General features: G+C 41.0%; 3 protein-coding genes and 1 long non-coding RNA gene across 8 annotated transcripts; 1 reads left to right on the top strand and 3 right to left on the bottom strand.

Annotated features, from left to right (window-relative positions):
• The first annotated feature begins 19,464 nt into the window (after positions 1-19,464).
• LOC116201150 (protein disulfide isomerase-like 1-6) lies at positions 19,465-24,023 on the top strand. Its single transcript, XM_031532277.1, has 12 exons — positions 19,465-20,228; positions 20,651-20,780; positions 21,063-21,228; positions 21,346-21,464; positions 21,664-21,744; positions 21,848-21,937; positions 22,039-22,110; positions 22,189-22,257; positions 22,584-22,664; positions 22,763-22,897; positions 23,494-23,547; positions 23,636-24,023. Exons 1-12 carry the CDS (start codon positions 19,696-19,698, stop codon positions 23,729-23,731), a joined length of 1,626 nt encoding a protein of 541 aa, XP_031388137.1. The 5' UTR covers positions 19,465-19,695; the 3' UTR covers positions 23,732-24,023.
• Positions 24,024-34,148: 10,125 nt separating this feature from the next.
• Positions 34,149-36,205, bottom strand: LOC116202079. 2 transcript variants are annotated; one of them, XR_004155980.1, is made up of 3 exons: positions 36,034-36,205; positions 34,845-34,883; positions 34,149-34,342 (listed from the first exon to the last, which is right to left on the bottom strand). It is a non-coding gene; the product is annotated as an uncharacterized LOC116202079 (long non-coding RNA). The 2 variants fall into 2 exon arrangements; XR_004155979.1 differs by having other exon boundaries at positions 35,881-36,201.
• A 2,244-nt stretch (positions 36,206-38,449) lies between these two features.
• LOC116200762 (sulfite exporter TauE/SafE family protein 3-like) lies at positions 38,450-42,461 on the bottom strand. 2 transcript variants are annotated; one of them, XM_031531651.1, is made up of 12 exons: positions 41,836-42,454; positions 41,372-41,531; positions 40,735-40,935; positions 40,582-40,646; positions 40,447-40,474; positions 40,234-40,325; positions 40,061-40,147; positions 39,915-39,965; positions 39,612-39,833; positions 39,255-39,348; positions 38,975-39,130; positions 38,450-38,735 (listed from the first exon to the last, which is right to left on the bottom strand). In XM_031531651.1, exons 1-12 carry the CDS (start codon positions 42,046-42,048, stop codon positions 38,650-38,652), a joined length of 1,455 nt encoding a protein of 484 aa, XP_031387511.1. In that variant the 5' UTR covers positions 42,049-42,454; the 3' UTR covers positions 38,450-38,649. The 2 variants fall into 2 exon arrangements, with proteins under 2 accessions (XP_031387511.1, XP_031387512.1); XM_031531652.1 differs by lacking the exon at positions 41,372-41,531 and having other exon boundaries at positions 41,836-42,461.
• Positions 42,462-48,382: 5,921 nt separating this feature from the next.
• Positions 48,383-52,426, bottom strand: LOC116201851 (sulfite exporter TauE/SafE family protein 3-like). 3 transcript variants are annotated; one of them, XM_031533282.1, is made up of 13 exons: positions 52,060-52,423; positions 51,696-51,928; positions 51,234-51,393; positions 50,640-50,840; positions 50,487-50,551; positions 50,352-50,379; positions 50,139-50,230; positions 49,965-50,051; positions 49,819-49,869; positions 49,517-49,738; positions 49,160-49,253; positions 48,895-49,035; positions 48,411-48,652 (listed from the first exon to the last, which is right to left on the bottom strand). In XM_031533282.1, the coding sequence occupies exons 3-13, from the start codon at positions 51,388-51,390 to the stop codon at positions 48,567-48,569; spliced, it is 1,224 nt and encodes a 407-aa protein (XP_031389142.1). In that variant the 5' UTR covers positions 51,391-51,393; positions 51,696-51,928; positions 52,060-52,423; the 3' UTR covers positions 48,411-48,566. The 3 variants fall into 3 exon arrangements, with proteins under 3 accessions (XP_031389140.1, XP_031389142.1, XP_031389141.1); XM_031533280.1 differs by having other exon boundaries at positions 48,383-48,652; positions 51,696-52,424; XM_031533281.1 differs by having other exon boundaries at positions 50,487-50,605; positions 50,718-50,840; positions 51,696-52,426.
• Between the last annotated feature and the right edge of the window lie 19,409 nt (positions 52,427-71,835).

Genomic DNA, 71,835 nt, shown 5'->3' with positions numbered 1-71,835 from the left:
ACAAATCATAAGCAAAAGTGCAAGCTCCAAGAGAAGACAATAATTCTAAGCAAAGTCCACAAAGCATGACGATCCCAAGAAATAAAGGTCGCTTGAAGATGGTGACCAGCTCTATACCCCACATAAATATTCATTTGAGCTAACAAGACCAATTTCTCTTCTTCACTCTTGGCCTACCCTGCGCTACGACCCCAAGAAAGCCCATTCTAATTTCTAATGCCTTTTAGGGGTATTAGGGCAATTGATCACAAAGAAAATTTGATAGAAGAAGGTAGGTGTGATACCAGTCCAGAAGCCTCACTCCCCTCCCATATATGGGCCTCCCTTTCATAACCAAACATCACACTCCCATTCCAAAGGATCCTCTGTGATTGGTTGTGTGCATTTATACCAAAATTCATGCAAGAGCACGTATTGTTGAAAATCATTAAAACACTTTTATTGACTCTAGGTCTGAGGGATGGCTAGGATGAGTGACAACCCCATTATAGAAAGGACGAGAGCGAGCGATCCCACCCACGATGAGTAAAGCCGCTCCAATTCCTTGCCTCGCATGGTGAACTAAATTATCCTCGCATAATGAGTTTGAGCTATAGTGACAAGGCAAATTTCTCCAAGGGAGAAGACTTCCCATGATCCTTGCCTGCTAAAGTTGACTTTCGGGTATCACCTTATAGTCTCATTTCTTAGCGCGAGAGCTTTTTTGAAAGTGCAAAATGCCTTGCATTTAGCAAAAACAAAATCAAAAGGAAAAGTACCATCTAAATGGGGCATGATTTTGACACGCCAAATTTGTCAATAAAAGAATTTCAAAATGTTTTCAAAGCGACATGAGAAACACACATCCTTTTAATAAATTTCGAAACAATGCCCATCGAAGGTCATTTAGGTGGCTAGGGATCATTTCAAAGAATGCTCTATTCTCATAACCAAGTTGGATTTGAAACTACAGCCTCAGCCCTTGCTCCACCTTGTGGAATTGTCTTAGCCGAACGAAGGTATATGCACACGGGTATAGCTTGCACTCCATTGAGTATAGGGAGTCTTTACTTGAGATATCATGATCTACTTGCAATCCATTTTACCTTTATTGAATCTCGACGCGCAGTCATGGTGAAATAAGTAAAGATCGGGATCCGACTGGACAAAATGACATAACAGACGCACCATCTCCCGAGGTCCCAAGTGGGTTGAAGTCATCATGAAGCCTCAAAGGGGGCAAAGTGCTTTCAAAAGGTCCAATCAAGTGGGAAAAAACTTTTCGAAACCCTACCATGGGGGCAAAATGCTTTCAAAAGGTCCCACCAAGTGGAACAAAACTTTTCTAAACCCCGCCATACGGGGCAAAACTGGTTTCTAATTTCCCACCAGTCAGGGCAAAATCATTTTCATGAGCCCTAATGGAGGAAAATCGTTTTTGAAGATTCTCAGTTGGGGCAAAATCTTTTTCAAATTCCCACCAAGACTTTATTCCCCATCAAGTGGAGCAAAATCGCTTTTAAGATTTCACATCAGGTAGGGCAAAATCGCAGCATCCGCAAAAAAAATTGCAGTATCCACGCCAAGGTAGGAGCTAAAAGAAACAAATCAATCTACTTCCCAACAAAGTAAGGAAGTAAATGGCTAAATCGCAACTTCCACACTAAGCATAGAGGTTGACGAAAAATATTGCATCATCTGTGCCAAGCTTAGGAGCTGACGACAACAAATTATTCGCACTTCCCGATAAAGTAAGGAAGTAGACGGCTAAATCTCAACTTCCACGCAAGTGTAGAAGTTGATGGAAAAATAACAACGTTTGTGTCAAGTGTAGGAGCCAATCGAAACAAATGAATCGCACTTCCCGACAAAGTAAAGAACTAGATGGAGCATTCACAGCGAAAGCTGACAGTTCAATCACAATACCCACGCCAAACATAAAGGTTGATGGAGATGAATCGCAATGTCTGTCATGACGGTACAAGCATTGACGGAAATGGTAATAATACCTATCCAAAATCACAAAAGCTGAAGACACCCTTTTATCTTCTTGCACAAAACGCTCACACTAGAGGCATGAATATCGGAACCTCGTACACGAGGGTTCCTTTACTTTTCCAACAGCGGAACCTCGTACACGAGGAGGTTCCCTTACTTTTCCTACACCAGAAACTCGTACACGAGGAGGTTCCCTTACTTTTCATGCACCGGAACCTTGTACATGGGGGTTCCTTTACTTTTTCAACACTGGAACCTCGTACATGAGGGGTTCCTTTACTTTTCCAACGTCGGAACCTCGTGCACAGAGGTATTCTTGCTTTTCCAACACTGGCGCCTTGTAGATGGAGGTTCATTTACTTTTCTAGCACTAGAACCTCGTACGTGGGGGTTCATTTACTTTTCTAGTAACATTGGTTTTCTAGCAACGAAACCTCGTACATGGGGTTTTCTTTACTTTTTCAGTACCAAAACCTCACACATGCACATTTTACTTTTAAAATTCTTGCATTGGGTTACATTTTTCTTTCTTTTTCAACACGAAACCCAAAGAACAAGAGGAAAATGGGTGTGAAAAAGGGGACAAAATCAAAGGCAAAGGACTCGCTAAATGAAATTTTGACAAGACCAAGTTGGACCGTCAAATAGGTACTTTTTGTCTTTGACTCACCACCCTATGGACGTTGGATTGAAGAGGGCCAGCCCTAAGTACCCATTTTCGGCTCGGGTTTTTGAAAAAAATTATTTTTGACCCTAAAACTTTTGAAAACGTTACAAAACGACCCCGACCTCTTTTTCCTCATAAATAGAAGATAAACTTTTAGCAATGAGGACTTTTGGGCTCCCCTCTTGTGTTGAGAATCAGCTGAAAAATCGCCAACATCCACCCCCACACACTCAAACACTTGATTTCTTAATATTTATCTTGTAGGTTTCCGATCAAAGGGAAGTCTTAGAATCCGAGAAGGCGACTCATCCCCGATCCTTCAAGACACGAAACTGGGCCCGACTCCCCCTCTTAGACGTCACCCTCACCGACTCCTAGGAGGACTCCTTAAGTTCCCACATTTTAATTTACGGTTTCGGTATAATTATTTAACTTGGTTCGGGATGTGAGCAAAACGGTTTATTGAAATCAGACACTCCATGAACACCTAATATAAAATCATGTGGCTAATAATAGGGTCTAGGATGTTAGATTACGGGTAGATAGGCTTCTATGAGGTGTTTGTGCTAGTTTCACAGGATCTACGGAAGCGTAAAAGGAACAGAAATTCAAAATTTCCTACCCGTGAAACTAATTCCAAGACCTACTAGAAGAATAAGAGTAAATAAAAGCGTACCTGGAATATTTAAAATTGTCGACCAAGCGTCCCACGCGTGACGCCTCTACCGGTGTCCACACCGACTTTGTCGACGAGTCTTCGAGATCGGCGGTGCTAGCGACCAACACTCGAAAGAAACACCGATGCAACACCCGAAATTTTTAAGACTAATGGACCTAATTTGAGTTGAACAATTCAACCCAAATTATATATATACTTTATATGCATATATATGCACGCACACATATATCAGCACATATAAATATGTGTTGCTTTTTATATATAAAAAGTATATGCATATACAAACATTATATATATACATTCACACACACATTTATCCATACAACCTCACTGCCCCTTTTTATAAGCAGCTGAGGGGGGAAGAAAATTTGTAACCCACCGATGTGGGACAAAGAATTAAGAGTTTGAAATTGCCATGTGTCATCACATGGATCGTGCATCAATTGTGTCCATTTAATCTAATAAATCGAGTCTAATTAATCGACAAATTTAATCTCATTAAATATCCGATTAATTGATCGCACCATAAATCATCTAATCTCTATTAGACGATTTTGTTTGTTTCAAAATATCTCATCAATTTAGTCGTCGTGTGTGACCCTGTAGGTTCCCAATTACGTTGATAGTAATATCGAAATCTCTATTTCAATATTACAAACAGTGAGCGGCATCTAGCAATGCATCAATGTTACTCAAGTAATCGGAAAGTCAATTTCTCGACGAACCTCGTGACCTACGTTACCGTGTAATATAATCCCTTTGTCCTCTATATCTCTATTGAGCCCAAGGCATGGTCGATGACATCCTTGTATGGCTCAATATCTCTTTTTCTTGGTTTACCGGTTAAGTCTATCAGAACAAATGAGCTCGATATCGTTATATCGACTCATTTGGGTATGCATACACTTTTAGACTTAACCACCAAGTGGCCGTGAGATATCGCTCCCGTTTCGTAGGAGGGAAAAATCCTATCTTGATCACTCACATTCCTCTCCATGCTCTGTGGTATACCCAATAACTGTCTTTATAACCATCCTGTTACAGTGGCGTTTGACAGTATCAAAGTATATGACATTACATGTAGGAATCTATGGTGACCTCAAGTCAAAGGACCATTACACTATAGTCACTTTGAGATATGCTAATGACAGTCACGTAACAACCCATGTAGCAATCTCATGGTGGATCAGTCCAATACACATTACTCTTAATGTATACATGTGGTGTGATTTGATATCTCCATATCCATGACCTATGAGACTTGGTCATCAATCAACACTCACACTAGTCTAACCGTATTATCGTTGTCCTAATTAACGATAATACTTTGACTATGGACATTTAGGAATAATGTTCATTAATTATAGGATCTCACAATCAAGTCACACTTGATGCCTATTGAACCTACTATTCCAAGGACATTATTGTGTAAAATCATATTTAGCGCAATCTACACAATAACAGATATGCCTCGTAATATAATGAAATAGATATCATATTACAGAACTGATTATAGATTGCCTCTAGGGCATACACCAATTCCCAACAATCTCCCACTTGCACTAGAGCCAATCTGGCATCTGTCTAATGCCAATAGATCTAGTGTGAGCCTCGTGCTTGCGCTGCACAAGAGGCTTCGTAAGTGGATCTGCGAGATTCTCATCTGTTGGTATTCTGCATATCTTCACATCTCCTCTGTCGATGATCTCGCGAATGAGATGGAAGCGTCTGAGTATATGTTTGGATCGCTGGTGAGACCTGGGTTCCTTAGCTTGCGCAATGGCTCCATTGTTGTCACAATAGAGATCCACTGGGTCTGCGATGCTAGGAACCACAACAAGTTCTGTCACGAACTTCTTGATCCAAACGGCCTCTTTTGCAGCGTTAGAGGCAGCAATATACTCGGCCTCTGTGGTAGAATCGGCTACTGTCTCCTGTTTGGAACTCTTCCAACTCACAGCACCTCCATTCAGGCAAAACACATACCCTGACTGCGATCTACTGTCGTCCTTATCGGTCTGGAAGCTAGCATCGGTGTAACCTCTTACAACGAGCTCTTCTTCGCTTCCATATACCAAAAACATCTCCTTAGTCCTTCGTAAGTACTTAAGGATGTTCTTTACTGCAATCCAGTGTCTTTCACCTGGATCTGATTGGTATCGACTCGTCATACTCAAAGCATACGAGACATCTGATCGAGTGCATAACATAGCATACATGATGGATCCAATAGCTGACGCATATGGAATCCTATTCATGCGGTCCCTCTCCTCTCGAGTAGAAGGACACTGAGCCTTCGAAAGGCTTATGCCATGTAACATAGGCAGCGACCCTTTCTTAGAATCCTGCATGCTAAATCGCCGAAGCACTTTATCTATGTATGCACTCTGACTTAAGCCAAGCAGTCTCCTGGATCTATCTCTATAGATCCTGATACCTAGCACGTAGGTAGCTTCGCCTAAGTCCTTCATAGAGAAACACCTTCCCAACCAAGTCTTCACAGACTGTAAGGAAGGAATGTCATTCCCGATCAGAAGTATGTCATCTACATATAACACCAGGAAGATTACTATGCTCCCACTAACCTTCTTGTAAACACAGGGTTCATCTTCATTCTTAATGAAACCAAACTCTTTGATTGCATCATCAAAACGAAGATTCCAGCTCCTAGAAGCTTGCTTCAGTCCATAAATAGACCGTTGTAACTTACAAACCTTTCCGGCACAATGTGGATCGACAAAACCCTCAGGTTGTGTCATAAACACATCCTCGAGGAGCTTCCCGTTCAGGAAAGCAGTTTTGACATCCATTTGCCAGATCTCATAATCATAATAAGCTGCAATTGCAAGCAAGATCCTGATGGATTTAAGCATAGCTACCGGGGAAAAGGTTTCGTCATAGTCAACACCATGAACTTGTCTGAAACCTTTTGCCACAAGTCGGCCCTTAAAGGTAATCACATTACCGTCCATGTCAGTCTTCTTCTTGAAGACCCACTTACACCCAATGGGTTTTGCCCCTTCAGGTGGATCAACCAAAGTCCATACTTGGTTAGTGTACATGGACTCCATCTCAGATCTCATGGCCTCCAGCCATTTCTCAGAGTCTGGGCCTATTACGGCTTCCGCATAGGTTGTAGGCTCATCATTATCTATGAGCAATACGTCATTGTCTTGAGTCACGAGAAATCCATATCTCTCGGGCTCATGACGTATCCTACTAGACCTACGAGGCTCCTGTGTCACCTGTGTAGAAGATTGTGCCACAACAACTTGTGGTACTTGTTCTGCAACATCGCCCGTCGATTGGTCAATGTCATTTTGTGGTAGAACTTCCCCAAGTTCTAATTTCCTCCCACTAGTTCCTTTGAAGAGAAACTCTTTCTCAAGGAATACCGCAGTTCGAGCGACAAACACTTTGCCCTCGATGGGATTATAGAAATAGTATCCTCGAGTTTCCTTAGGATACCCCACGAAGTAACATTTGTCCGATTTAGGGCCAAGCTTATCCGAAGACAATCTCTTCACATAAGCTTCGCAACCCCATATCTTTAGAAAAGACATCTTGGGACGTTTCCCATACCACATCTCATATGGTGTCCTTTCAACTGATTTCGACGGAGCATTGTTTAATATGAGAGCAGCTGTCTGTAGAGCATATCCCCAGAAGGAGTCAGGTGAGTTTGCATGACTCATCAAAGATCGAACCATATCTAATAAAGTTCGATTCCTCCTCTCAGCTACACCATTCCATTGTGGTGTTCCAGGTGGAGTCAGTTGAGATAAAATCCCACACTGTTTAAGATAGTCAGCGAACTCATAGCTCAAATATTCACCTCCTCGATCTGATCGAAGAACTTTAATGCTCTTACCCAACTGATTCTCCACTTCATTCTTAAATTCTTTGAACTTTTCAAAGGATTCAGATTTGTGTTTCATCAAAAACACATATCCAAATCTACTGAAATCATCAGTAAATGTAATAAAGTAGAGATACCCACCTCTAGCAAGCTTGTTCACTGGTCCACATACATCGGTATGTATGAGAGCCAAAAGATCACTAGCTCGCTCACCTTTTCCGGTAAAAGGGGCCTTAGTCATTTTCCCCATTAAGCAAGGTTCGCATGCCTCGATCGATTCTAAATCAAACGAGTCCAGTAATCCATCCTTATGGAGTCTAGAGATGCGATTCTCGCTAATATGGCCTAAACGACAATGCCAGAGGTAAGTCGGGTTCGAATCATTAGATTTGAGCCGTTTGGTTTCCACATTATAAATAGGCGTATCTAGATCAAGAACATACAGACCATTACTTAAATGTGCACTGCCATAATATACATCATTCATGTACATAGAACAACACTTGTTCTTTATAGTGAAACAAAATCCCTTCTTGTCCAAACAAGAAACAGATATTATGTTTCTACTAATAGCAGGTACATAATAACAGTCGTTAAGATCTAATACAAGCCCAGTAGGCAAAACTAGGTGATAAGTCCCTACAGTTAATGTAGCAACTCTTGCTCCATTTCCAACTCGTAGGTCCACCTCGCCCTTTGTCAACGATCTACTGTCCTTTAGGTCCTGCATATTTCCACAAATATGAGCACCACATCCGGTATCTAATACCCAAGATGTAGAAGTAGTAGATACATTAATCTCTATAACATGGATACCTGAAGTGGAAGTCTCACTTCCCTTCTTCTTCTTCAACTCTTCCAGGTATATCTTACAATTCCGCTTCCAATGTCCAGTGTTGCCACAATGGAAGCAGTAATCATTCTTCGCCACCTTGGCTTTAGGCTTCAACGCACCCAAGTCAAAATTGGATGCACCTTTAGCCTTCTTGCCTTTACTCTTGCTCTTGCCCTTTCTTTTGGTCCCTTGGACCATTAGAACGGACGTCCCCTTGCTGATATCATGCTCAGCTGTTCTCAACATGCTAAGCAGTTCAGGCAATGGTTTATTGTAGTCATTCATATTATAGCTCATAATGAACTGACTATAACTGCTGGGCAGCGACTGTAGGACTAAATCTGTGGCCAACTCTTGACCAAGAGGAAATCCCAGTCTTCCCAGAGTCTCAACGTACCCAATCATCTTGAGTACATGAAGACCCACCGGGCTACCCTCAATCAACCTTGCCTGAAAAAGTGCTTTAGAGATCTCGAATCTCTCATGTCGGGCCTGCTCTTGATAGAGCTGCCTGAGATGCACGATCATATCGTACGCCTTCATGTTCTCGTGTTGCTTCTGAAGCTCCGAGTCCATGGTGACTAACATGAGACATCCGACGTTTACGGCATCATCATGATGCTTACTATAAGCATCTTTCTCAGCTTGGGGGGCATCGTCAGGCGGTGGCGCAAGAAGAGGTTGCTTTAAGACATATAGCTTCTTTTCTTGGGTGAGAACAATTCTCAAGTTTCGATACCAACCAAGGAAATTATTCCCTGACAGTTTGTCCTTATCAAGGACGGATCGCAAACAGAAAGTACTAGAAGTGCTCCCTGCCATGGTAACTACCATAGAAATATACAAAATAAGTATTATGACACAACAATATTTAATGAGGACTTTATAAATATTGCTCCCACTATTTATATCAAATCAATGACCCTCAACATTGATTCAGAGAATATCATTCTCATAGTAGCTCAAGATCCATATCTCACCAAGCTCTGAGTCAGCGAGGGCTGATTCACCCAGAACTGGCTATTTAGGTAGGGAACTCACTTTCCCAATTGCATCACATGCAACTCTTGATTAGTTGAGTGAATAACTCCTTATTCAAATCTATCTTATAGATCGATACCCAACTACATGCCTCTGAACTCCTAATCCTATTAGGCTTGCTCAGTTAAGTCCGACCCACTGGTAAACACAACGTCTTACTAGGATAGATAAGGGCATCCTGCGAAGGCAAGGTCTACACACTCATCGATCTTGGTCTTGACGAGCGTTACACGGTGGAAGGATATGGACTTAATATTTTGAGGGATTTGATTAACATTTAATCGATCTCACTATACACTATTATGTAACTATTACATAATAGTCCACACGTATAACTATTATACTAACACAACTAGGACATAGTCCATGTCTAACAGTCATGCACCGCAAATATCAAACATAATCATACCAGTACCAAGCATAAAATCATATTTTATGCTATTATCTACTCAGATTCTAACTAGCTAGGCTCTGATACCAATTGCTAGTTTCACAGGATCTACGGAAGCGTAAAAGGAACAGAAATTCAAAATTTCCTACCCGTGAAACTAATTCCAAGACCTACTAGAAGAATAAGAGTAAATAAAAGCGTACCTGGAATATTTAAAATTGTCGACCAAGCGTCCCACGCGTGACGCCTCTACCGGTGTCCACACCGACTTTGTCGACGAGTCTTCGAGATCGGCGGTGCTAGCGACCAACACTCGAAAGAAACACCGATGCAACACCCGAAATTTTTAAGACTAATGGACCTAATTTGAGTTGAACAATTCAACCCAAATTATATATATACTTTATATGCATATATATGCACGCACACATATATCAGCACATATAAATATGTGTTGCTTTTTATATATAAAAAGTATATGCATATACAAACATTATATATATACATTCACACACACATTTATCCATACAACCTCACTGCCCCTTTTTATAAGCAGCTGAGGGGGGAAGAAAATTTGTAACCCACCGATGTGGGACAAAGAATTAAGAGTTTGAAATTGCCATGTGTCATCACATGGATCGTGCATCAATTGTGTCCATTTAATCTAATAAATCGAGTCTAATTAATCGACAAATTTAATCTCATTAAATATCCGATTAATTGATCGCACCATAAATCATCTAATCTCTATTAGACGATTTTGTTTGTTTCAAAATATCTCATCAATTTAGTCGTCGTGTGTGACCCTGTAGGTTCCCAATTACGTTGATAGTAATATCGAAATCTCTATTTCAATATTACAAACAGTGAGCGGCATCTAGCAATGCATCAATGTTACTCAAGTAATCGGAAAGTCAATTTCTCGACGAACCTCGTGACCTACGTTACCGTGTAATATAATCCCTTTGTCCTCTATATCTCTATTGAGCCCAAGGCATGGTCGATGACATCCTTGTATGGCTCAATATCTCTTTTTCTTGGTTTACCGGTTAAGTCTATCAGAACAAATGAGCTCGATATCGTTATATCGACTCATTTGGGTATGCATACACTTTTAGACTTAACCACCAAGTGGCCGTGAGATATCGCTCCCGTTTCGTAGGAGGGACAAATCCTATCTTGATCACTCACATTCCTCTCCATGCTCTGTGGTATACCCAATAACTGTCTTTATAACCATCCTGTTACAGTGGCGTTTGACAGTATCAAAGTATATGACATTACATGTAGGAATCTATGGTGACCTCAAGTCAAAGGACCATTACACTATAGTCACTTTGAGATATGCTAATGACAGTCACGTAACAACCCATGTAGCAATCTCATGGTGGATCAGTCCAATACACATTACTCTTAATGTATACATGTGGTGTGATTTGATATCTCCATATCCATGACCTATGAGACTTGGTCATCAATCAACACTCACACTAGTCTAACCGTATTATCGTTGTCCTAATTAACGATAATACTTTGACTATGGACATTTAGGAATAATGTTCATTAATTATAGGATCTCACAATCAAGTCACACTTGATGCCTATTGAACCTACTATTCCAAGGACATTATTGTGTAAAATCATATTTAGCGCAATCTACACAATAACAGATATGCCTCGTAATATAATGAAATAGATATCATATTACAGAACTGATTATAGATTGCCTCTAGGGCATACACCAATTCCCAACAGTTTGTGCGTGTTACATGTGTGCTATGTTCGGATTTTGGGATAAAAAAGCCAAGAGAAGTAGAGAGGAGAGTAGTTTGTCATGTACAATTGCTAGATCCGACCTTTAGGACCGATGAATGTGCATACACTCATGGTTTTCATAATCATGATTCGAATGGTAGAATCGTACGATTCTATGATTCGAGGAGGGGCATGCGATTCCGAGTCGGGGGTTGAGTTGAAAAATGCAGAATCGGACGTGAATCGGGTGTTGAATCGCGGAATCGGGCTGATTCAGCGATTCCGGATTCAATCCAGACAGGCGAAGCCCAAGCCTGATTCGGGGAAGCCCAGGCTTGAGCCCGACAACTTCCTTCCCCCCCCCCTCCCTGTCTTCTTTGCCACTCCCTTTCTCCTCAAGGATCCCGACATTTCCATGCCCTAACCGAACCCGGAACCCCCCTCTTCGATTTCTCCGACGATCTGTACTCCTCTATGCAGCCATTTCTTCTTGTTCTGGCAGTGGGTTAGTAGTTCCGACTCCGAGTCTCAGTCGACGGCGACGAGCTTCGTGACCGTGAGTCCGTGCCGTGGTTCCGAGTCTGACTTCCGATTTCGCTTGCTCTGCGCCTCTAGCTCTGCCCAGTGCCCGAGCTCCGATCGCCATCACCGCCCAGCGACATCGCCTTCCTCGACCCCCTACCAGAGTCTATGACCGCCGTCATCACTCATCAGTAGTATTGATCCAATACTATTCGAGTGAACCAGGGGATTGCAGAGCACACCTAGGCTCGAGGAAGCTCAATCTCTCGGCAAGGTCAGCTCCTATTTCTCAATAAATATGCTCAATTTTCCAATTATTTTTCCAACATGTTGATTTAACATTCCTCGATCTTGGCCGTATTAATTTGTTATTTGAACGGGATCACTTGTATCGAGATTGTGAAATTCTGATTTGCAGTTAAATTGTTACGTCAAGAATTGTGAAATTTTGATATAACTTGTATCGGTTGATTTCCTTGAAATTGTGCTAATTGTGCTGAATCTGCTGAATTGTATTTGTAAATTTTGTATTTGCTGAAATTTTGTAATTGTGCTGAATCTGCTTATGAAAGCTAATTCTGCTGGTGAAATTGTGCTGATGAACATGTAGAGAATATGCGCACGCAAGAGCATGGCACGGATGATGGCTTGGAGCTTCCTGAAGGAGATGAGTTTGATATTTTATATGATGATGATGTTAGTGATAATGAAGATTTGGATGAGATTTGATCCGTTTGTTCATTTTATATTATGAGTTATGATTTATGTTGTTAACTTTTTATTTCGAGAGTTTGATTTGGAATTTTGGACCTTGAATTTCGATAATTTGTAACGATATTTTGTGTTTTCATTATTTTATGACTTATTGTTGATTTGTTATTTTGTGATTTTTATTTGAATGAACAATGATTGATTTTTTTCTAAGGAAAGTATGCTACATATATATATGCTATTTTTTTTAATTACAGGTAGAATCTTACGATTCACGATTCAAATCGCGATTCCCGAACTTTTTCCACATTTTTGTTTTAGTCCAAATCGGTTTTTCGAACCCCATCCGTCTTCAAACTCTGCTCAAATTTTTTTTCACACCTCATCATGAGTTTTAACGTTACACACTCAGTTTCATCGATTTTTGGGTGCAGCAACTCAAATTATGCTTTTTTCCCAACTTTTACAAATCATTCCAGAGGCATGTTTCGAACTTTTCCCAATTTCCAAATTAGCCCAAATGTTTTCCCGGGGTTTAAACATGTTTTTCCATCAAAAAAATCTGACTTCCACTCGTTTTTAGCTCAGCCAGTGCCTTTTCCCGAACTTACAGATTGGCCCCTGAAATTTCTAGAACTGCAGAACGACCCCAAAATGTTCATGACATGCTTAGCATGGTCCTTGGGTCCTGGTCTGTAAGTTTGTGGCGTCTTTGATAAGTTTTGGGCACTCGAATGGTAATTTTATAAATTTTTTCCAGTTTTACAAATTAGTCCATAAACTTCTCCAAGCAGTAAATCGGACCCAAAACCACGAGAGATGTTCCCAGAATGATACCAAGGCCGTAAGCATTGATGTTGGAGCTTTTCAAGTGATGTTTGGGCGTTTTTGAACCAATATCGTAAATTTTCTCAGTTTTTACAGGTTGGCCCCTGAACTTTACTGCGCTTTGAACAACCCCAGAACATGTGGGACATTCTTAGAATGATCCCTGGGCTGTGAGCTCGAAGGTTGGGGCCTTTTGGGTGATTTTCGGGCTTCTTACAGGTGTTTTAGAGCATTTTTCTAGATTTTAAAGATTTGCCCTAGACTTTCCAGAATCTGCAGATCGCCCCCCACTTATTTCCAGCATTTTTAAATCGGTTACCTGTCACTTTAAATGAAATTGAATGCCATGATTGTGTGATGAATGAAATTAACTCGGTAATTCACATGCTCCGTTAAATGTATGATTTCATGACACGTGAATCGAAAGAAGTGTGAGGAAGACTACGAGATTAGGACTAATCAACTAGGAAAATAATAAAATGGGCAATTTAGACAAAATCCCTGAACTTAGTTTCTTTGTTTCGAAGACCGACAAAATCCTAGGTGGTTAGTGTCATGCTCCATTTAGTAATCTAGGATTTTTATTAGCCTAAAATTAACTAGTAGTGACTCCCATTTATCCCATATGCGATTTTCGGGCATCCCTCGTTCTAGTCGGTACCACGTATCGACAAACTGTGACAGGCCTAAATGTACATTTGCATTTATTTTACTATGTTCAATTCTATGTATTCCTCTATCAGTAGAGTACATTGAATGTACGATCTTATTCCACAGATAGCGTCTACGCCACCTGCTTTCCTTTCAGCGATGCTACATAGTAGCTTCGCGCCGTTGATTGGTCTCCACCGATCTCCCTGACTCTGTTACTGGTGGGAACTTTAATTTCAAGTGAAAAGTTCTAGCGAAGGCCTTGATGACGTTGAGCGCGGGCTTGCCTATAATGGCACTATATCTTAAGGGAAGGTCCACCACTAAAAGTTGACCATCATGTTGACCCTCGATGACTCCTTGCCAAACACTACGGGCATGCTGACAAAGCCTAGAGGCTCTGCCATGTCCTTTGTGAAATTAGCAAGGGGATCGTTGACCTGCTTGAGACTCTTCTGCTAGCCCCATTTGGTTGAATGCATCCAAAAAAAGTATGTCCACAGAGCTCCTAGTGCCCACCAGAATTTGCTTCACAGAGTAGGCCGCAAACCGAGTTGATATCACTAGTGCGTTGTCATGATGGTGAAGTACATGCTCCAAATCCTTCTTAGAAAAGCTAAGAACTGGGTCCTTCGGTCCCTTGTCCTTAACTTGCTTTCGCATTGAGGACACATCCACAGACTTCACTTGGTGGGCATAAGCTCTTCGCACGCTGCTAGACGTTCCACCGGAGGCTTTTCCCTCGAATATCGCGTTAATGACCCATTGAGGGGTCTGCTCCCTCCTAGTGCTTCGTTTTGATTCATGATAGTCCTCTCTAGAATCAGATCTACTATGAAAATAAATAAATTGCAATTCTATTTACTGTGATTTCAAGGTTTTTACACAAATATCTTATTGGTAGTCATATTATTTTGTTAATTAGTTAGTTAGATTTCAATTTATGTTAGCTGTATGTATTATTTATTAGGGAATATATATATATATATATATATGTATTTTTTAAGTGATTGAGTTTTTATTTACGTTGTTATTTGCCAGTATTATAGTGAAATTATATACAACGATATTTTTTAAGATAAAAATAGATTGTGTTTTGAACCCACTAACATGAGGGTCCTGGATCCACTCCTGCTTACTCTTTGCTACGCGGCATGCTCCTAAACTTGGTTTCTACATTTATATATTGTGGCTATATATATATATATAACTTCATTATTCATGTAATTAATATCCATTCATTCATTAGTTATAATCTACTTGATGATTTTTGACATTTTGTGGTAAAGATATAATTACTAAACCAATGTGAGTTAATTCAAGCAGTTCGGTACTTGTTTCTCTTAAGTAAGATTTCAAATTCAAATATTGTGAATGGATATAATTCATGCTTGGAGACTTTTACCCTTAGTGGATTCACTAGATTGGAGTAGTTGAAGCCCATTGAATTTAAGGATATCATAATTTCAAAAAAAAAAAAAGAACTACTAAGGCAATCCGACCAAACATTGGATTGGTCTAGGCTAATAACCTGGACCGCGTGAGCCGACCTTTCATTAAAATCTAGGATCATCATCTTTAAAAAAATTAGGGCTGCACTGGGGGCAGCCTTATGCTTGGCTAGAAATTTATATTACTTAATTATTTGCAAATTATCTAAAAGAGCACCATCTTTATATTTTTGTCTGATTTTAGCACGGACTTTGTCCAGAAAGGCAAGACCTTCGAGTTTAAATACACATTTAGCACGATATTAATTATTCCATCAATTCTAACAATAATGACTAATGTGGGCTTAACGGGGTCACGTGGCACAACATAGTTGGATGAGTGGACTCCATATGATTTTATATAAAAATAATAATTCTAAAAATTAAGAAAGCAAAACAAGAAAAAAGAAAGGAGATTCAAATTGTATCAGAAAGGGGGAGGGGGTCGACGGTGGTGGTGACAACAATCTCCTTTTGGCCGACGACCTTATTTAGGGGGATGGTGGTTGCAATCGAGCCCCCTCACCAATGGAATGGAAGAAATCCAACATTAGGGCACTTTTGATTTCGGTGGTGGGGCCTTGATTGCGACCACCACCCCCGCCCCATGGAGGTCGTCGGCCATAGGAGCTCCTTTGATTCGGGTGGTGGAGGCACCATTGCATCCACCACCACTACAATCGAGGTAGCCGGACCCCTCTGCTGTGGTGGGCTACTAGGGCTGATCTAAATAACTGATTGCCCCAAAAACCATATCTGAACCGAGTCAAACCGCCCCGAATTTTCGGATCTTCTAGAACGCAGTTCGGTTCTAGGGACGATTTCTTAATTTTCTATTAGTTTTGGTTGCGAGGTCGGGTTTAGAAATTACATCCCGGAAAACTTCGACTCGAGTCGAATTTACTACTTATAGTTATGGACCATTTTTATTTTACTAGAACTTGATTGCTAAGGACTCTTTTGTGTTTTTGTTGAGCAGCAAAGTCCTCCTTCGTGTTTATGGTTATGGATGCTTGCAAAATGTTTTGATCAATTGAATCTATTGCAGAATTATGGTGGTGTCATGAATTTATAATTTTTTGTTATGTTTCTCAGGTAATCCAAGAAACCGTACCCATAAGGGTCGGTTATTATGTTTGTTTTACTTTCGATTCTCGGGGACGGTTTTTGAAATTCCTGAACCAATGAAAGAGGTGCCCCGAAATTGTACCCCAAAACCAACCCAACTCGAACTGTCATCACCCTAACCAACTACTTTGATTGGAGTAGTGGTGGCCGCTGACATGGTCATCTTCGTCCGCCCTCTCCCCTTTCCTCCTTTCTTTTTTTATTTCTTTATTTTTTATTTTTTCAATTTTTAAAATTATTTTTTATTAAATAAAATCGTGTGAGGTCCATTCGTCCAATCATGTTGTGCCGCGTGATACCTTTAAGTCCATGTCAACTATTACCATTATAATTGACGGAAAAATTGACGTTGTACTAGTGTGCAACTAAACATCAATAGTGAGGATAGTAATCACAACAACAACAAATTGTGTCATTCCCTACATAAAAGGAGATCATGTGTTTACATAAGAGTGTCGTTCGTTTTCTAGAGAACTCATATATTCTCTTTTTGACTCATTTCACTTGATTTTCGAAAGAAATTAATAATAAAAAAATGAATGTCAAAAATAATTTGGCTTAGAAAGGTATGATTTTCGAGTTTAGTTATGTCTCTGGCACAACACCAATTCTACCGTAATGACTAACATGGACTTAAAGGTGCCATGTGGCGTAATATGAGTAGACGAGTGGACCCCACATGATTTTATTTAATAAAAAATAATTCTAAAAATAAAAAAAATTTAAAAAAACAATAAAAGGAGGATTGCCTGTTTCTTTTTTTAAAAATTATTTTTATTAAATAAAATCATGTGGGGGTCCACTCGTCCATTCCTCTTACGCCACATGGCATTTTTAAGTCAATGTCGGCCATTACCGTCATATGGGTGGTGGCCTGGGCCGGGCCTTTCGTTTTAGATGGGTGGACCTTAATTAGTTTTGGGCGTTGAAACATAGGCCCGACTATGGCCTGAACGAACCCATGATGAACAATATCCTCTTTCTGCATGTATTCACAGTGGGAATCAAGTTCAGCTATGAAATTGCTGAATCAAGCTTTCGATCAATCCACGAATGGTAATGCCAACTCCAATCTTTTTCTTTTTTTCTTTTTTTGGTTACAAAGGAGGCCCAGATACAATGAAAATGAAATCTTCCAATCTTTGCTTTTTTTTTTTCCTCATGGAGATTGTATACATAGTATATTATTAGGAAGGGAATCTTTGATAATCCCATTTCGCTATTTTACATTATGAAATATCAACTAATTTGCAACAAATATAGAAGTGAGTATTAATCACTCGATTTATTGGCATAATTGTTTTTGTTTGTAGGAATTTTATTAATTCTTTTTCATCACGTTATTATAAGATATCAACGTACTGAGAATATGACGAAAAAGTGAAATTGTACCAAACAATAAGAGATGAGGTAAAGGTAAGGCTACATCAAGAGATCCGGAGTTAACACACCATTTGAAGGCATCTCATCTTGCAAATTCACTTTCTGGCGGAAGTAATTGAACAAACGTAAATTTATATGGTAAACATGAATGGAATTGAATCAAGAATGCGAAATAACTACCAAACACGCAGAAATAACACTTGGAAACCCAGTCTTCCAAAATAATAATAAAAAGTACCAGCGAATTCAAGGTTGCATCCTTAATAAACATCTTTACCCTATAAAGATTGTAAATTTAGAAAGGTAAGTGAGTGATTGCTAGATCTGTCATCGAAGCTCTCTCTTTCTGTTGGAGAAGGAGCTCGTGTAGACGGCAGCAGAAGCGAAGGAGACAGCGACGACAAGGGTGCTACAGTGCTGGAGTTTGGCTGGTTGACGATGATGAGTTTTTTTAATAGGGGGTATTTTAAGGCTTGTTTGGGACTATATATATATAATTGGATTGTAATGATTATATTGTTGAATTACGAGAAAAATATAAAAAAGTAGTGAATAGTTAAGAGAAATTAATAATTGTGTTGTTGAATTGTGGAAAAAATAATTAATAATTGAGATAATTTAGTATTTAAAATTGAATTGAATGGTTAAAAAAATTAAAGAAAAAAAGGAAAACGTAATAATTGTATTATTGAATTGAAAATAAATAGAATTAAGTGGAGTATAGTATTAGATTTTGGCCTATCGGGATGGGAAATCTGACTAGAGACTCCTGATTTGCAAATCAGAGCTTGCCCAGAAGTGAGCCCGAATCAGAATTGCTAATCCGAGCAAAAATAAATAAATAAATAAATAAACTTGGGAATGGTTAATCAGACAGAATAGGGCCTGAATCGCTAACACTATGGGCCGAACTAAACATGCTGTAATAGATCATCTTTCATGCTATTGATGATGCTACGTGGGGAAGTCAGTGTTTGCTCTGGTTATTCGGTTATCTGTTATGTTTATGGTTGAATACAAGAGTTTAGAGGACGGACTACCGTATTTGATTCATCCAAAAAGGTGAACTAGTTTGATCTTGACATTATCGGACATCATGTCATAAAGAAAAGAAAGTATTGACATCTAAATCCACATCGGAATAGAATTAATCACAATAACGGAGTTCAGTTCGAATCTTATTGAGAAAGTAGAACTCGTCATTATGTGGGTATATCATGAAATGGCGGTGGCCGGTCTATAATGTTGATCTAGTGGGTCTTGGACTTAATCCACTAACGTGTTGGTGGAACTGCGGCGATCAAGTTTGGCTAGAGTCTCAGCGAACTATGGTGAAAGAAATATTCCGTGGCGGTTAGATTCTCTTAGTTGAGGCAGTCACAGCGGGCCAATAACCCGACCTAACATTTAATTCAGCCAAAAAAAAAAAAAGAGTATATCCTTGACCATTAAAAAAAATAAAAAAGGGGATCGTGCAAGCAATTAACGACGAAGACGATAATCAAAACAGCAACGATTATGCCGTTCCCTGCGCTAAAAGGAGACCGTGTGTTTACACAACGATGTCGTTGGTATTCCAGATCGAAGACAAACATTAGTGCCCAGAGAACTCACAGGGCCTCTTTTTGCCTCGTCCCGTGTCGTCTCGCTTGCTTTCCGTACTGTTTCCCGTGCCTTTCCCCAACTGGGTCTCAACGCTGATCCCCCAATTCCCTCATTCTACCTCACGTCCAACAACAAACGGTTGAACTAAACCCCTCAGATTCATCGAAACGACCATGGTTGTTCGGAAACCCGCTTCAAGATTCATCCTTTTCGCCCTCACGGCCATGCTGCTGCTGCTGCTGCTGCTACTCACTCTGTCAGTCCCCGCCCGAGCATCCGAGCCCACTGGGGAAGACAACCCTGATGATGATCTCGAGGGGATCGATGAGCTTTTGGCCGTGGACTCTGAGCTGGAGCAGGAGAGCCCAGAGGACGCGAATGCGAAGCTGTCCGAGGCGGAGGTGCTGACCCGGGCGCAGAGGATAGTGCTTGAGCTGAGTACTGATAGTTACAAGAAGGTGATTGAGAAGAACGAGTACGTCCTGCTACTCGGGTACGCTCCTTGGTGCCACCGGAGTGCCGAGCTGATGCCCCGATTCGCGGAGGCTGCTAACTCGCTTAAAGAGCTCGGGAGCCCGGTTGTGATGGCTAAGCTTGATGCTGAGAGGTACCCTAAGGCTGCTTCCAGTCTTGAGATCAAAGGGTTCCCTACTATGCTTCTCTTCATCAATGGGACTCCTCAGATTTACACTGGTGGATATTCGGGGTAATGCTTTTCTTCCCTCTTTTCCTGTCAATAATATGCATTGATCTGATGCATGTTGTTTCGGCCCTTTGGATGTTGTTGAGATGTGTCAAATGAATAGTCTTTGCAGCAATTTATTGGCTATGGATTAAGGTCATCATGTAATATTATGTGAGAGACTCTTATGGGGTATTCTTCATTATTTGTAAATTGAATTTTAGTCTGTAACAGCCTTGCTCTTGTTAATGGCTAGGTCCTATTTGTTCTTCTATACTTGCTGTGCATCAGTTTGAGTTGACTATGTCCATTACTGTGTCAATGCAGTTACCTCTTTGAAGGGACTGATGTTTTAGTCAAACATGAAGTTGCATTTTAGTAGTTGAGTGCTTTTAAATTTGAATTGCAACTTAATGTGAGCTTTTGCGGAACTTATCGTGAATTAGGGAAGGTATAGTGATCTGGACGAGGAAAAAGACTGGTGTTCCGGTCATTAGAATCAATTCAGTGCTGGAAGCGGAAGGATTTCTCAAGAAGAAACACATTTTTGCTCTTGGCCTGTTTGACAAATATGAGGTTTGTCTCTTTATACAGTTTCATATTCCTGATCAAAGTACCAAGAGATGTCAAATTACGAATCGGATTTGACTGTATAGGTGTTAGAATGTAGTTTATTATTCGTTCTACCTTTTGTTCTTCTTGATTTAGTAATTCTTTACCTAGATGTTCCCTTTTCTTACTTTCGGTTGTTTAATTTCCTTTTACGTTCTGTCCTTCATTTTACAATATTTTGGAAATGAAACTTGTTGAGGAATTCCAGTTGTTAGAGAATTAATCATGTGGAGAAATTGCTCCCAGGGACCCGATTATGAGGAGTTTATTAAAGCAGCTCAAACTGACAATGAGCTCCAGTTCATCGAAGTGTCTGATGTTGAGGTTGCTAGAGTTCTGTTCCCAGATGTTGAGTCTTCTAATAAGTTCCTCGGAATTGTCAAAAGTGAGCCTGAGAGATATACAAGATTTGGTGAGTCAGAAACTATACACTATTGATTTAAATGGTAGCTTATAAATGTCCTCTTTTTCAGAAGGGTTCTGTTGTCTATGTGAATCAGGGAAGAATAATTTACACTTGCTTTTGCAGATGGGGCCTTTAAAATGGAGAAGATATTGGAGTTCTTGGATTTCAACAAGTTTCCATTAGTTACCAAACTGACCGAGGCTAATTCTGCCAGAGTTTACTCCAGTCCCGTGAAACTACAGGTTTTTGTTTTCCTCAATCTTGTAGTGAATTGATTCTTTTTCCCCCTTTTAGATTCTTCTTTAAGAGACCTTTCTTAGGGATGATGTTGTTGAATTAGGGACTAGAAATCTTAGGGATGAACTAAATTAGCTTTACAGGTCTTTAGTCTTCAACAGGTCTCTGAGCAGAAATTTCTTACAGCTTCTGTGTATTTTCCAGATGTTTGTCTTTGCAGAGGATGATGACCTCAAGAAGCTTCTTGAGCCTCTTCAAGAAGTTGCAAAAAAATTCAAGTCCCAGGTAGCTTAGCTCACCAACTTCTGAGGCCTATTCAGGAATTCTGGTTTCATTTCTGTCCTCCTTTGCTGCTGTGGTTGATTAACTTCCTAATTTCTTATTGCAGATTATGTTTATATTTGTAGACATCACAGATGAGAACCTTGCGAAGCCCTTCTTAACTTTATATGGGTTTGAAGAAACTCGGGATATTGTGGTTAGTTTAGTAATCAAGGAACCAATAAGTTCGGTCCTTTGTCCTTTTAGTATGAATGAATTTGTCGATTTTCATGTCTCTCTACTCCACTTGCCTGCTAGGTGGCTGCTTTTGATAACAAAATCAGCTCGAAGTATCTGTTAGAGGCTGATCCGACACCAAACAACATTAAGGTAAATAGTTCTTCTCACTTTCCCATTTGAGGAGAGCTTACCTAATCAACTGACTCAATTCTCAATTGGCTTATGCAGGACTTCTGCTCAAGGCTTCTGAGTGGTGCCCTGTCTCCTTATTTCAAGTCACAGCCAATACCGGATAATGCAAGTTCTAGTTTAGATATCGCACATTTGTCTCTCAATATTATTTCTTTTTTTCCCTTTTTCGAATCAATGCTTCCTCATTCATGTTGCTTTCTTTTCCCCTCTCTTGGAATCTTCTCGCCTTTTGTTATATCTTCGGTGAAATGCTCTTTTCAGTCAAGATGACCATCTGTTATAGCATCTTAATGACAAAAAGAATCCATCAGATATGACTCTGTTTCAGTGTGATTGTCGTTTATATTGTTTGGCAATTAAATTTGAGAATTCGGATTGCACGCTACTTACTGTGTCTTATGTTTTATGTTTCTGAATTGTGGAAACGGCAGAAGGAGGCAAGCATCAAGGTCATTGTTGGCAAGACATTCAACGAACTGGTTTTGGAAAGTCCCGAGAATATTTTTCTTGAGGTCTGGACGACTCTTTATTCTCTATTTATTGTCATTACTCTTCATTTCCATCTTGGTTAAGTTAAATATTAGAAATTTGCTCTTATTTGGGGGAATAGGTTCACACACCGTGGTGCATCAACTGTGAGGCAACGAGCAAACAAGTGGAGAAGTTGGCTAAGCACTTCAAAGATACTGATAACTTAGTTATGGCGAGGATAGATGCTTCCGCAAATGAACATCCTAAGTTGCAGGTATATTTTTTGATGGTTTAACTGTTACTGAATATAGGGAATGCCATATTTTGTCCCTCTGCTTTCATCTCGGAGTAATTACAGCCCTGTTTAATTTTTGAAAGCTCAATAAGTGCCCTGACTTTAGATTTTTGAGGATCCTTGTGGGCCCCTTCGTTGGGACCTGGCTGTCTCAAGTAAAATAGTGGTTCCTTGTCCACATGGGAGGACTAAAAGAAACATGGAAATGCTAACATCATTGGATTAGTCCCGATATAAGAGTAAATGGAACATTTCCAATCGACAGTTATGGAGGCCTCAGTTATAACAATGCTGGGTTGGTGTTTGTTGGGGGGGGGGGGGGGGGGGGGGGGGGGGGGGGGGGGGGGGAATAATAAATGCTTCATTGGTTTCCTTGTGGTTGAAAAGTTTATAATCTCTTCTCCTGTTATATTGCATGCTTTCACTATTATATAAGGGGGAGATTTTGGTTGAATGAGAGCGACCTTTTGGAATTTTTTTTTTCTTTTTGGAAGTCTTTGAAACAACAGTCAAAACAGAAATTCAACAACTCTATAAGGCGTCAAAGGTCAAATAACATTTTCCTTTTGTTCCAGGTTTTAGACTATCCAACGCTCTTGTTTTATCCTGCCAGTGACAAGACAAAGCCGGTACTTATGTCTGACACAACTTCCTTTTTTCCCCTTCGGTATTTATCTTTATTTTGCTGTCTGATGCATCTGATCCATTTGTGCACAGATAAAAGTTTCCACTAAGCTAAGCTTGAAAGACATGGCGAATTTCATCAGCAAACACCTGAAGGCCAAAGGTCCCAATTCTAAAGACGAACTATAGAAGGACATACATAGTCTTAAGAATAAATAGTTATTTGTTGAGTTAAAAGGAGAGAAGATATAGCGAGAGAAGCAAACAATGCTTAAAGTTTTAGTTAATGGCTTGCTTGCTGGAACAAATATACATGCTGGTTTCAGCTATTTTTCTTGCGCCGACTGACTCAAATTTTTCTGAGTATATGCAGACAGGCAAGCCAATAATAGAGTTATTTCTAGGTTCATCTTTTGTATCACAATGATTGAATTTAGTTGCTCCCAATTATACTGCAATTTCTGGCCACTGTTATGCTTTACCCTGTTACTGTGTATTCCTTCTGCTTTTGGTATTTGGTGCCGAAAATTTCGGGTTTTATGAGCTTGTGGAGTCGTACTTGGGCATGTTAGGTTTATGCTCATGAATTCCTTATCTGTGCATTTGGTGTAATGATGTAACAATCAGGGACATATCTTTGATGTTGTCAAACTAGTTTCCAAGATGTGGGTTCCTGCTTTACCAAGTGAGCCATGTTTTATTGATGTGGCGTGTTGATGTTCGACAAGTGCTATTTCCCGTGAGCCACAATGTTATTTCCATGAGTTGGTCGTTAATCACTCCGAAGGATCTAACCCTGTCCAGAAAACCGAAAAGTGAGTCCGCAATTGCATCCATGCATGGCATTGACATGCTTGTTCATAGGATCAATCAACCAGTTGCTTCCGACCAGGTTTGTTAGTGGGTACTCAGACCCCACAGTGTGGTGTTGCAGCGCGTATGACTGAAACTTCCTCCTATCGGTTCTCAAGTTCGCAAGTGGCTGGAGAGTTTTGCCTCAATCGGACACACCTTAAGTTTATGAGTCACCTTGGACAGGTTAAAGATCGTATCTCCTCTCCTGGAGTTGCCCGCCCTAAACGGAACCCCGCTACTAGGAAAGATGGATCCCTACCCTAATTTGTTGAATATCGCATGATGTGATCTACAATATTTCTTTCTTGATCTGTTCCGTATATCTCTCCATTGTAATCCGCAGACTGGGACTTCTTTTAATTTAATCCCTAGCTAGTCGAATTGGCAATTGAACCTTGCTTTATTAATATATGCTATCCCGCTAATTAAATCGTGACCAACTAGATGGATTGGATACTCGAAGCTTTATCACTTGTCGCATGGAGAGGGAGAGAGCGGAGCTGAGCCGAAGTTGCAGCGCGGAGGAGGAGCTCGTTTTCCTACTTAGCAACGGTTCAATTTCAATCGTTCTGGTACGTACGTACTATTTATAAATCATTTCTCAGTCGTCTTCCCTCCGCCATTTGTGCAGATGCTCCTCTGTTTCGTTATGCTAGTAATCACTTCTCCTGCTGAAGTCTGTACTATTTCACTGCTTGGGATGATTAGGATGAACGCTTTGCCCTTATTTTTCGAGTTTAACCAATTGGTGGGAGTGACAATCAGGATGAAATACTACTCTGTGGCTGTCAGTATGATCGAACAATGCATACATTTCTGGAGTTGAATTTGTTGGTCCCGGGAGGATTCCCACGAGTTTACTGGGTTACCGTTTGGGAATATTAATAGTGAATATAAGTCGGGAAATTAGGTCGGGTGGGAAACAAAATGGAGAATAACGAAGGATTCCGGAATTTAGCGTGGAAAACTTAGGCCAGTTTAATAGACCAGATATAAGCATTAGGGGTGTAAGTGAGCCGAGTAGAGCCTAAATATACTAGGCTCGAGCTCGGCTTGTTAATTAGTTCGTGAGCTCGGTCCGAGCTCGAGCTCTCGCTAGTCAAATTCTTCGAGCTTGGGTTCGGCTCGTTGTATTTAGCAAAAGCTCGGCTTAGCTCATATAGGCTCGCCACGCCAGTAGAGCTCAACTCGATAAGGCTCGTGAGTTCGAGCTTGTATAGGTTCTTGAGTTCAAACTCGTATAGGCTCGTGAGCTCGAGCTCGCATAGGCTTGGATTTGGCATGGGCTTGGATTGGACTACCTTAATAACTCATAATATATATAAGAATATATATATATATATATAAATAAAAAAACTCGTTTAGATTAATGAGTTTCACGAGCCGAATACCATTGAGCTTGGCTCGGCTCGTTTAACTGACAAGCTTGAGCCGAGCTGGGCTCGAGCTTTATGAGTGCGAGTTGAATTTGAGCTTTCATCGAGCCGAGTCCTAATCGTTCGCAAATGTCTCGGCTTGTTTTCACCCCTAATAAGCAGTGATATGATTGGAAATGACGGTGATAGGATAAAGTGGAGGATTGGACATGATCATTCATTAAGGCATAAAAACTTGTTGAGAGTGCGAGATTAGCCCCAATTAGGATATTATTTAGGTTGAAAAAGTAGAAATTCCTCTGCTATAGGATTAGGATTTACAAAATTTGCCATTACAATAGGAGAACCTCGGAGATGGCTGCTGGGGGCCAATGCGTGCAGCCTCGTTTATGGAGCTAGCGACCCGTGCCAACCTTCCACTACTTGGAAATCTCTCGGCTTGGGGCACCAGCCTCCCTATCAAGGTCCTCAACAACATCTAGTGTCGCTGGCGACCTCGATTGAATGTGGTGGCTAGCATCGAGCCTCTGTCGAAGGAAATCAAAACTCCCACTATAGGGAGGCCAGATTAGGATTACCTCTGGCCATTAATTTTAACTGTGCAATCTGAGAGACCAGATTTGAAATCAGACATTGCTATATGACAGTCCTCAAGCCAAAAGAGCAATCACTATAAGAAGAGGGGATTCGGAACCCACCTTAACGGGCCGTTTGGATTCGGAGTTAAAGTCAACGAAACTTTAACTTTGATTTTAACTGAGGAAGAAGACAAGGGTTTTATTACCGTTGTGGGCCCACCAGTTTGACTTTAAATAAAATGAATATATGTAATAGATAATTGTGTATAATGAGATTGTGTGTTTGAATAAGATATGGGGCCCACCAGTTTGACTTTTCAAATGTGTGTTTTGTTGTGTAGTGTAGAGTTAAAGTTAAAGTTAAAATCATTGTGATTTTAACCCACTATCCAAACTGGGCCTAATTTCTCGAACTCCGATCGAGAACGTCAATAGAAATCAAAGATCTTCCAAGTTCTCAGTTATCTGACATGCATGGTATCTGTGACCGTATGCTAATGGAGCTTGGGGACCTGTAGAATCATTATCCTATCAAAAGTGGTAACCCTTGGGGAGAGAGGAAATTATGGAGAGAATACTGTGACAATTATGGGATTGAGCGGTTACTAAAATTAAGGAGCAATTTTGGTTACAAACGTGGGTCTTGATTATGAATTCAATTGCTTATAAAATTCCACTTAACTGCATGTGGGTCCGACATTCAATTTCCAATATTCTTCTACTTGGTCCAAAATTTTAGTATCCGGATGCTTAAATTCCCAATCCTAACCTTAGAAGAAACAAATTGCACGAATCATGATGACAAGTTCTTTTTGAGCGAGAATTGTCTTCCATGTATCACGATATGTCTCATTCCTTGGATCTCAAACCATGAAACTTTATGAATAAATCCTATGTTTATTCCGGGTCCAACTTTTAATTGTCATTTTTCGAAATAACCGAATGTGTATACCCAAACAAGAAATAACAAATAACTAACTAAATAAGGGTCCATAATTTTGTGGCTTAAAGAAGGTGATCAAAACAACTCATTTTTTCATAGATCTGTTCAAGCACATCAATCTAGGGAATCCATTAGAGTACTTTTTTTTTTCCCTAATGATGGTACCAGACTTGAGAAAATAGAGGAAATCAAGGTCGAAGCAGTAAGGCTTTACAATGGATTATTGGGGATCGTAGACCCCATTGTCTCCCTAGATTTGAATGTTCTCAATCAGTTGATCAAGAAGAGGGCTTCTTTGTGTGTGAAAACTAACTTGGCTGTAGATTGTTGGAGATTGTATCAGAGCTGCTGTATTGATGTGGTTTGGATCAGACAAGATGACAGTTATTTCTTGTTCTGTTTTGTGTTATGTGTATTTTTACGTTTAGTTTAAGTTCCTAGTTTTTAGGAATGCAAGGCAGGTGTAATGTGGTTGTTATTAGTCTGTGTAAGTGGCAGTTATAGATTGCTTTGTGTCTGTACTCTATAAGTATGTTTGACAGATCTTCAATGTACTGTTTTCCATTCTCTCATTCTCTCGGTGTGTTGCATTATGTTCTTCTCGTTCATGGTGTGTTCTGAGAGTGCACAGAAGTGGAGACTTTAAGTTTTAACAGTGGCATTAGAGCTTACAAGAGATCTTAAGGGATCTGTGAAGGAATGGTTGATTTGGGAAGTTAACTGCACACGGCAGATTGGAGATGGAGACATCTGCATCAGCAACAAGTTTCTCCACTATCACACCACTTGTGTTTGATGGAGAAAACTACCAGGCTTGGGCTGTGAAGATCCAGGCATTCATGGAGGGAGCAGATCTCTGGTAGGCAGTGGAAGATGATTATGAAGTTGCTGATATGCCTGCCAACCCCACCATCAGCCAGATCAGGCACCATAAGGAGAGGAAGACCAGGAAGGCAAAGGCAAAATCATGTCTCTATGCTGCTGTGTCACCCACCGTCTTCACCAGAATCACGAGACTTGATTTAGCAAAAGCTATTTGGGATTACTTGAAGGAAGAATATGAAGGAAATGAGAAGATTAGAGGTATGAAAGTGTTAAATTTGTTGAGAGAATTTGAAAGGCTTTAGATGGGAGAGAGAGAGAGACCGTGAAGGAGTTTATTGATAGGCTTGTGGAGATTGCTAACAAGATTAGAGTGCTAGGAACTGATATCAAAGATGATAGGCTGGTGCAACAGATTTTGGTTTCTGTACCAGAAAGGTTCGAGGCAACTATTGCTTCATTGGAGAACACTAAGGAGCTTTCGGACATCAAACTTGCTGAAGTTCTTAGTGCTTTGCAGGCTCAAGAGCGGAGAAGTATAATGAGAAAAAAAGGAACAGCTGAAGAAGGAATGGTTGAAGGAGCTTTGCAAGCCAAAATGCAGCAAAGTTATGGTGAAAAAGGAAAGAAGTTGAAAGAATATGACGGTGTTTCTAAGATTGTTGCAGTAGAAAGATCGAACAACAACAGCGGGGGAAATCATCCTCATTGTTAGCATTATGGAAAGAGAAATCATCCACACTATAAGTGTTGAAGGAAGCCTGACATGAGATGCAGGAAGTGTCAAAAGTTGGGGCATGTTGAGATCTTCTGCAAGGAGGAGGAGACTCGGCAGCAAGGTGCGGCACAAACTGCAGCTGAAGATGTTGAGAACAACTCTTTGTTGCTTCTTGTTCAAGCTCACGTGTTTCAGATGGTTGTTGGCTTGTTGATAGTGGTTGTATAACCACATGACAAATGATGAGAAGCTCTTTAGGGAGCTTGATACTTCAGTGATAGCAAGAGTAAGAATTGGGAATGGATAGTACTTGGCAATAAAGGGTAAAAGAACTGTCCAAATAGAGAATTGTGTTGGTACAAATCTGATATATGAGGCTTTGTATGTTCCTAAGATTGCACAAAGTTTGTTGAGTGTTGGTTAGCTTTTAGAGATAGGATACATATGATGTTTGAGGACAAAAAGTATTTGATTTCTGATTCAAAGGGTCATAAACTATTTGAGATTCCAATGAAGAATAAGTCTTTTCTTTGGATCCACTCAAGATGAAGTCTAAGGTGGAGGATGATCAATCTGTTAAAGGGACAAGGTCTCTTGCAGACAAATGTCAGAAGTTGCAAAGTTGTTGTTTTAGAATTTGCAGGATGTGAAGAAGGAAAAGCCAATCTAAGAAGGATAGATAAAATGGAGGACTCGACCATTATAGAGCCCAAGACAAAACTTGTTCTTGATGGCTCAGTGAACAAACAGGAGGAGAAGGTCTATGGACTGAAGGAGAGTCCTAGAGTATGCAATGGTGTTCAGATTACGGAAGAAGAAAGCACTGATGTGTTTGTGAACGATCAAGCAGAGTTTAGAAGTGAAGCTGGTGCATTGCAGGACAAAAGACCAGTTTGCAGATTTCTTCACCAAATCCTTTCAGATTGGAAGGTTTGAATTGTTAAGGGAGAAGATTAGAGCTTGCAGCAGCACCTGATCTAAGGAGGAGATTGTTGGAGATTGTATCAAAGTTGTTGTACTGATGCGGTTTGGATTAGACGAGATGACAGTTATTTCTTGTTCTGTTTATGTGTTATGTGTCTTTTTATGTTTAGTTTAAGTTCCTAGTTTCTAGGAATGCAAGATAGGTGTAATGTGGCTGTTTTTAGTCTGTGTAAGGGGTAGTTATAGGCTGCTTTGTGTCTGTACTCTATAAGTATGTTTGACAGATCTGTACTGTGTTCCATTCTCTCATTCTCTCGGTGTGTTGCATTATGTTCTTCTCGTTCATGGTATGTTCTGAGAGTGCACATAAGTGGAGACTTTAAGTTTTAAAATAGATTTCATATATATATATATATATATATAAAAGGAGATCAAAGAAACTCAATTCTCTACTAGAGGTGATAAATCTCCCGGTCCTTATGGTTTTACTGCTCACTTTTTAAAATTTGCATGACCATTGATGAAAGATGATTTTATGGCTACTACAAGATTCTTCTTTGAGTTCAAGGTGATCATCAGGAACGCAAATTCTACAATCATTGCTCTTGTTCTAAAGAAGGCAAAGGCAAACAAAACGAAGGAATTTCGGCCAATATCATGTATAATACCTTCTATAAATGCTTGACTAACGCAGATAAAATGAAGAAATTTTGGACGAAGTTCGGTAATTGTGGCCTCTTGGGAGAATCCAGGACTGCATCTTTGATGCACTTGCTAGTACTAGTACATCTGAGAATTCTTTATTGGCTGGTTGTAAACTACCCCAAGACTATAGAACAAAGGGTTATCCCAGACCTACACCGAGATATTGACGGTGATTCTCAAATATCGAAGAACAAAATGTGATACGATGAGATAGAATGCAATAGAAACAAAGACACACAGAACCAAGGGGTTACCATACTCTTAACGGTCAAAGCGAACCCTTTTATTCTGAATTCTTTAATTCGGAATGAATCAAATCTCCCCAAGTAGGATTCAAACCTACGAACGATCGGTTAACAGTGAAGGTGTTGCCAATATGTTAAAGCCAGTTCTATCTAATATCGTCAGTGAGAACCAAACGCTTTCGTTAGAGGAAGATGGATCACAGATAATGTGTTGTTAGCTCATGAGCTCTTAAGGAATTATCACAAGAAATCTATATTTGCAAGATATGCTGTCAAAAGTGACTCGTGAAGGCATTTGACTCACTTAGTTGGGAGTTTATTGTGCATTTTCTCACAGCCATGGATTTTCCTGAGGTTTATGTGCAGTGGATAAATTCTTGTATCACTTCTCCTTATTATTCTGTGGCTGTAAATGGCTCTTTAGCTGGCTACTCCCATGGTGGAAGGGGTGTAAGGCAGGGTGATCCACTCTCCCCCTGTCTATTTGTGATTGCTGTGGAGTTTCTTTCACAATTATTAAACAATACAATCGCTATGGGCCTTTCAGGATATCATCCCAAAAGCGAATCCAGTACTCTGACTCATGGATTAGGTAACTAATTAATGACAATTCTTGATACTTTGGAAGCTTTCAACAAGTTGTCTGCTCATCGATTTAATCCGGAGAAAATTGAACTGTTCTCTGGCGGATTGGCTACTGCATCAATTGCAAACTTTCTGAGCTTAATAGGATTCGAAGAGGGATGTATACCCATGAGGTATTTGGGGCTTCCTTTGGTGTCAGGTAAACTTACCAGCAAAACTTGTGAAGCTCTTATTGATAAAATTGTGCAAAGGATCAACGGATGGACTATCAAGTACCTGTTCAATGCAAGCCAAATTCAACTTATCAACTATGTTATATTTAGGATGATCACCTATTGGTGTTCGAGTTTTATACTTCCAAAGAGTGTGGTCAAGTTCACCAAAAATGCAGGAAATTTTTGTGGAAAGGCACTGATGAGGTTGCTAGTAGAGGGGGTGGAGCTAATATCAAATGGGAGGATGTATGTTATCCTAAGTGTGAGGTTGGACTGGGCATTAGGAATTTGGTTGATTGGATCTGCATCGTGCGACACATTGTTCGACTTGTCTTCCCCGTTGCTCATCAATACTTGATCGGGCGCTTGGTGTCGACCCTCATATTTTGGGTTCATTCTTCGAGGCATGTTCAACCAGACACTTGGCAACAGAGGACAACATCATCCTGTTGCTCTTGTTGTTGGCAAATATCTCAACATGGCCATGCTACCAGAAACAGATACATAAGTTCATCGTGCCCAGATTTGATTCTAATAGCTTTGCCTTCGATCAGTGGGTTCCACCTTGTTGCATCTGGCGGTTTCCTTCATGAGTGATTGCTATGTGGTTGCCGCGAATTTCTTGAGGGAGGATGCTTTCTCCATGGATGATTGCTGTAGATTTATGCTTTCTGATCGGGCACCTAGCGGCGCTACGACTACTTGTTTGCACAACAGAGATATCGGAGCAAGTGTTTCCGGAGATGTTAAGACATTAGTGACCGGAAACTGAACCTTCTGTTTCTCCTGCACTTATTTGAAACCTGTGAGAAAACCATCGAGAAACATATGCTGTAGACCAATGAGGAACTCAAACGCACGAAAAGGAGGAAAAACTTCAAGTTGCTTCGGAGTTTTTATTGCTTGAAGATGGCCCCCACGGAAGAGTTCAGACCGGCATGCGCAAGCTTCGTGGCGATCATCTCGAAAATTCAGTTGCAAACGTTGTATCAAGTTCATTCCAGAATGGGGTGAGAGGAGCCACAACGAAAATTCATGTAGACGACTTAGCATCATGCTGCGGTCATCGTCGTGGCTGTCGATCCTTCATTGAGGCGATCGATGAGGCATCCAGAGGCGAAGAATCAGAACTTTGGAATGTTGAGGGCCGAGTTCATGTTGCAGTAACCGAGTCTGCCAGTCATGAGGCAGTTAAAGGTCTGTCATTCATGGAGGATTGCATTCTCTGCATCCAAACCCACCCGTCCAGACCATCTCATTCCCATCGGTTCCCCATTGCATCGCCCACAAACACAATGATGATCTCCCTCGCACGAAACCAAAGTATTCGATCAAAACTGACATCGTCCCTATCGGCGAGCGCTCCTCTGCTTTTCCAGCCTCCACAAACTCGAAAGAATCGGCAGAAAAAAAGTGCCGAGAAAGGTAACGCTTCGAATTGCATTGAGCTTGAACTGGATGGAGGAGGGAACGTCAATGAAGACCAAGCCGGTGCCGGTGCCATCGCCTTTCGTCTCAAGTTCCCACAGATGGCGCCAAGTAATAGTGTCGGGGAGAAACAGGTGTCTGATCATTCTCTTCTCGGGTGTCTCATCATTATTCTCCCTCATTTCAACTGCTTTCCTTACATATTTATAGAGGCATCCAACAGACTACTCCCGACAGCAGTCATTTGGAAAGGGTCGGGCTTCCCTTTTTTTTTTTTGGGGGCTTCTCGGTCCGAGTCCTTTTGGGACCCCGATATAAGGGACCTATCATTACTTTTCCGTACATGAGAAGTTGGTCTGCTCAGTGGAATAACATCTTGGTTGCTCTAGGTTTCATTTTGGCATTAGATAATGATTTGGATTCTTTGGTTTATTCAATTCCTATTTGGGGTGAAGTAGGTCAACGCCCGTAGGAACTTTTAGTTTAAATCTGTAAAGGAAATGGTCTCTGCGTAGATGGGATGCTTTTAGTTAATAAATTGGTTATTTGTTAATTATTTTCTTAAAAATTGAAAATGTAGTTTAGAAATACCAATAATATTTTGTATTTGAAATATTGAGATTCATAATATTTCTAGAATATGCTTTGTTTGGCAGGAAAATATAACTTAATTTTAATTAACTTAACTTTATTCTTTCCTCAATTCAACATCACTTTTTCTTATCTATTATTTAAATTGATTTTTTACTATTAAATTTTTTTAACTATTCAATATTTTTTTCTCAATTCAATAACACAATAATTGTTTTTTATCTTATTCTTAAAATTCTCTCGGATACTTTTTTCCAACTACTTTTGTTTTCATCTCCTCAAATCAAAATAAATCAAATTTATACCTTGTTTGGTTTTAGAACATAATTTTAACTCTACTCCACTTAACTCCACTTATCTTCAATTCAACAACACAATTATTACTTTTCCATTTTTCTTTAATTTTTTTAACCATTCAATTCAATTTTTAATACTAAATTCTCTCAAATTACTTTTTCCACAATTTTACAACACAATCATTACTTTCTCTCAACTATTTATTACTTTTTTACACTTTTTTTCATAATTCAACAACACAATTATTAAAATCCAATTATATATATATATATATACAAAATTGAGTAGAGTTGAGTTAAAACTCAACTCTAAAACCAAACGGGATAAATTAATTAATTTTGTTACCAAACGCAATGTAAATCACTTGCCAGGCCTTGGTATTCCCATGTTATTGTTTTTGTAGCACTTCGCTACATGTTCAGTAGGTAATTGTATTATTAAAATTATTTAGATCTATACTACAAAAAACTTATAAATTGATTCCATTTGAATCCACGCAATTTTTCCTGCAAGTTAAACTAAATAAAATGAGTCAGTAACGGGAAAAAATTAACGAAAACAAGTGCGCGTGCATACTAGTCCTCAAAAAAAGAAGGAAAAGATAGTATATGAAGCTCCTTAGGCATCCCTGATGATTCCTTAGTCCAAGTCCTCATTGATCCATGTGTTGACCCGACTTGTCTTAGAAAGAGAAACTTTTAAGAGGGTTCCAATCGGTATAATTGTGCTAGGCAACACATTATTCTCATGATTCAGTTAAATGCCAGTAGCTGAGTGTATATTACAATTTCCCCAAGGGCATTACATTAATTTTCTGTATGAAAAACTAAATAAATAATATGAGGTTGTTCCTACGAGTGATGAAGAGCAGGAATCCATACCAAAGAAGAAACTATGAATTCTTTATAGATTATATAAGAAACAGTTTCAAGCAGAAACGAGAATGCCATTAACATGTGAAATCTTCACATGAATATATGCATATAGGACCAAAGAGAGAGCTAGAATACAAGGACTCACCTCATTCCGGCGACAACTTCGAAATCCTCTTCAAGTGATCTGATGATTTTGAGAATAGAACCTTTTAATACTACTTCAAACTATAGTCTCTAGAAATTTCACCTATCCTAAGGGATTAGTGATTATATTATAGACTCTAGAATATCGAATCATTTACATAGTGTTCAATCAGTTAAGTGAAGGCATTAGTGCTTGAAATTATTGAACCAATCTATGTGAGATTTTCCTCAAAATTTGCAGGCAATGTCATCTTTGCTGCATAAAAGATCAATATTCAGACTGAGATATATTGAACAATAACATGTTCAGTTTCTTTCCTTATATTATCACATGAAGTCAAACAGAATTAAACACAAATCACTGCAAACAAAGGTTAATAGCAAGAAAAGAAAAATCACACAGAATGACAAGCCAATGGATTAAAATTATCGCAATATCAGGACAACAAATTTGCTAACTAGAAGAACATGTGAAGAAATAATGGTTCAATCAACCAGCAAGATAAGATTATGATCAAGTTCAAATGCATACCGTCAAGATGCTTAAAATTATCCATCAAGCCATAAGTTTCAACAAAACCGATTTATTTAGATATATCCTAAGCATTTACAAGGCTCTAAGGACCAAATAACAATAACATTCATAGCACAAACTTCTCATAAGAGAAGATAGAAACGCATTGCAGACTTTTACTGATCAAAATACCAAAATCTCATCAAAATATCAACATCTTGCAGCATTTTATAGATCAAAACACCAAAAATGTCTGCATCATCCGATCTATTTATATTATTATATCTATGCAGAAGCTGCTTACCACATACAGCAAGGGCCTAGACCTATCAAACTCTCAGCTATGCCACGTGATTAGATGCATCGTTTGCTTAACAAAGTAGATTGGGAGTAGGAAACAACTCATCGCGTTAACCCATTGCTGTGAACAGAGAACACACAAAATCCTAATCTGTGCCATGAATGCCATAGTGAAAACAAAAAATCGAAAGAAGCACGGATAACAGAGTAGGAAACAACTTACTGATTTCATTGGAGAAACCCTAGAATATAATGAAAACTAGGTTGGAGGCAACAAGTGAGAAGCACAGCGACCGAGTTGATCACAAGACAGGAAAATGAGAGATTTCACCTCATCGGAGAATGTATGATTTCATCGGAGTAGGATACAACTCACCAATTTCACAGGAGTAGGAACAAATGGTCTTGGGAGTTAGCAACAGACCAGCGAACCCGAGGGATGCTTAGAGCCGACGACCATTCTAACGGCCACGATGCTAAGATACTCACAGTCTCGTAGCATAGCCAAAGAAAAAGTGAAGATGAAAAAGTTGATCAAACGGTGAGATCCCAAACAAAATCTTTTTAACCACTAAATTTACCTTTGCTTTTTAAAAATTTCTAGTTGCTAATGTTATAAAATCCCTAATCTTGCTTTCACCTATTAGCCACCATCCATTCAAGAATAAACCACTTCAATTAGCCGCAATTACTTTTTACATGTAAGACTATCATGTAAGCTATTATCGTGATTAGTGAGCCAAGCACCAACATTGAAACTCCACGTACTTTATTCTTTGAAATTAAAAAAATTAAGAGAAATGACTCAGCTGTACATAAAACTGAATAGGTCCTAGGATTCTAGTGACACTTTTTTCCTTTTGGTAGTAAAAAAAACACCTTTTGGTAGTAAAAAAATAAAATAGTGACAGTAGTTGTGCTTCCCCGTTGCAAAAAATTGTTCTCGATGAGTTTCAACGTATTGGTCAAGGGAATTAAGTGGCAGATGCCATACAAAAAGAAAAATCAAATGAATAATTGAAGGTGAAAGTGGTATTTCATGTGTTTTAAGTCTAATGGGCCAGAATGGCTATTATGAACCGCATGATTTGGAACAATGTTTCCTCATTGGACCAAAACTAGCCCCAAAATCTCTTTATGGACCCAATATTGCAACCAAGGAGGGGACCTTCTGTACGTAACCCGGAGCCGGACAGCCCATTCTGGCAACTAAATGAGCCCTTAAATGTAACTGCATGAAAATAATAGGGATTTAGATCAGATTATTGGTTGAGTATGAGTTGTCAAGGTATTGGGAAGCCATCATACCCCTTTGTAACGTCCTGAATATTTTTTTCGATGAACAAGGCGGAGTAACAGGTCAACAGGAGAAAACAAAAAAAAAATGTTACATCAAGCAAAAATGGGGTAAGGAAGTCCCAATCATGTCGACAAAGAGTAGCATAGTAATGCTGGCCTGAAACTTAAGAGAAGAAGCGGAATCCAAGCCGCAATACCATAAATAGTTATAAAGGAGTCAAAAATCATGCATCATCACATTTTCTTAAAATTTACGGATAATTTAATAATGCTGATATTCTATAATTAAGTCACGAGCAAAAGATTTATGAAAATAAAATTAATACATAATTAAAGGGTTAATTTCCATTTTAAACGATATATATATTCCTAAAAATTCGGTGTATACATTTATTTATAACCACAATAACAACCGGGGTATTACTAGCCCCTTCTGCAAAGACCCCACTTTGTCTCATTCTCTCTCCATTTTTTTGCTAACCCGGAGTATCTGGATTTCGTCCGACTAATTCCCGAGACTCCGTAAATCTCCGGCGGCGCACGGAACGGGTAATTATGCCAAAAACGCTCTGGTGATTTCAAGGAGTTTCGAACCGAGAATCGAATTGATACTTAAGCTGCTCTTTACTACTAAGCTAAATTCCTCGGAGTTCTCATTCTCTCTCCTTGGGATCATCCTATTGGACGATACTTGGGGTAAAGGCAGTGTCGTTCCAGCACCATAGAACTTCTTGAATTATCAGGTGGAGTCGAATTCATATGCACCTAATCAAGTGAAAACGAGAGATTAGAACGCTGACTTGACAGGGAATTTCTTTTTCGGTAGGAAAACGGGACGATTGGGAATTATTATTTTACATGCAGATGCTGACCTTGGTGTCAATATCCATTGAAGCTTACGATTGCACCTAATCAAATCCAATACCCTCAGATTTGCTGTGACTACAGAGTAAAATCCACGCTTAGTGGGTCAGTTTGGTTAATTCGACGTATATTTATCAATCCAAAAGTATTTATCACCGAAAAAGTGGATCTTAGAAGTGTAGGAGAAGGCAACGTCCAAGACTAAATAAATTGGATATACAGATGTGACGCAGTAACGAGCGTCGTATTAAGAATAAACCGATTACAGAGTCAATTTTGTTAGCGGGACTTTTTGTACCATTTTATTTAGTTTTTTATTTTCTTTTACTAGACTCATGGGCGTGCTTTGTAATGAAAATAATAATAATAATAATAATAATAATAATAATAATAATAATAATAATAATAATAATTTGTGAGCTTCAAATGAAGTCCGAAAACTCAACCACCTAAGAAAAAATACAATGACTTAATTGGATGTGGCAACATTAGATATTAGTTGGCCAAGACAACATTAGATATTAAAAATCAGTCAATTCAAGGGAGTTGAACTTCTCCACGGAAGGTCCTCGTCTTGCTACCAAATAAATTCCAAGGAAAGAATAATTGAAGATGTGATCGAGAACACAAGCACGAAACCAAGACGGATGATTAAATTATCAAGTCTAAGAATAAGATCCTTAATGTGTGGCGGAAAAGAAAGGAAACACGTCGGGGTTCGTCCTGAAACTTCAGGAGCGGTACGAAATACAGAGCGAAAAATTTAGCCTGGGAAAAAGAAAATTGAACTGGAAATTAGGTGAAAGCGAAGGCGGCGATACTATCTTCTTCAAGAACCATATGTGCATAGGTTCTCAAATCCCATATAGGCATGTTCCTCTATGTCTTCAATCATTTTTGCTATACCGACTCCACCTGCCAAACAAGACACCACACGATTGACAAAGGACATCAGAAAGTTACTGCAGATTGTGCAGAAATTGTTCCAGCTTTCAAGAATTATGTCCAAGCTGCTTTCTTGTATAACTTCGAAAGACAAAGGGAAGAACCGGGTTGAACGTGACTACGTACACCTCTGAGAGTTGGTTGTTTATGTGTGTTGCACAGGAGAAGATCTATAATTAATGGAATAGCTCTTCGAAGAGACATCTTACCTAGTGAAATTGCACTGATAGAAATTGCACTGATAAAGATTGTTCCGGCGAGGATGAAAATGATGAGAGATGCTCTCCCGAGAATGGTGATTATCCTCCGCACAATATACTGCCCTGCGAAGGCAGCGACTGTGGCAACAGCAATGAAATAAAGAGCTGCAAGGTAACATAACATAGGCTGATCATCGATAAAAAAAATTTTAGCAGAAAAAAATGAAGCAGGTTGAATCATGATGAGTATAATCAATAGAAAATGTTCCAGTCAGAGGATAGTACTCACCGTATGGAACAGGGAAACGTTTAAGAAGGTAGTATTCTACGACAGACATGGATGAAGAAAATGTCATAGCAAAAGTAGCAGTGGCACTTGATACCTGCACAGACAGTTACAACACGATGAACATTTTCATCTTCGCACCAATTTTCACAGAAGAGAGTATGGCAACCTCAAGCAATTGTGACAGTCAAATGTTCAATTATGTTTTGCTATGATCAAGTCCGACTTGCCTGTCTGTTATGCTTCGTATTCTTACCAATGATTATTCATGTTTCAGACTACTTCTAATTGCAAGGATCACAGCTCATTGTGCTGAAAAGTTAAAAAGCTCATGAATTAAAGGGGCTCAGACCTACTGACCTGGGGAGGAATTCCCAGCTCGAGAAAAAGTGGACCCAAAATGAACCCTCCACCGAGACCAAGCAACCCACCAACCATACCAGCAGCCATCCCACATAAGCAGTACAGAACCAACTGATGAACTTTCCAGTCGGTGCCCTCTTCTCCCTTCGATTCAATCACTCTCTTCCCTGTGTACAGGCACACTGCTTGGTAACCCGACACTCCTACTGCCACCGGTATCTGCAAAGTACAACCAGAAACATTATTACTGATTCAGATTTCTCAAGGAAGTATCCCAATGATCGTAGGTTTGGAAGTTACCTGCCCCAGGTTCAATACCCAGTATAATGCAGAACACGTGGTAGTGTAATTCTGCATGCCCAAATGCACATGAAGCTTTAGTATCTGTGTTTGTTCTTCACAATCAAATTCAAAAACTGTCAAAGAGAAGAGCTATGGGAGAGAACCTTCCCGATTTCCAAACCAAGGATGATCACCCAAACTGCACAAAGGATTCCAAATTCCTTCCACCGAACGTTCTCAATGATAGAGACCTGAGATAGTATAATGAAATTCAGTTCATGTCACTAAGTGTGTGTATCGGTAGAAATTATGGTCTGTGTTAATATCTCTAAGTTACCTCTGTTCGTTTAGTTTCAGGGGCCTCCGTTTCATTGCCATTGGCCGGTTCTCCAGGAAGGGGCGTATATTCTACGTCCTCAGCTCCATTCCCTAATTAAAGAAAAGAAGATTACCAGAAACGATCTTCTTAGCACATTCGAGATTTCTAGGATGTTGAATTGATGGAGAAAAAGTAAACGAAGTACGTAAATGTGATAGATGGGTCCCTCACCATTTGATTCCAAGAGCCTTGCCGCTTCCTGCGAAACAGTACCGAGAAAGAAAATATTTGCTATGAGAGCAAACATACAAAATGAGCCAGAACTTATTTCACCTGAAAAGACATCAGAGGAACTTGAGGGATTACCTTCTTCAGTATGGTTTCCTTCTTCCAAGTCTCGACACCCTTCATGAATGCTTTCGTAGATGTGCCTGCAGGTTGAGATTTATACTGAAAGGTGTCATTCATTAAGGTAATACTGTTTTCAGCTTGATCAAAACTCATATGTTACTGATTTACCTAAGAAGAGGATGATCAGCAGGACCGTGATCATCCAGTCGGCAAATATGACATTGAAGGCAACTCCAATACTGATACCGAGCACGAGCATCGGTTGGAAAAGAAGGGCAAGGTCATAATCAATGATGGGCATGTCAAGGGTCGGGTGTCTCAGCTTAAGGTTGTAATACACTGTTGAAGCAGCCGCTCCCATGATCATACCTGGTCAGACCAACACGGTATAATAATGTTACACTTATTTTTGAACTGACCGAAACTTTAAACATGTAGCCAAAGTCACGGGGAATTGAATGAATAGAAGGAATTGATCACTGTCAACAGTAAGACTAATTTGGAATCTGAGTTAAGCCTGCCAGATGAAGACGTTTTAATCACTAATATCTTTATCAATAAACAGATGACCCGATATGAGATAATCGGGTGCTTGTAGCCTCAGAGTCAGGATCCAGACTCTCCGCTACGAACAACCGTTTTGATTTCAAGCAGGTACTAAACAGATCAGGATGATGGATGCCGGGTCAAATAAGATTTGTCCATTGATGTGATGGGCATTCTGTAAATCCCAGAAAAGGAAAATGACGGAACCCAGTTTCACTCTTTAATTTACGACTTTTCTGTTTTGGGATCGGTCTCTTACATTTCGATATCGCAGTTGACGACTTGGCGTCAAAACCGATGATAAGATTAAGCATGGGGACAAAGATACCGCCACCTCCGACACCTCCCACACTCCCGAAAGCCGCTCCGAAGAACCCTATTATGCTTCCAACCACAATTTTCCATCCGAATTTCATTGCCTGCAGATCCGACATCAGAAGTCACAAAAAACAATCGAACTGGGTTGGACATACTACTCCTTCTTGATCTCCTATCCGGTGTTAGAAACAGTTTCGGTAACCAAATAGAGAACTCTTTCTATCAGTTTGAGGATTAAATTAAGTGTTCCACGTCAAAAAGTTATCCGAGTCATGATTATTTGAACTCCAAGGTGGATCTGCCTTTTGCATTAAATAACCAATCAAAGAGTAAAGCCCACACAGATCTGAAGAACTTTTCATCAGAGAAAAGTAGCCTATGATACAAAATAAGTGACGTCTTTACCGGCCAAACATGTGTGTAGCCCACTCTCCCTTTCTGCCACAGGAAGTTCCGTATGCTGGTGAGGAGCGACTGCGAGTCATCGGTTTTGGCTCTCGGAGCGTCTCTGTCGGTTCCCTCTTCTGCTGAAACGAAAAGGGCTGCTATAACGAGGAACCCGACCACTATCACCGCGAAACACTTCCAACCCCTCAATCTGCCTCCGACCCCCGCCATGAGATCCCACTTATGATATCAGAGGTTTTCACCTACTCCTCAACCTCTCTAAACTGGTATACGAAAAACTGGCTCAGCCACGAGTTCGGCGACGAGGCAAAGCCCACAATTTATCTGCTCTGCTCCTCCGTCGAGCTGGCTGCTCTCGGCTGAGTTGACTTAGTACTGATGAAGCCGCCCTCGAGATGCCGGAATGGCCACCGAATGTTTCAGAACAGGGGAGAGACACAACGAGGGTGCTGTTCCTCGGAAGAGTGGAACCAAGTCACCGAATGTCTGCTTCTCTCTCTCTCTCTCTCTCTCTCTCTCCCTCCCTCTCTCTCTAGATATTGCAGAGATATAGAGGTCTTAATGGAACAGAGATCAGTTGCTTTATATTGTATGGATGCTATTGCTAATGTAATGATCTGCCATGAAAGGGGGCCTCTGTGCTCTGTCCCTCCTTGCTCTACCTGCCGTTCCTCTCTGCTCCTGGCAGTTTGACCCGGATCCGGATACAAAACCGCCAACCCTTAAATAAAAATTAGATAATTAAAAATTAATTTTCTAACTTAAATAAAAGATTGAAGATCATAAAATCTTAGGTAGATAATGAACTCGTTTCCAAAAGTTTCAAAATTATTATATTATAGGGATTTTTATCTAAAATAGCCAATGGTTTAACCGTTTTGTCAAATCTATCATATGCTTTTTTTTTGGTCAAATTTATCACATGATTTACTTTTTGCATCAAATCTATCTCGGTATTACCTTTTCCGTCGACATCTAACGGCCGTGCTGATGTGGCACGTGGAGAGATAGTGGGCCACACTTGCCACGTGGGCGCCACATCAGCACGACCGTTAGATGTCGATGGAAAAGATAACGCCGGGATAGATTTGATATAAAAAGTAAACCATATGATAGATTTGACAAAAAAAACATATAATAAATTTGACAAAATGGGTAAACCATGGACCATTTTAGGTAAATTCTCCTATATTATATGAATATTTTACTAAGGTGGCGTTTGATTCAAAATATATCACACTCCACTCCATTATTCTTTTAATTCAACAACATAATCAATATTTTTTCTATATTTTTCTCCCATTTAAAAATAAATTATCAGACATGCATTTTTCAAACAATTATTACAACCAATTTTTTAACAATAAATTCATCTATTTATTTTTACATCCATATATACATATTTTTTTGTCTTTTTCTCTAATTTAATAATATATCCTCACATTGACATTTTCTTAACTATTATTAGAATTAATTTTTTAATAATATATTGCCCCATCTAACCTATTTTTTCCTACATGAGTGGAGTAGAATGGAGTAAAAAAAATCATTAATTCATTTTTGATTTATTATACTTTATATAGTTAACAGTATCTCATCAAAAAATTAGATAAATATTTTGTGTTATTCGGATTCCATCATGAAATATCTTTGAAAAACTTAAAAAAATTATTTTGAATTAAAAATTATAATAAGAATTATAAAATTCAAAATAATCGATAAAATTTCATTCAAGATCCGAACGTTCTAAGGCCATAAGGACAAAACTGCCATGTCTTTGCTTTCATATATACAACATATTATATAGATACAAATGAATTTTTTTTTTTGTTGAATAAACTGAGAGATAGATTCGTGTCATGAGGAAATCTTGTAGATCTTCTCCTGGGAACCACATTAGCAGTCGCATGAATCAATCTAGTAGTCCAAGGTTTTAGGACCACAGTTTGAAGGATGAATTTGCCCAATTTTTTTTTTTAAAAAAGAATCATACTAATTTCGTCAACTTCTTTTACTTTTATTATCAGCACATTCGGGTTCGTACATTTATAATATCATATTTTCATTTATTATATTCCGACTTCAGGTTAGGTGCCTCTATAACGCGTAGCGGTTTTGGGAGGTAAAGTGTGTAAGTACTTGAAAGTTTGGAAAATTTGGAAAATCAATTTCCTTTGAAAGTTTAGGGTCTGAAGTTTTAAGTCCCAATTTTGGAGAGTCAAGATCGAATTTTCCGAAAAGTGCTTTATCAACTAAAAAGAAAAACATCGCCACAAATTTATTGTGCAATTCTTTAACTCGAGAAAAAAAGATAGTCCTTGTCAAGTAATAACTTAAGTGGTAAAATAAAGAATTACTTAAATTCCAATATGAAAAAAAAATTAATATCTTAAACTCAACTCTATTTATTTATCATCAAAAGATTCAATTGATCTCGCATTCTTTTGGGGTGAAAACTAAATAAACATTTGGCTTATATAATGCCAGTTCACTCTTTAATAACTTGTGTACTGGTTAATTGCAATCCATGAATGAAAATGACTAATCATTTACTTGGACAATGATGGCACCATCCATGATTGACCTCGTCCAACAAGATGATAAAATGAAAGTAATCTTTCCCATCCTATGAAATAATGGAAATATGCCCGAATTGTTTTATCTATTTCATAATTCGAAGCCTAGATCCAACACAATTCGATGCTGAAGATCCAAAACAAACATTAATTATTGAGTAAATCCGGAGATTCAGTCGAGATGTTCCATTAGACCCCAAACATCTTTTCTTTATTTCTTTTTTTTTCCCTTTCATTTATACACCTAACCATTTTTTATTGAATTCCATTTAGAAAAAAAAAAAGATTGGCAGACGCGATTAAGTATGTTTATGGCCAAGCAGCTGAAGATTAGTTGTGTGCTCTTTCAGAGAGTCAAGACTCTGCATTCATAAATTCATACACGTGCTTTTGGCAGAAACGCATAAGTATAAACAATTAAGCATATGTAGTTAATTAAGCATATGGAAGAATCTTCCCGGAAGATCCAATTTCAAGACTGGTTTAGGATCCATGTTCCTCGGCTTGACCCGATTGCCGGAATCATGCTCCTTTTAAAAAAAAATTAAAACAAAAAAACTGAGGCGTCCGTAAGATAAGGCCCCACAATTATACGAAGCAGGATCCAATAATGAAGGGGCCAATCAACGTCCGAATTTAAGACATTTCCTGTCTCTAATCAATTAAAGGTTAAACTCATCAAAAACTAATCCTTTTTTGGGGCCATATGGGGTGCCCACGGGTCTATAACAAGAATATAAATTAAAACAATAAAGGGGTACATAAGTCCCACTAGTGAGAATCGAAATCAGGACCTCTTCTTTACCAATTTGGGTTGGTTTAAGCGGTTTGACGCTTGTTCCGCTGAAGTAAGATATCGGGTTCAAGTCCTTGTGAATATAGAAAATCCACGCTGCGAGAGCTTTACCCTTTACTAGGCCGATCCGACTCGACTGAAATAGTAGGAATCCAATTGAGCTTCTAAATATCAGGATTCACTTCAAAAAAAAAACTAGGACATCTTCGTTCTAAATCGACGCTATGCGCCACTGTACCAAGACTCGTTTCTCGAAAAACTAGTCCTTCAACCCGCGCGTTTGCGAAAATACTTGCATTTTTTGGAAAACATAAACAGGTTGTACAGTTGTTGAATAAAATTTTTGGAAAATTCTAAATTCATTAATGATATCATTAAAGAGTGTCTTCTACATGAATGAAGAGGTTGGGTGAAAATTATAAAAGATAATGCAAACTTAATTATATGCTTTTAACGCAACGAACATGAAAAGACACTTCATAAGAGCTGGATATCTCCGAAAATGCTGCCAGGAACTTTGAATCTTTCAAAATGCTGAAGTAACACGTCGTCATTGATACAACGGGAGGCTCTCTTAACAACTCCTTCAATTATATAATACATGGAGGCTGACAATAGAGGGCAATAAGAACAAATAAATAAATAAGGGAACTGAAGATCACTGTGCTCGAATTTTCATGCATAGTCCCTTGTTGAACTCACATGCATATACTGTTCATATTTAGGGTAGCCTTCAGCGTTTTATACGATAAATTATGTAAATTAAAGTTAGTCTTTACTTGATAAGTGATGTAGTGCAGTAACTAACACTCTCATCTAGTAACTTATAGATTCCAAGTTCGATTCTCATCAGTGGGACTACCTATGCCCATTTATTTAGATTTCTTTTCCATTTCCTTATACTAGACCATGAGCCTCCTATTGTAATCGAAAAAAAATGAACTTTTACTTTTTCTGTTTTTTCTTTTTTTTTTTGAGGTTCGATCTCCTCATTTACTAAAAATAAAAGATAAAACAGTCAATTTTGTCCTTGAAAGCAGCCAACACATTTATAATTTTAGCCAACATTTTTTTCCCTCCAAAGATAATTTTGTCTGACAAATATGTCCCGCCGTCAACTTTCCCGTTAGAGCCGTGACGGAAGTTTGACGTGGACATACACGTGGACTAACGGCAGCAACAAATAATATAAAATAATCAAAACGACATCGTTTTGAATGATATCGAAATAAAAATTTAAAAAATTTTAAAAAAATATTAGAAAAAAAAACTAAACTAAATAAAACAGAAAATAAAAAAGGAAAAACCCTTGAATCGTGAAGGGAGGGCAGCAACCTCCCCTTGGTGTGGGCTGGTCAGCGGTAAAGGCCCCTCAACGGGGCAACAGAGATGCCGTTCGTGCCTTCACACCGACAGGGTCGTACCTTCAATCTTGATGGATTTTCTTCTTATCATGCCATAACCGAGGATTAAAAAAATTGAGAAAAATTATAGCGCAGTCCTATAAGTTAGCCACTTTCTCACTTTTCATCTCATAAGTATCAAAGTGGCCAATTCAGTCCAATATTGTTTTGTCCGTTACACACTTTCGGTCCGTTCCATCACTAAGGATTAACTGATATTGACGTGGACGTTAATGCTATGAAATGTTCTCCACTTACAATTAAAATATGTAAAAGAATAAATAAAATAACTTTTAAAAATAGAAAATCTAAAGAATCCCACAAAGAATCCCTTGTCAAGCCAAGGTGTCGCTACGAGTGCGTGTCTCTCCGGCATCCCCCGCCAACCTAGATGAGTTCACTGACGAATTTTGAAATTGCAGTGACCTAAGGGTGCTCTCAACTTCAATAGTCGCTAACAATATCGCTCCGGGGGTGGTGCTTGTAAATGTGGCCAACAATCCACCTTACTTGATGATTTTTGGATTTTTTTTTTATTTGGGAGGATGGCGGCTCCCCATTAGCCACCACCCCTCTCGTCAAGGTTGGCAGTGACCATAGGCGTGGCCAATGGCCCCCTCCCCAATGATTTTAAAAATTTGTATTTTATGATTGGAAAATTACATTGTACAACACAACTCGGTGAACTTTTTGACGCTACAGTACAAATCAAAATAATTTCATCATATAATACGAAAAAAATGAAAATTTTCATGTTGTAGCACAATTCAAAACAATTTCACCATATTGCATGAAAAAAATAATTTTTTTTTCACGTTGCCTATATTCCGTCATGAAATGGATAAAAAGCTGATTTGTGGCTTTTTTTGGACAATTTTTCTTCGATGAATACTTGATAGATCAAAAATAAATTAAATCAAAATTAAAATAATACTATTTTAAAAAATAATAACCAAGGGATAAGAGAAGGGGTGGAGGTATTGCCGCCAGCCACCCACTCTCAGTTCATGTCACCGACCGGTTCAAACTAGCCAGAGATGTCGATTCGGATTTGGATGGTCTATGAACGCGTCGACACCCCTACAATTTGAGCGATCTTAGCTGATCAGATAAACTGGGAGAGTGGGGTAATCCCGCTAGCCCTGCATGCCCCTATCGACGTCGTCGGTATGGCCTGAGCCAGCTGAAAATGTAGATCGGGGGTTTAACGGAATATAGACTACATATTGTGGTGTGGAAAAAATTATTTTTTTGTGCTATATGGTGAAATTATTTCGATTTCTGCTGCAACTTAAAAATATTTTCTTTTTCTTGCTATACGATAAAATTATTTCAACTAGTCATAAAACTCACGCATTGCTTGGACTATTATCGATATCATAATTTTATAATACAAAATGTTGGGAGTAGTTACATTAACGACTATCTTTAAAAACTTGTAAAAGTCTCATCGGGAACATATATTAAAAGTGTAAATATATTATGAAAATTTGGAAAAAAAAGTCTAAATTTGTATTAATAGAGAGATTCAAAGAGACAGTTCACTACGGGCTGAAGGGAAAATCCTCGTCGCACGAATGAAGAATTTCGTGGAAATAGGCTAAATTAATATACATATTGTAGGATACAACGTTGAAAAGGTTGATAAACTGTCTTGTTCGGTGTCATTCTTACTCGAAGAGATATTTTCTTGACATTATTGTCAAGAATCCCGAGGATGGGATCATTGACTTCATGATTTTCAGGTTGACTTATATATTTTCGCGAGCTAGATTAATCATTTATCATTAAAAAGAATCACCGAAATAAACAATTATTTCATTTCTTTATACAACTAGCTAGACAACAAACCCGAGGACTCATATCAAAGGAAGACGAAGCCCTCTTTTTCTATATGCTAATTAATTGAGTGTTACATGACTATCTATGAAGCTGACGAAACATTAATCTTCTTCAAGAATCATATGTGCATAGGTTCTCAAATCCCATATAGGCATGTTCCTCTATGGCTTCAATCATTTTTGCTATACCGACTCCACCTGCGAAACAAAAGACCACAGTGGACAAAGGACGTCTGATCAGAACGTTACTGCAGATTATGCAGAAATTGTTCGAGCTTTAAGGAATTATGTCCAAGCTACTTTTTTGCATAACTTGGAAGAACAAAGATAAGAACTGGGTTGAACGTGACTACGTACACCTGTGAGGGTTGGTCGTTTATGTGTGTTGCACAGGAGAGGATCTATAATTAATGGAATAGCTCTTCGAAGAGACATATTACCTAGAGCTATTGCACTGATAAAGATTGTTCCGGCGAGGATGAAAATGATGAGAGATGCTCTCCCGAGAATGGTGATTATCTTCCGCACAATGTGCTGTCCTGTGAAGGCAGCGACTGTTGCAACAGCAATGAAGTAAAGAGCTGCAAGGTAACACAACATAGGCTGATCATTGAAAAGAAAAATCTTATCTGAAAAAAATGGAGCAGGTTGAACCGTGATGAGTGTAATCAATGGAAAATGTTCCAGTCAGAGGATAGTACTCACCGTATGGAACGGGGAAACGTTTAAGAAGGTAGTATTCTATGACAGACATGGACGAAGAAAATGTCATAGCAAAAGTAGCAGTGGCACTTGATACCTGCACAGACAGTAACAACACAGTCAACATTTTCATCTTCGTGCCGATTTTCACAGGAGAGAGAATGGCAACCTCAAGCAATTGTGACAGTCAAATGTTCAATTATGTTGCTCTATGATCAAGTCCGACTTGCCTGTTTGTTATGCTTCGTATTCATACCAATGATTATTCATGTTTCAGACTACTTCTAATTGCAAGGATCGCAGCTCATTGTGCTGAAAAGTTAAAAAGCTCATGATTTAAAGGGGCTCAGACCGACTGACCTGGGGAGGAATTCCTAGCTCGAGAAAAAGTGGACCCAAAATGAACCCTCCACCGAGACCAAGCAACCCACCAACCATACCGGCAGCCATCCCACATAAGCAGTACAGAACCAACTGATGAACTTTCCAGTCAGTGCCCTCTTCTCCCTTCGATGCAATCACTCTCTTCCCTGTGTACAGGCACACTGCCTGGTAACCCGACACTCCTACTGCCACCGGTATCTGCAAAGTACACCAACAACATTATTACTGATTCTGATGTCTCAGGGAAGTATCCTGATGATCGTAGGTTTGGAAGTTACCTGCCCCAGGTTCAATACCCAGTATAATGCCGAACACTCGGTACTGTAATTCTGCATGCCCAAATGCACATGAAGCTTCAGTATCAGTGTTTGTTCTTCACAATCAAATTTAAAAACTGACAAAGAGAAGAGCTATCGGAGAGAACCTTCCCGACTTCCAAACCGAGGATGATCACCCAAACTGCACAAAGGACTCCAAATTCCTTCCACGGAATGTTCTCCATGACAGAGACCTGAGATAGTATAATGAAGTTCATTTGATGTCACTAAGTGTGTGTAATTGGTCGAAATTAACAGAAGTGTCAGTATCTCTAAGTCACCTTTGTTCGTTTAGTTTCAGTGGCCTCCGTTCCATTGCCATTGGCCGGTTCTCCAGGAAGAGGCTTAAATTTTACGTCCTCAGCTCCATTCCCTAATTAAAGATCAGAAGATTACCAGAAAAGATCTTCTCAGCACATTCGAGATTTCTAGGATGTAGAATTGATGGAGAAAAAGTAAATGAAGCACGTAAATGCGAAAGATGGGTCCCTCACCATTTGATTCCACGAGTGCAGCCGCTTCCTGCGAAATGGTACCGAGAAAGAAAATATTAGCTATGAGAGCAAACATTCAAAATGAGCCAGAACTTATTTCACCTGAAAAGACATTAGAGGAACTTGAGGGATTACCTTCTTCATTGTGGTTTCCTTCTTCCAAGTCTCGGCACCCTTCATGAATGCTTTCGTAGATGTGACTGCAAGTCGAGATTTATACTGGAAGGTGTCATTCATTGTGGTAATACTCTTTTCTGCCTGATCAAAACTCATATGTTACTGATTTACCTAAGAAGAGGATGATCAACAGGACTGTGATCATCCAGTCGGCAAATACAACATTGAAGGCAACTCCAATACTAATACCAAGCACGAGCATCGGTTGGAAGAGAAGGGCCAGGTCATAATCGATGATTGGCAAGTCGAGCGTCGGGTGCCTCAGATTAAGGTTGTAGTAAACTGTTGAAGCTGCCGCTCCCATGATCATACCTGATTAGACCATCATGGTATAATGATGTCACGCTTAGTTTTGAACTGACCAAATCTTTAAACATGTAGCCAAAGTAGTGCGGAATTGACTGAATGGAGGAATTGATCTTCGTCAACAGTAAGACTAGTTCGGAATATTAAGCTTGTCAGATGAAGACATGACATGAGATAATTGGATGCTTGTAGCCTCAGAGTCAAGATACACAGACCCTCCACTACGAACAAAGGTTTTGAGTTCAAACAGCTACACAGATCAGGATGATGGTTGTAGAGTCAAATAAGATTTGTCCATTGAAGTGATGGGCATTCTGTAAATCCCACAAAAGGAAAATGACGGAACCCAGTATCTCTCTTTAATTTATGACTTTTCTTTTTTCCGGATAAGTCTCTTACATTTTGATATTGCAGTCGACGACTTGGCGTCAAAACCGATGATGAGATTAAGCATGGGGACAAAGATACCGCCACCTCCAACTCCTCCCACACTCCCGAATGCCGCTCCTAAGAACCCGATTATGCTTCCGACCACGATTTTCCAACCGAATTTCATTGCCTGCGGATCCAACATCAAGAGGTTGCAAAAAGCAATCAAACTGGGTCTGACACGATACTACTACTTCTTGATCTCCTATCCAGTATTAGAAAGAGTTTCGATACACAAATAGAAAGTCTCTTTCTATCAATTGGAGGATTAAATTAACTGCAGCACGTCCAAAAGTTATCTGAGTCATGATCCGAAGTAGTTCTGCCTTTTGCATTAAATAACCAACCAAACAGTAAAGTCCAAACAGATATTAAGAACTTCTCATCAGATAAAATTAGACTCGGAGCATACAATATAAGTAACGTCTTTACCGGCCAAACACGGGTGTAGCCTACTCTCCGCTTCTGCCACAGGAAGTTCCGTATGCTGGCGAGAAGCGACTGCGAATCGTCGGTTTTGGTTCTCAGAGCGTCTCTGTCGGTTTTGGTTCTCAGAGCGTCTCTGTCGGCTCCATCTTCTGCCGAGGCGAAGAGGGCTGCTATCACGAGGAATCCGACCACTATCACTGCAAAACACTTCCAACCCCTCCATCTGCCTCCGGACCCTGCCATTAGATCCCGCTTAAGAAATAAGAAGCTTTCACCCACACCTCAACCTCTCTAAACTGGTATAGTAAAAACTCTGGGATCGAATTGAAAGGCCCAGCGACGAGGTTGGTTATGAGGCGAAGCCCACAATTTAGCTGCTCTGCTCCTCCACCGAAAGGCCTGTTCTCGGCTAAGTTGTCTTAGTACGGATGAAGCCGACCTCGAGATGCAGGAATGGCCACCGAATGTTTCAGAACAGGGAAAAGACACAAGAAGGGTGCTTTTTTTTTCGATGAATTACACAAGAAGGGTGCTGTTTCTTGAAAGAGTGGAACCGAGTTACTAAAAGTGTCTCTCTCACTCTCTCTCCCTCCCTCCCTCCTTCTCTCTCTAGATATTACAGAAATATACAGGTATTAATGGAAGAGAGATTAGCAGCTTCATATTGGACGGATGCTATTGCTAATGTAATGCTCTGCCATGAAAGAGGGCCTCTGTGCTCCTTCCCTTCTTGCTCTACCTGCCGTTACTCTCTGCCCCCGACAATTTGACCCGGATCCGGATACTAACCCGCCAACCCGATTATGACGCGAGTCGACGAACAAATCTTGCCAAATACCAATCCTTCTGTCGCTGGGGCCAGTGGTGGAGCACCACTTTGACTCCCCAAATTTTGGGAGCTCGAACTTTCACTCCCTAAACTTTCTATGGACGCAAAAAAATGTCATTAATGAGAGATAATGAGAAAAAGCCCTTTGCATGGTCGAAGGACCGATACACTTCCATGAGGAGGAGGATCCCGATTGCAGATGGCCGACTGACCATCCCACCAATCAAGGTGGCCACTGGTAACAGCAATAAATATCGACTGATCGTAGAGTCCGTGCGTTGTACTGGATAGAACGTAATTCTTTTTTTTTAAAATAATTTTATTATATATTACATGCGTATTTTAAATTGTTATAAATTGTAATTTAGTAAGCAATAAAAATATATGGTATTTTATATATATGACTGATGGTAATTGAATTTCAATAATAAAGTAAGTGAAGACTATATTAAAGTTATCATATGAAATATACATTTTAATATATTTATATTATACATAAATTTATATTTATTTTAATATAAAATTGATGTCATTAAATATTAAAATTTTTTCCTTAAAGAAAAAGTTCAAGATTATTAAATATTTTGTAGATAGTAACTTCATTTCAGAAAATTTCAAAAATATTATTTTATATCGATATTTTATTAGAAATTTTCATTCAATTTTAAAATTCAAAATTATGATGTATTATATATTATGTAACTAACGGTATCTCGTCATAAAATTAGAAAAATATTTTGTTTTATTCAGATTCTATCATGAAGTATCTTTTAAAAAACTTAAAAAATTATTTTTCATAAACAATTATTATAAGAGTTAAAAAATAAAAAAAATCTAGAAAATTTCATTCAGGATCCGAACGTTCTGAGGTCATCAAGACAGACTACCATGTCTATACTTTCACACACACACACACATATATATATATATAATATGTATAATATATAATATAGATATAGATAGTTTTTTTTTGGCTGAATAAACTGAGAGATCATATAAGTGTCATTCGGAGATCTTGTAGATCTTCTCTTTGGAACCACATTAGCAGTCATATAAATCAATCTAGCATTTCATTACCATTTTATACAGAGAATTTGCCATGAAAGATCTTGGTCCACTACACTTTTTCCTTGGAGTTCAAGCCACTAGAAAATCTGACTCACTATTCTTGTCTTAGCAAAAATACATTACTGATGTCCTTTGGCGTTTTGGTCTCAATACTTTTACTCCTGTCAAAACTCCCCTTCCTAGTCGTGTTAGTTTATCATTAAAAGATGGAGATTTACTTATGGATCCTTCTGAGTATAGGAGGTTGGTGGGGGCATTGCAGTATATCACCATTACTCGACCATATATTTGATACGCTATTAATCTAGTGAGTCAGTTTATGCATACACCTCGCACTGTACATTTGCACGTTGCCAAACGTATCCTTCGATATTTACATGGCGCTCATACGCATGGTCTAACACTTCATCGGTCTACTGATCTCCATATTACAGCCTATGCTCTCCATTTTACAGCCTATGCAGATGCCGATTGGGTAGGAAGTCCGGATAGCCGAATATTTACTACTGGTTATGCCATATTTTATTGGATAGAACCTCATCAATTGGCGCTCCAAGAAACAACCAACAGTCTCTAAGAGCTCCACCGAGGCAAAGTATAGTGCTCTGGTTTATACCGTGGCTGAAAATCTCTAGTTGCGACAGCTTATCTCAGACATTGGGCTACATTCACCAAGCCCGATCATTGCCTATGTACATACTCGAATTTGCTATTGTCGAGGCCCGCATGCGCGCGAACGAATCGCATGGCTTGGGAGTGTCTACCTTCCTTGGAATGCGTGACGGACACGCTTGAGAAGGAGTCGCAATCTACCATTTTACGACTCGAAGGTCGATGGTCGGTAAGTTACCCGGGTCTAAGGGTAAAGGTACACCTAGTTTTGCTAAGGCACTAGTCATTGCGGAACCGAAAAATTCGAGTTCGAAGATTCTGTTACATGCAAGCTTATATCCCGCACGCTCTTTCGGTATTCTAGCTTGCGAGGGTTGCCATTTTGTTTATTTACCATGTGAATTAGACTGCACTCGGCTTACACGTGTTGACACCATAAATTCGATGGACTAAACGATGCGGATTGAGAAGCCGAGAAAAAGGTAGGCCCGTAAGTCGAGGAATCGGTTCACCATCCTCGCATCACGGTTCATCAAACCATGATGATCAAATTCTCGGGTGAACCGAAACCACAACAACTTGGGCTTACTCTCCTCTGGGCAAGCATTGGACCGACTCGATTAGTTCAACTCTCAGACCGTTCACTTACCGACCAAGATTCTTACAAAGATGAATGTACCAAGTAAATGTCCTCACAATGCTCTCAAAATAAAAATATAAATTACAAATTACAAATTACAAATGGTTGAATCCCAGTCAGTTCGCATTCAGCTATTATTCCACTTAGACTCACTGCGAGTTTAAGTGAATGAGGCGTCAGTCCCTGTGATCGATAATTAGGGCGTTGGACCCCAAGTGCAATGCGACCTATGGGTCAGGCTTGACCCACATGAACAAACATGAGCATAAAAGTAACAAGCAACATGCAGATAAGCAGAAAATGGATTTGTTATTGCCAAGTTTACGTGAGTTAGCAAGTTGTTGACCAGCGTGTTTTAGCATGCAAATGTCTTACTCTAAACAAACAAAAGTGTTTAAAATATTTTAGCATTCGGCTCTGTTTTTGAGAACCTGACAGACGTGATGTCTGCAGTCAAGTCTCATGTGCTTGGATTGCTTTTAAAGTTGTTCTGTATTGCGATACTACAGTGCCTACAGATTATTACAGAACATGCATTTTTGCTCGAGAAGCCTAAAATCTAATGCCCTAACCTATTGGTCGCCCGTGGGATTTCGAGTGTGGTACCTAGAAACCGCTAGGATGATGCGATCCAATTGCAAAAAATAAATATGCGTGAAGTAAATGTGCTTAAAATAAATGTGCAGAAAGCGGTAAATAAACATTCAAGCAAGCGAGCAAACGGGATTGAGCCCGAACCCTCTAAAAATAGTCCCCAATGAGGTCGCCAAGCTATATGGAACTGAATTTGCTCTTGTTGGGGCCCGTATGCGCGCGACTGAATCGCACGGCTTGGGAATGTCCACCTTCCCGGGAATGCATGATGGACACATGTGAGAAGGAGTCGCCACCTACCATTTTACGACTCGAAGGTCGAGGGCCGGTAAGTTACCCGGGTCTAGAGGTAAAGGTACACCTAATTTTGCTAAGGCATTGGTCACTGTGAAACTAAAAAATTCAAGTTCGGGGATTCTGTTACATGCTGGTCTATATCCCATACTCTAGCTTGATAGGCTTGCTGTTTTGTTTATTTACCAAGTGAATTAGGCTACACTCGACTTACAAGTTTTGACACCATAAATTCGATGGACTAAACGATGCAGATTGAAAAGCCGAGAAAAAGGTAGGCCCGTAAGTCGAGGAATCGGTTCACCATCCTCGCATCACGATTCATCAAACCATGATGATCAAATTCTCGTGTGAATCGAAACCGCAACAGTTCGAGCTTACTCTCCTCCGGGCAAGCATTGGACCGACTCGATTAGTTCAACTTTTGGACCGTTCATTCACCGACCAGGATTCTTACAGAAATGAATGTACAAAGTAAATGCCCTCACAGTGCTCTCAAAATAATAATACAAATTACAAATTGTTGAATCTCAATCAGTTCGCATTCGGTTATTATTCCACTCAAACTCGCCGTGAGTTTAAGGAAAAGAGTGAAACCAAAATTCATCTGCGCGCTCAATGAATGGGGCGTTGGACCTCGTGATCGATGATTAGGGCATTGGACCCCAAGTGCAATACGACCTATGGGTCAGGCTCGATCCGCATGAACAAAAATGAGCATAAAAGTAACAAGCAACATGCAAATAAGCAGACAAGGGATTTGCATTCAGCTTTGTTTTTGAGAACTTGACTGACATGATGTTTGTAGTCAAGTCTCATATGCATGGATTGCTTTTAAAATTGTTATGTATAGCGATACTATAGTGCTTACAAATTATTACAGAACATGCATCTTTGCCTGAAAAGCCTAAAACCTAATGCCTTAACCCCTATTGCCCATTTATGCTTGAGTCAAATGCATGTTTAGTCAGGTATTGTATTTTGATCTAGAATACCCGACTAAAATACCCGAAACTATGCTATGATTACAAAAACTCATCGATCGGATAAGAAAGGCTATACAGATGAACCTGTACCTACACAGGTAGCCCATCCTTATCCTAAAACCTAGTGTTTCTGTAATCTTAACCCTAGGGGTGTCGCTAAATTGCAAAAAAACGATTTTGCCCTTAACTTGAAAATTATTTTTAGAAAAGGGAAACAATGCGATACGGGCCACCTCGGCCCGTAACTGGTGCCGACTAATTCCTTGGATTTGCCAAGGTTATGCAAGAACCTTGAAAAAGCCAAGAAATCGTCGATCTATCCCAGAAGTGATCTAGAAAGGATTTATGCATCCTGACTTAAGTTACTTGAAATCAGATAAGATCTCAAGTCAGGACGTGCAAGTCTCTCCTAGACGTCCGTGCTACATCGGACTATGCGTCTCGGGTTTTGAAATATGCGAGTTTTGAAAAGGGCACTAACATCATTATGCCATTTATCGATGCGAGTTACCAGTTAATTGCCAATTCATGCAAGCTTGTTAATGCCAATTGGATTAATCGCGTAAGTGTCCAGATTAACTTGTTTGTGGGATTATTGCTTATGAAATATTACCGAATGCATTAAATGTGCAGGTTACAAACAATCATACATATCATGAATTGACAGCCCGAATTGAGTCTAAATACCCAAAAAGCTTAATTTGATGAAAACGATTCGTGAAACAACAACCAAGACGGGTCCGAAAAAGTTGAGAAAATTTGGTCAAAAATGACCAAAATACCCTCGGATCCTCATAGACCCGCAAAGGTCACTGATACATGAATCCATGCTTATTGCTTGAAAAATAACATTTTAAAAGGCGTTTTAATGCTCGGTTTACGACGATATTAAAAATGCGATTGCACAAAATCCGAGAAACGAATTTCATTGATGTAAAAAGGTCGTCCTTGACCCGAATAAGGGTAAGGAGCTCTCAGCCCTCTCCCTTTTAGGATGGTCGTGAGCCTCCTTGACCCGTTTTGGGTTTCAAGCGGTCTCTTTAACCCGATTTCAACTATTTATCGCATGCTCAAATATCAAACACGATAAATAACATGGTTTTGCAAAGCCAGTACCGTCATGATCTCGGAAAACATGTTTTAACATACAAACATGCGCAAACATGGTATTAACGGAATCGATAAAATGATACCCACATCATAGAAGCGGGAAAACATAAAAAAATTCGGGAAACGACTTAAGTCGGGAAGGCAGAGGCCACCTTTGGCCCAAATAGGCCAAGGAAGCTCTCGGCCAACTCCCTTGGAGGCAAAGCCGAGAGACCTCTAGGGTTTCCCGAGTTGGAATGGTCTCCCTAATCCCGACTTAAGCCTCTTCTCGTCATGCTTGCATAATATATGATAAAAAAATGCATAATACGATGTGAAAACACATAAAAATGCAAACTTTCATGCAAACCGATCATGGACCGCTTTATCGCCCCACAAATGCCAAGAAAACGTAAAAGACCTAGCTTCTCTAAGTCGAGAATGGTCATACCTAGTCCTGGAATGCGGGAAAAGCCTCTTGGAACTTGGGACAAGCTACTAGAAGTCGGATTGAAGTCGGGCGCAGTGGACAGACCCGACTGGCGCTGGGCAGACCCGATTGGCAGCAGGAGAAAACTGCCTGGACCAGCTGGCTTGGGGCGGTTTCTCCAAAACGGCACGGACGTTTTCTACTCCCAAGAGGCTGTGGAACCCCGCTGCGGTGGTTTCGTGAGGAGTGCACACCTAGATTTTCCTAGAATTAAGAGCAAAGTCGGGTTAGCAAAGACGAAACAGACCCGACTGGGCAAAACAAACCCGACTAGCACTATGGGTTATCACGACTGTAGGGGTGGCTCTGGGTGATTTTTGGATGCATGAGCGGTGGCTCACGGTGATTAAGGAACCCCTGGAGGTGGCTGTGGTGGTCATTTGGAGAGAGAAGCCTCGGGTCGACCCGACCTGTAAAAGAAATGAAGACAGTAAAGGAAAGCTGACCCGACTGGGCAGTCGGGATGAAACGCCTTGCTGGGCTAAAACGAGCAAGTTTGCACGGGACCTCTCGACTCTTAGACACCCTTGGGACATGTGTAAAGGTGGCTGGTGGGTCGTGGTGGCTTGGAGTGACCCGCTTGCACAGAAATGCCGAAAGAAGCCAACTGGCCCGAGAAGACAAAACTGACCCGGTTCTGGTCGGGTTTGGTCTGATGGATTAGAGGTTTCAAATGGAAAATCTAAGCGTAGAAATGGACTTAGGGGGGTTCAAAATAGGTAAGGTATGAAGTTTGGTTGAGTTCCGAGTTAAGTTGAAAAGGGGGTCGTCGAAAAGCCGAGTGGTTTCCCACCTTGTTTTGGCTGGTTTTGGCCTTGCTTTGGCTTCTGCAAATGCTGGACAACCAGGGCTACTATGGAGAACTAGAGAGCATTTGCTTAAGTGTAAAATGCTAGAGATGAAGGCAAGTGTATGTGTTTTGCTTAATGACCTTAAGGCTATATATAGGCAAAGCTTAGGTGCAATTAGTGGAAACAAAATGCAATTGGGGGCATAGATTAGTGAATGGCGGTTTGCTTAAGGGAGATTAGGGTGGGGTTTTGATTGGCAGAAGAGATAAGTGTTGGTAGAAGTTGATGGTTGGAGGAAGAAAAAGTGTAAGGATGGAAGACTTAGATAATTTAAGAGAAGAGAGGCAAGTGGGGCATTAGGTTTGTCAAGAGCAAGGGGGGAAGATGCCGTGGGTCCCACTTGGATTGGAGGTGAGTTGGGAAAGCTTGGGTGTCGATCGGTCTTGCGTTTGAGCCCCGTGATCCAAATGAACGTCGAATTGACGATGTGCACGCAAAAACGATTCAAATGAGCCAAAGATTGCCATGTTTTGCATGAGGAAATGCTCGGGTAATCATGAGGCTCGGAAGTCTGTTTTGTTCATTTCAGACGATCAGAGCAAAGTTAGTCGTTTCTAAGAACGCATCTCGTATCTGCGTTCCACATTGGTTGTTTTGACATGCATTGTCATTCAGACAGAATTGTTGACCAATAAGCCAGTATTGCAAATGTAGAATCGTAAACGTCCTAGGAGTATGCGAATAAACGTTTCTAACTACTTCTTGAGTATATTGAGGGTGCCGGGAATCACTGCGATCTCCGTTTGTTGAAAACAGATCTGTAAGAACTGCTGAGAGGCATCTGAGACCTTTGAGGCACTATTCTTAAGGCCTAGATGTGCAATTCAGTCTGAGATTTTCACATTGAGCTTTGCGATTGCTAGCACTGTGTTGGCCAATTGTCTTGCATCAAGTTTTCGTCAAACAGACCTTCGGTTGTGGATTTCCGTTGAAAACGACATTTTTGCTCCTCGGAGGTTACTCGGGAAACTGAAAGGAGTCGTGCAATTTGATTTGACAGATTGCGCCTGACTGCTGCAGTTTTTGAGGCAATGCTAGGCTAACTTTATTTGCCGATGTTTCACCAGACCAGTCTCCTGTTATGTGTTTCAATTGAAAGGTAGGCTTGCTCTATTACTCGGGAGTCATTCGAGGAGCTTGGATGACCTCTGGAAAGCAATCTGGAATAAGCCTCTTGATATGTAGAACTGTTGGGTTTGGGTGAGCCTGACATCGGGCATTAAATATTTATCTGATAAACCGGCACTTTGGGACTTCATGTGAAAAGTTGTTTGTATTTGTTAGAAATTGCTCTATATAGAGCAGATGATTTGTGAAAAATATTCAGAGACACTTTTCATCTGTTTGGCTTTGCGAGAGATTTTGAAGCGAAATATTGACTATCTTCCGGCGGCCCGTTGAACCTGTAGAAAATAGCACTGTTAGAGTTGTATTCTGCTAGTGCGAGAGTGAGGATTGCTTGGGCTCTCTGGTTGTTCTGTATATTATTGGATGATCAAGGAAGTTCTTTCGTTGTGCGTTTGAGCCTCATGTCTGTCCTTGTTGACCTGAGAATGAATAATGACCCATTGATCTGTCGAACCTTCTTCTGTATCAATGCTCAAGTCGTGGCCTGAATCGCTGTTGATGCTGTTGTTTGAACTGTTTTGTTAAAACGGGGTGCTGACAGCCTACTGTGACAACATTAGTGCGACCTATCTTACAGGAAATTTGGTTAAGCATGACAGAAGCAAACACATTACAGTGGACTATCATTTTGCCAGGGAATGAATTGTCAAGGGAGATCTCCTTACTCGCTACGTACCTACATCATCTCAACTAGAGGACATATTAATGAAAAATGTTTCAGTCTCCACATTTCATTCTCATTGCAACAATCTGTTAGTATCTACACCCCTAACAGATTGAGGGGCATATTAGAGTAATAATCTTTGATTGATATGTATACTAGGCAAATATATGTAAAATAGGAAAGCATGTATATTTTCCTTCCATACTTGTAATATCTCCTCAATATAATGACAAGCACACCCACATTGGGTGCATGCCATTCCATGAATGACTTAATCATTTACTTAAAAATGATGGCATCATCCGTTATTAACATCGTCCTATAAGATGATATTTTTTGCCCCTCCTAGAAAATAATGGAGATATGTTCGAATCGTTTTATCTATTTCACAATTCGATGCCCTTCGAAAACAATTGGATGTTCTAGACTTAAGAAACATTATTAACTTAATTCGGAGATTAAGTCGAGATCTTCCCGTAGATCCCAAACATCTTTGTTGTCACGTGTAGTCTTTTAGAAAGTCAAGACTCTACATCCATAAATTCATGCACAAGCTTTTTGCAGAAACTCAAAAGTATAAGCATAGGGACTTAATTTAAGTTGCCAGCGGGGCTAGGCTAGCTAGGGAAGATCCAATTTCAAGACCGGCTTAGGATCCATGTCCCCGGGGTGACCCGATTTCAGGAATCCTACTCTCTTTTTTGTTTTTGTTTTTTTTCTTTTGAATTAAAAAATTGAGGCATCCGTGAGACAAGGCCACACAATTATTTGGAGCAGGATCCAATAATGAAGGACCAATCAACGTCCGAATTTAAGTCACGTCGTGTCTATAATCAGTGAAAGGTGAAAACTCATGAAAAATGCTGACAGTAGAGGGCAATAAAAGAAAAAAAGGATAAAAAGGGAACCTGTGGAAAACGACCGTTGGTTGAAGTTTCTTGCATGGCCCCTTGAGCACTCCCATGCATATATTCATATTTAGGGAAGCTTTCAACATTTCATATATGACATATTATGTAAATCGAAGTTATCCTTATTTTTGGGGCTTCAACCCCGACATTCACTCAAAAAAAGAAGAAGAAAAGTTAGCCTTACTTTTGGTGCAACCTAAATGGATTTTTGTCTTATCAAGAGGATAAAAAAAATTTGTAAAACTTATAGTAGTAGTCCTATAAATTACCACTCCGTCACTTTTCGTCTCATAAGTATCAAAGTAGCCAACTCAATCCCAAATTGTTTGGTCCGTTAAACACATTTGATCCATTTTGTGACTAAACGTTAAATGATACTGACTCGATTGTCAACACCTCCATGTGTAACTGCAATATGTAAAAAAGAAATTTGAATAAAATAACTTTTAAAAGCCAAAAATTTAAAGAATTCAAAAAAAAATCCCAACCACTTGTCAGGCTAGGGTGTCGCCAGAGGTGGGGGTCTCACCAGTGTCCCCAACCCCCCGGGATTATGCCGTTGACGAATTAAGTTACCGGTGACCTAAGGGTTCTAAAACTTTAGTCTTCGCCGGCAATGTCATTCCTAGAATTGGCTTGACAATGTGGCCATCAGGCTCCCTTATATGATGATTTTAGTATTTTTATTATTATTATTTGGGAGGATGGTGGCCACCCCATCAGCCCCCATCCCCCTTGTCGAGGTTATCAATGACTATAGCATCATCTAGCAACCTCGATTGGTTTTTTTTTTTTTTGACCAGCACTGCCAGCAGCACCTCCTCCAATGATTCGTGGGCTTTCTTTTTCTTTTCTTATTGATTTGTAGGGCCAACTAGCATCCTCTGAGGACCTCGATGAGAAGTATGATGGTCGTTATCGTGGCCACGAGCCCTCAAATAGAAAACCTAAAATTAAAATGGCAAAAACCATAAGTAAGAAAGTATTAGTGATATACCCTAGAGCCTGATTTGTGTATTTGAATAATTCATTTTATAGCAATAAAGTTTGTCAGCACCCCATTTTAGCCCACCGGCTTCCCACACGAGGATTCCCGACTGAAGCCCGGGACACTATTCATCGCCCGGTATTCAGGGGCCAATATGCGGGCACGGAGTCATAAACGATGGGAGAAAAGCTAGTCCACTGAGAAAGACGGAAAAGAGCGGTCGGAAGAACGAACGAACAAGGAATCCCCGAAACGACGGGGCTGGCACTGTGGCACTATTCATCATCGAGTCACCGAAGCACCGAAAGGTGCCCAATATGGGACTCCAAAAATCCCTCTCAGTGCCAAAGCGACCAACGACATGTCCGGACGCATTTCCGGGGCAAGCCACATGAGCCGGGACACCCTGATCTCTCACGGACGCCTTTTCTGACAAAGCTCCCGGGGCCCGCTCCACTGACAAGCAGACGGCCCCCCCAAAACAGGTCTACAGGCACCCAGGGACCACCAAGGTTGAGGAGCAAGCTTCAGATGACCTTCCGGAACTCGACTCGGTTTCCCGAGGGACGTTTCAGTGGTCATGAACGTCTCCCGGCGAGCCTTCGGGGCATTTCCACGGAAAACAGAGATCGCAACGATTTCCGGGCACCTCACAACGATCCCCGAGCACCTCAAGACATTCAGGGCACACTGAGAAAACCCCGGTCAAAGTCCCTCGGTCTCCCCGGGCCAACGGTCCCCGACCGAGGACAACGAGCCAACAATCACTCACGGGGCAATAGGATCGCCAAAACAAATGCAAGGATGCACAAAGGTCAATCGGGGGTCGAGGGGCACTAAACTCCACTCCGAATGTCCAAACGAGGCAAAACCGACTCTCGAGGCGTCGAGTCGCCCGAACGTTCGTCCACACGACGCATGGCGATATTGGGCTCATTCAAATCCTCGTAGTTCAAGCATTCCAAATCTTCAAATTAATTGGACATCGGAGGTCGGATGCAAGCTCAATCGGGTCTTAAGCATTTTCCGGCTTTCTTCCTAATCAAGTGGGACCCTTGAGCTAGCCAAGCCGAGCCGAGCCGAGCCGAGCCGAGCCGAGCCGCGAGCCATGGCTCTCCTCTAAAGACAAGCCAAATGAGCCTCCACCACACATTTTCAAAATATCTTCTTACACCCATCACTTCCCTTCTCCCATCCATCACCTCCCATCCACTTTCCCCTAACTTCCCCTACACTCAACATGACAACTTCCCCACCCTAATCTTCCCTCCAAAAATTCGGATCCCCTAAGCACCACTTAATTGCACTTAACTCCACTTAATCTTGTCATTTAGTCTTCCTTTATAAGCCCATTGCATCATTAACTTAAACACAACTCCTCTTGCACTCCCTCTCTAGCATTTCTCACTCAAACAAATGCTCTCAACCTCCCAAGAACTTCAGCAAAATCGCAGCAAGCAAGAACCACCCAAAAACCAAGCAAAACACTCAAGACTTAAGTCGGAATCCATCCCGACTTAAATCCAAACTTCACCAAACTTCATATCCTACATGTTTTCGACCCCCTCTATCCATTTCCGAGCTTAGATTTCAAGTTTGAAGCCTCTAAGTTAGAGAATCAGCTCAGTACAGAACCGAGCACAGTTTTGGCCCAGCCGGGTCAAAACTTCCAACCCTGTTTTCTCACCTTCTCGAGTCGGTCTGAACTTTCAAAACCCATCAAACACCTCCGGGGGTTCGTTAGGAGTCGGGAGCCACCGACCTTGCTCAAAAATTCCATCGGAATCCACCGTTATGAATTCCGACCCGAAAACTGCTCAGTCGGGCCGGCGTTTCTGACTGTCTGTTCGGTTTTCTTGCAGATCGGGTCGATCCGTGACCCTTTTCGATGAACGACCACTTCTACCACCTTCAGGGGTCAGTTAGGAGTCAGGAGACGTTGGCCTTGCTCAAAACTTCCATCGGAATCCATCGTTATGAATTCCGACCCGAAAACTGCCCTGTCGGGCCAGTTTCCAGACGTGCTCTGTTTTGGGTGATTTTTGCAGGACTGTACGGGTCGACCCGACAACGCTGGGAACAAACGACCACCACGGTCACCTAGAGGAGTCCCTTGGCTATCCAAGGCCGCTGACCTTGCCTCAAAATTCCATCGGGAACCTCCGTGGCGACGTCCGACCCGACTTGTGCCAGTCGGGTCTGTCCACCCTTCCATTCGGGTCTGTTTGGTGCCATTCGGGTCTGTTCAACGGAAAACAGCCCAAACCCGACCCATCAACGGTCCAACCCGACTCTTGAAGGTACCATCCCGCATCTCGGGACTAGGTATGACCATTCCCTACTTAGAGGAGCTAGGACTTTTACATTATTGTTGTGTTTATGGAGTTTTGAGGGGTTTTAAGCATGATTTTAATTCCGAACTTTAATATTATGCAATTTCCTTATTACACCATGCATGTTTATCATCGTTTAACTTGCTAGCATGTCGGGAAATATTTAAATCGAAGTCGAGGAAACTATCCCGACCCGGAAATGCCGAGATCATTCGGGTTAACCTCTCCATGAGGTAACCTAGAGCTTTCTTGACCTTTTTGGGTCAAGACCGGATTCCTTTGCCCCGATTTAAATTGTTTCCTGAGTTTTATCGTTTTTCTCACATCCATGAAGTCGGTATTGTTTTATCGATTCCTTTAATAATATGTTTGTGCATGTTTGCATGTTTGAATGTGTTATTTAAATCATGATAATACCGACTTTCGTTTAATCGTGTTATTTAACATGTTTGATGTTTGAGCATGCGAGAAACGATTCAAAACAAGACGGGGAAAACTCGTGAAACCAAATACAAGCCATGAGACCTCTCGGCTTTATCCAAGGAGAATAGGCCGAGAGTCTCATGGAGTTATTCGGGTTCCATGAGGCTTCCTCTTCCCGTTTTAAATCCGTTCTCGGATTTCGTGTAATTTGCAAGTTCAATTACATCGAGAATTTCACATGAAATGTCTTTCCAAACCAAAATATGCATGGATTCGCAATTCGGAGACCCTTTCGGGCCTATTAGGACCAAAGGGTGTTTCGGCCATCGTTGGCCGAATCTTCCTCGGTCTTTCTTGACCCGTCTTGGTCGCCGAGTCACGAATCGTTTTTACAATTAATGCATTCGGCACAACCCTTAAGCATTAATTCCACAAACGGGTTAATCGGGACGCTCACATGATTAAACCCACTTCACACTGATAAGGTTTACACGAATTGGCCATTAACTGATAACTCGCGTCGATGAGTTGTCAAATGACGTTGGTGCCCGTTTCAAACTTATCAATTTCAAAACCCGAAACGCGCGGTCCGATGTAGCATGGATGTCTGAAAAGGGTTTCTGTGTCTCAACTTGAATGTTTACCTGATTCCAGGTAGCTCAGGTCAGGATACAGAAGATCTTTCTAGATCACTTCCGGGCAGATCGACCGGTTCTTTGGCTTTTTCGGGGTTCTTGCACAACCCTGGACGACCCAGGGAATTGGTCGACACCGGCTACAGGCCGAGGTGGCCCTCACTGCGATGTTTCCCCTTTTCTGAAAACAATTTTCAAATAAAGGGCAAAATCGTCTTTTCACAATTCAGCGACACTCTTAGGGTTAGCATGACAGAAACACTACAGTATGGGACAAGAACGGGCTACCTGTTCAGGTGCAGGTTCATCTGCATAGCCCTTTCTTATTTAACTGATGAGTTTCTGTCATCCTAACATAGACTCGGGTAACTAGAACGGTTATCTCTGTCAGAAAACATGCAAAATGCTTATTAACCTTTCACTCGACTTAACCAAACACTAGATAATGGTTAGGAGGAATTCTAGATTCCAAATCTAGAGTCGAAACATGAGTTTGGCTAATTCAGTGGAAATTCAGTGTCACAATACAGAACAACTGTAAAAGCATCCACACACATGAGATTTGACTCTCTTTGTCAAGTTCTCAAAACAAAGCCGAATGCTAAAACATTGGCACGTGCTTGTTTGTCTAGGGTAGGATTTGCATGCCAAAATACCCCGGATTAACAACTTGTTAAAACACGTACACTCGATAATAACAAACACCTTGTTTGTTATTTACATGTTGCGTGTTATCTTTCCGCACCTGTTTGCCATGCGGGTCGAGCCTGATCCCTAGGCCGAATAATATTAGGGTTCAACGCCCTAATCATCGAGCACAGGGTTCAATGCCCTAATCAACACTCACAGGGTCCAACGCCCTATTCAGTGAGAGCGTCCATTGAATTTCAGTTCTTCGGTCTTTTTCCCTAAACTCACGGCGAGTTAGAGTGGAATAATAACCGAACGCGAAACGACTGGAATTCGACCCTTTTTGTAATTTGTATTTATTGTTTTCGAGAGCATTGTAAGGACTTTTATTTTGTACATTTGTTCTGTAAGAATTCCAGTCGGTGAGCGAACGGTCTGAGAGTCGAATTAATCGAATCGGTTTAATGCTTGCCCAGACACAAGTAAATCCAAGATCTCGCGGTTTTGGTTCACGCAGGGATTCAACCTCCATAGTTCGATGAACTGTAACGCAAGATTGTGAACCAACTCCCCGACATACGGGTTTACTTCTCTCTCGGCTTCTCAACCGACATCGTTTAATTCACCGAATCTTCGGTGTCAAAACGTGCGAGCCGAGTGCAGCTTAATTCATGCGGTAAATCATAAAACATGCAAGCCTAGCAAACCATAGTACCGAAAGGGCGTGCGGGATATAGGCCCGCACGTAACATGAACCCCCGAACACGGATTTTCCGGTTCCGCACAGATCATTGCCTTAGCATTTAGGTGTACCACGTACCCCTAGACCCGGGCGACTCAACGGCCCTCGACCTACGGGTCGTAAACAGTAAGTGGCGACTCCTTCTCACGCGTGTCCGTCGCGCATCCCCACGGGAAGGTGGACATTCCCAAGCCGCGCGATCCAAAAGCGCGCATGCGTGCCCCGACGAGATCAAATTCGGGTACGCACAGCTTGGCGACTCCACTGGGGACACTTAGAGGGTTCGGGCTCGTTCCCGCTTGCTTTGTTTGCTTGTTTATTTACCGCTTTCCGCATTTCCCGCTTATCTACTTAAAGTACTTTTATTTCCCGCACATGCATTGCATATCATACTAGCTTCTAGGTACCTATGGGTCGCGTCCCACGACCGGTAATAGGAGCATAGGTTAAATAGGGGTTCCGAGTAAGGGTACGTCGCACGGTTGGACCGTCGATTAGGCCCCCAAAGATCCCCGCTCGATTTCAAGGAATTGACACCCTTGAGTCGGGAGCCCCCATCCTTACGTAGCACGGTCCCTGTAGCACCAAACCATGCATCGTGTTATGCCTCCACGCAAGCCTTCAACCCGACTCCGACAAATAGTCCATCAGGTCGGCCTGCGTGCCACTTTGAGTCTCTTCTATTTCGAGAGTGATGTACATGTACCTTGTAATTTATATTAAGCCGTGGGCATTTACTCTCTTCGTACACATGCATCATGCGGTTTTCAAAAATTAGGATGTCATTCATGTTGACGAGTCCTAAACGGATTTTCCTATCGTCTTGGTAAGGGACGCCTTGGTCGGCCTCCTGCCCGCGCCTCGACAAAGTCCACCAACACACGAGTACCTCACCGACTCGCCACAGAACGCGAATGGGGTATATTCCGGGACAACATGATCGACCTCATCAACACTAGGTTCGATCACCGAGAGGTCGCTGAGAGATGAAGAACTCGTCGGCCAACCACCTTAAAGGGAGCTCCCCCAAACCCGTGCCAAGATGCAGAGATGCGGTCAGGAGCTTGCTTGAGCGAACGCCGCCCTGGAGAGATCTAGGAAAGGGCCTCATGAAGACCCACACATGCACTCTAGGATAGATATCTCCGCAAGGCCCTCGCCTAGACCCGGTGCTTTCCAAGGCGGCGCTCGCTCAAACCCCGAGTGTGGTGGCAAATCAGCTTAAGGCTCTATTTTACAAAATTTGCATTGTACTTTGAACCTTTCGAGTCAATGTGAACGACAACATTAGCTTTTGAAAACTCACGCATTGCACGCATCCTATTTATTTACTATTTTACACGAGAATTAACACTACCACACGGTAGACAAAGTTGTGACCGCCTTTGCAGGTGGATCTCTCGTGGTCCTCACCCCTCCTCCACGGCGAGACGATCAGTAGCTCAAGGGCCAACCATCCAAGCAACACTAACTCCCCATTAATCCCGCGCAATCGATTATGTCATTGTATGGTTGAGCACACGTCCCTTTATGCTACAAGTGCTTCCATCAGCACAACTGAGCGTGCCATTTCCGCGTCGTGCGAGCATGCCTCCACCTTCTCCATGCACACACCCTCGGCGCGCTCGTACGACGCCTACCAGGCTAGTTCAATCCCCTGCGCCCTTACGCTGAAATCGAGAATATAGTTTGCTCCTTCATTGTTTTCTTTTCCCATTGTAGGAAATTCTACACAAGAAGACAGCCTGAATACTGATCGACCACAATTGAGACAACAAACGTCTTCCATCCATCCAGCTCCTTGGGATTTCAACACTAAGTCCCCATCCCTGCTCCACAAAGCAAGACCGCAAGCAAATCAGCGTCACCGCATCGCAGCGCCTCACGCTAATCCTCAGCATTGATCTTTGCTTTCGCATTTCTTGCACTTTCCTTCAACCCCGCATTTATTGCATCGGGTTTCAACCCCGCTTCGGGCTCCAGCCCTGCATCGAGCTCCGGCCCCGCATTTACTGCATCGGGCTCCAACCCTGCATCGGGCTTCGGCCCCGCATCGGGCTCCAGCCCTGCATCGGGCTCCGGCCCCGCATTTACTGCATCGGGCTTCGGCCCCGCATCGGGCTCCGGCCCTGCATCGGGCTCCGGCCCTGCATCGGGCTCCGGCCCCGCATTTATTGCATCGGGCTTCGGCCCCGTATCGGGCTCCGGCCCTGCATCGGGCTCCGGCCCCGCATTTACTGCATCGGGCTTCGGCCCCGCATCGGGCTCCGCATCGGGCTCCGGCCTCGCATTTATTGCATTGGGCTTTGGCCCCGCATCAGGCTCCGACCCTGCATCGGGCTCCGGCCCTACATTTACTGCATCGGGCTCCGACCCTGCATCAGGTTCCGGCCCTGCATTTACTGCATTAGGCTTCGACCATACATCGGCCTCCGGCCCTGCATTTACTTTTGGGTTTCGGCCCTGCAGCGGGCTCCGGCCCCATTTTTGGGCTTCGGCCCTGCATCGGGCCTCGATCTTGCATTTACTGCTTTCGGGCCTTGGTCCTACATTTACTGCTTTCGGGCCCCGGCCCAGTATTTACTGCTTTCAGGTTTTGACACCTCGCATCTACTGCTTTCAGGCTCAACTAAAATCCAAAATTGACTTGGATTCAAATTCATCCAAGCGATACTCCAAGGAGCAAGTCTAATCCTTCAACCGCAAAGATCACAAGCGACAGCTCCGATGAACAGAACATGGCCCTGCCCACCCGCCGCGAAAGTCACTAGCACGGTCACATCTCCGACCGGAGAATGATCCCTGCCCACCCTTCACTGTGGCCAACAACCAGCCACTGGGGCAACATGCACTATTCCCTAAACTCTCTTTTACATTTATATGCATTCCCAAACAAGCTCCAGGCATGAACGAACCCTTCACGGGCGCACTATGACAGCCCCGAAGATGCCCTGTTGGTTCTGTCGGAATTGTTCGATTCGTCTGTCCTCATGGGATCCGGCTTCTCGAGCCTTCCCTAGGACGGCTGTGCATGCCAACCAGCAATTGGGGAAAGTATGCCTATACGGCTCACGATCACAGTCTGACCACCCCAGGGTGGTGATTATTAGACTCCCGGAATTGAGTGTCCCCCACGCGCGGCACCCACGGGTCGCGCGCTGGATGAGGGAATCTCCCATGGGTCCACCTTACATTTCTTATCACACATTCCACCGCATAATCGCCTAATGCATCATCCTCTTTGTCATCCTTCACAGGGACACGCCAGTCGCGGGCGAAGAGCGATGCGCGGGTTCACACCTCCCCGAGAACTCCAATCGGGTCTTTCTTCCTATACTTTAGTAGGGAAGGGCCCGACAAGGAGGTACCCCCTATGAAGCCGACGACGGAAGCATCCGAACGAGCTGCATGCCTTCAGCGCAACCGTCTCAATCGACAAACAAACATGCCTATCGGTTTCGAGAGCACACCTTTCCGGCGTACAACTGATGCTGGAACCACAAGCACGATCGGGGACGATGGTTGTACAAGACGCCCGACACAAATCACAAAGACCGGGGCATCCCCGTCCAACATTCACGCGGAGGCAACCTTGGTCACCCACACTCCTGGGACAATTTTGTTTTTGTTTTAGACAATAGGGGAAAGGACTTGTAAAGTTTGCAAGGACAAAAGACGCGAAGTTCGGCTTTTGAGTGCACAAGCATCAGACTTCTGAGAAAACCAGCCCTCGCAAAATTGGGATAGGACAACAAAGTACATCAAGTCTCCATGGGGCGAAGCAAACAAAAGCAGCCTCGATGATGCAAAGTCGAGGAGTTTCAAACAAGTACAAGGGGCACAATACAGACCCCAGCTGCGAGGAAAAAAAAACAGAGCGAAAAGAAGCGGGATAAACCCGCCAATAAAGAGAGAGAGAAAGGAAGCGGGAAAAACCCGCCAATAAAAAATGGGGCAATGCCGAGGTTCACCAAAAGCACCGGCACCCCCAATCCAAAAGAAATGAATGAATCTCGACAAAAAGGGAAGCAGCAGTCGCAACTCCTCGACGGAGACAGAACGTAACGCACTCGGAGGTCGAATTATTAGAAACCTTCGCCCTTGCAAACTCGAGAGACAAAAGAATCGAGCCTGCTAGGTTGAAAACCCCATGGGGCGATCTAGGCAAAAGTTAGGGCAAAAGAGAGGCACGACTGAAAATCCCGAGGCGGGCGGTCGTGGCAAAAGGAGAGTTCA

Source organism: Punica granatum, chromosome 3 (assembly GCF_007655135.1).
Source record: "Punica granatum isolate Tunisia-2019 chromosome 3, ASM765513v2, whole genome shotgun sequence".
In the NCBI taxonomy this organism is placed as follows: Eukaryota; Viridiplantae; Streptophyta; class Magnoliopsida; order Myrtales; family Lythraceae; genus Punica; species Punica granatum.
The sequence above is the reverse complement of the archived record's forward strand: the minus strand, read 5'-3'. Positions and strand labels throughout refer to the sequence as shown.

Coding starts and splice junctions, on each gene's coding strand:
- LOC116201851 (XM_031533280.1), bottom strand. CDS start 51,935: ATGGCAGGGTCCGGAGGCAGATGGAGGGGTTGGAAGTGTTTTGCAGTG. Junction 50,052..50,138: donor CTGAAACTAAACGAACAAAG/GTGACTTAGAGA, acceptor ATACTATCTCAG/GTCTCTGTCATGGAGAACAT. Junction 48,653..48,894: donor TATCAGTGCAATAGCTCTAG/GTAATATGTCTC, acceptor TTTGTTTCGCAG/GTGGAGTCGGTATAGCAAAA.
- LOC116201150 (XM_031532277.1), top strand. CDS start 19,696: ATGGTTGTTCGGAAACCCGCTTCAAGATTCATCCTTTTCGCCCTCACG. Junction 20,229..20,650: donor TACACTGGTGGATATTCGGG/GTAATGCTTTTC, acceptor ATCGTGAATTAG/GGAAGGTATAGTGATCTGGA. Junction 22,258..22,583: donor CACAGCCAATACCGGATAAT/GCAAGTTCTAGT, acceptor TGGAAACGGCAG/AAGGAGGCAAGCATCAAGGT.
- LOC116200762 (XM_031531651.1), bottom strand. CDS start 42,048: ATGGCGGGGGTCGGAGGCAGATTGAGGGGTTGGAAGTGTTTCGCGGTG. Junction 40,326..40,446: donor AAGGCTCTTGGAATCAAATG/GTGAGGGACCCA, acceptor TTCTTTAATTAG/GGAATGGAGCTGAGGACGTA. Junction 38,736..38,974: donor TATCAGTGCAATTTCACTAG/GTAAGATGTCTC, acceptor CTTGTTTGGCAG/GTGGAGTCGGTATAGCAAAA.